Raw genomic sequence first — 72089 nt, 5'->3', positions numbered from 1 at the left:
ACAGATACAGAAGCAGAGAATAGATTACATCATCAAGTAGACATTGGGTTTAAAAATATTTCTCTCAATTAGGTATACTTTTTTAATCAGTTACATTTTGAAGAAATTTAGATGGGTATATTACATCCATAGAAGTAATTCTTGGCACACTTTTTGAACAGAGAACAAGGAATCTCAGGTGATGAATGAACAGCTCTCTTGAAGTTGGTTTTTGTAATGGCAGCAACAAGATAGATTTGTCACACTAAAAATAATTCATTTGAGATTAGCATTAGTCCCTTAGTGTTGTGAGATCTGAAATCATGCATGTCCAATCAATTCTCTTCACACAAATGCAAAATTAAATTTATGTAAGCTATCTAGTCTTTCATATGTCCAATAGTAAACCTGGGTCTTCCATACTTATACAGACAATTAACAACCTTCCATGCTATAAAGTTTTCTTTGTCTTCAGTCCCAGTTCTGATATTGCTGTGCATAGAAAGTAACATTAAATATGTGGACAAGTTCTCAAATTAGCTCTGTGTTATTCACGTAGGGATCCCAGAGAAAAGACTGAATTTTTGGTGTTTCCGAAAGAGTGAGGAAGAAGCATGAGTTCTGGCATATAAAGTAAAGTAGAAACAAAATGGGGCAGAGTATGGTAAAGGGTTAGGGTTCCTATTTTACTGCAACTGTGGGTAAAGAAGCAATCTTTGCATCCTCCTTTGCATCTTAGGGACCATTACTAATTGCTGCAGAAGCATGATGTTTTGTGCCTTTCCCTCTGCCACCTGGACAAAAAGAGCTTTACATTCTGTGCAAAATGAAGTAGTGTTTGGTCACTACCCCAAGTGTTGTAGACCCAGGAAAGTGTTTAAAACATTTAGGATCAATGCATTGTGATTCTCCAAGTACTTGTTCTCCTTAGGAGCACCAAGTAATCTCCTGTTCTCATGATCTTGACCCATCAACTATAGAAATATATTAAATGCATGGTCTTGTCTTTGGCTGCCAACAAGAAGGCATATATTCTAGTTGGAAAACAAACATTAAACAGTAAAATTTCCCAAAGGACAGGGATTCCATTTTTTTGCCCAGTTGTGACATTTTCTCAAGTTAGCTTTCTTGGGAGTATGCAATGGTTGGTTCATGTAACATCTTCCTTACATGAAATAGCATTTGTCAAAGGTGAAAGTCTTCCAGGATTTATCTTTCTTTTTACCCATATTGAAAACTATTTATCAAAATAATATAATGTGATTTTAGTGTCTAAATAATGTCCAGATTCACCATCATTAAAATAACTGAAAGAAAAAAAGACAGGGAGCAAGCCACTGTTTTTTTTCAGGAGGATTGGGTAAAGAAGTAGAAAAAGTTAATGTGAAAACATTTCGAGAATGAAAAACTAGGAATACATGGCAAGGAAAAAGCAGAAAGTAGAGATGGGGTAAAAGGCTATTAAGCTTTTGATGTGCTAAGAGGTGAGGGAGACATCCAGCAAAAATTCAGTGTTTCACTGGCTCTGTTTAACTGCTCTTGGAAGCTTCTTGGCTCTTCAAGGAGTACAAAGTACCCTTGAGTATAAATTATATAAGAAGCTCCAGAGATTAGGTAGTCTGGAGCTGAAGGTGACTATTCATCTGTTCTTTTTCATTTAAAAATGTGAATATGAGTATCCATTAAAAATAAGTGTGAATAAGCGAATTATAACTTTATACTCAGGTCTCTGACTGCAAAATTGAAATTGACTGCTTACTCAGTCCCAAATTTACTTAAGCTATGGATAAACCACAATCATCAGAAGAGCACAACACATGGAATCCAGTGGAAGTGGTGCACAGACACACACGTTGTACTCAAACACCATGACTGACATTTGACTGGAAGGAATATGAGAAGAGTCAGTACAGTAGTCAGCTGAGTAGTTCCCTTCCCACATGCATTCCTACAGATTTTAAACTGGAAAAAAACCCCAAAAAAACCCCAAAACAGACAGAACCAACATAATTCAAACCAAACAGAAAACATACTGCTATATGTTCAAAGCAAAGCATTCTTGTCTTCAAAGAAAGATAACTGTGCAGTGTAAATTCTAGGAAAAGAGGTCTGAATGTCAGAGGAAAAAGATGTCACAGAATTTTGTGATGGCATATAGCTTTTTCATCACAAGAGCAACGATTGATAGTATAGAAACACTGGGAAAAGTAGCACTTTGATCCAAATATCTTTGAACATGGAGAAAGTTTTTATTGTATCTGATTAATGTTGCAGCCTGTAATTCACACTGGACCCCTTGCACAAGTATCTTCCTGCTTTTTAAGTGAGGCATCAGCCCTCCTTGCAGGAGTCTTGGCCATCAGTCTTCCTTGCAGGAGTCTTGGCTGCAATTAACTAGCTGAGACAGCTGAGCAAGGAAGGCATTTAAGTGCTCTTTCTGACCTATTATTCTAAAGTAATTTAAATCAAATATATCTTCAGGTGCACATTAGAGCAGCCATAATGTTACCTTAAGTTGAAGGAGCTGTCACATCTCAAGGACAAAGAGCATCATCTGTATTTGATTCTTACAGTATCATTTAGCTGCCATGAAAGGGTGATACAGCAATTGATGCTGCATTTGGAAGCACCTTCTTCTAAACAACATTTAGGAAGAGAGATCTTCATTTCACTTTACCCCTGCATAGATCAAGACAAGGTCAGGATCATTACAAATTATTTCCAACTGCTTCTTTTCACTGATTACAAAATACCACAAATATAAAGCAAGATCAGAATCTCATAGAATGTAAGTAATGAGTTACTTTCTCTGTTGTAGGTTTTGGTAGCTCCAAGAAACTGTGATCCATTAATTGCAAAGATCTAAATACTTTTAAACAAACTATTACAACTGAATGCTGCTGAATTTTTAAAACTATTAAAAACTGGATCTGGATCTGGATCTGGATCTGGAGATGTTTTAAACCTTTCACTATCCCACTGCTTCAGTCATAGCAAGCTGACATTATTTGCTCCAAAATGCCATTCACTGGTGAGAAAACTTTAGCCTGCCTGTTTCTAAACTTTGGGGTGATAATAAATAAGCTTTCCAAAACTACTGACAAGACTACAGATGATCCGTTTGAATTACCTGTATCTTAAAATCTGTGTCACCAGGAATCAGCTCATCAAATTAATTTCCAGTTGCCAGGTGATGGTTCATTGACAATACCTGGTTAACTTCACAGTCTGGTTTTTTGTAAGATACAAGGCTTCTCAAGAGAATAAAATACAGTGTTCTTGAAGAAAGGAGCAGAATAAATCACTCAAATGATACCATGCTTCTCTACTTTTTTATTCCAAGGAATACTGAATTAAGCTTCTATGCTTTCAAAATTGCAGTTTTCTCAAAGACAGTTTGGAATCAGTAAATATCTAAATGCCAGAATGAGCTCATTCAAGTTTCCTTTTCGGTATTCACCTCAATACCATCCACATTATGCATCTAGAAGCGAGCCTGATTGCTGCAATCTGAGCTGTTTCTTTTTTCTGTGCCTTCCCAGATTTTGCTCTCTGCAATACTAGGAAGATGAAAAGCATTAGTTTTCCTCAATCAGAACTCAGATATTGTCTGATTTTGACCTTAATGCCCCCCTTCATATAAGCTGGCAACATATAGTGGAGATGGAAACCTGACAAAGAAACCATGGTTAATCATGAGTAATATTTCTCAACTCTTGTATAGATTGCTGTCTTAACTCTTTCCTTAACTGTTACTCATAGGACCATTAATGGATTATCTTAGTCACAGCAAGACTTTCATTGAACCCACAGTTTCAAGAGACAAGACAAGAATAAATGGTCTGCAGCTACAGAAATGAGGATCCAACAGCGATGAACTTAACAGCTTTTCTTGGCTACTGGATTTTCTAATGTACAGCATCATTCCATCTCCCATGGTCTGTGCTATGAACATTTCCCTCAAGAAAAAGAGGCATGAGTAAGTGTGATTACACCTTCCTTTTGCACCATAAATATTAGGCACACCAATAAAGGTATCACCCTTTGACTGGACAAGGAATAAAAAAGAGCCAATCAAGGATGAGAGAACGGAGGGTATGGGACAAAGCAGGATAGTGGTTGAACCCAGACTTCCTATGAGGGAGCTTTAATCTGTCAGACAGATCTCAGCTGACTTCCAGCAGACAGCTGACCAAAACTAACTCATCTAACTTGGAAACATTTTATGACAGACAGAAAATACATTTGCCAGTGACTTACACAATGTCTGATTGATTACTGGCTATTGGAGCAATTTGGAAGACTGCCTTTGCTGTGGATCCAACTACAGCCTGTACATTTATCTTGCCATGGCACTTCCTGTGGGTTCATTGCCCATTGACAGGTTCTTTTCTTCTCTGTCCCTTCAGATTTGTCCCTTCAGACCCTCAAGTCATATCAACGGTTCCTATTTCTGTCGTTACCCAAGCCTATAAACGTGAGCAGTTCCTCTTGTGTGAGAAGTGGTCAAACATTTGAGTTATGTGGGTAGTGTCATGAAATGTGATCTTTGATTATTTAAATAGAAGATTCCCTGGTTCTTTAACCCTGAAGGTCTTGGTAGCACTGCTTTGCATTAAATTCAATTTAAAAGAGCTTTGGTAATTTTCAAAGCAAAATTAAAGACAGCATTCCTCTTTCCTTTTCCTGATGCTATGCAGAGAAAAAAACCCTGAACTATTGCAAATTGCTGATTTGGTTTAGGATTGTAACGAATATTTATCTTTGAGAAGATAATGCTCCATAAATGAAAACTGAATATTAATCTGTAGATATCCTTTTTTATGTAGACATCCCTTAAAAAAATCCAGATGTCTTCAGGACAAATTTTCATTGATTCTCAAAGTATTGTATTAAGGGAATACATCAATTACAGAGAGAAAAAAAAAGAAAAATAATATAAACCTGTTTTGAATGTGCCAAAAAGTAATATTTATATTGTTTAATCCTTAACATTATTGGAGAAAATGAAGCAAAGATATTTTTTAAAAAGCTTAGGTTATAAGATGGTATGCAAGACAAATGTACACACAGGCAAAAAAAATTTCACACTGATGTTATTCTATAGATTAGTTTCTGTTTTGTGCTCTGTTCAGCCACACTGAAAAATGTTCCTTTGTATTTGAACACCTTCAGAAAAAATTGGACTCTTTCAGAATTCAAGCTCATTAACAAAAAACAAAAAATCAAAAACCAAATAACAAACAACCAACCACAAAACAAAAAACAACAAAAAACCTAAATCAAACTGAACAAACTCACAACATAAGAGACATGGAAGTAAAATTAAGGTTTTCAAGTGATCACTATACTTGGTGTCACTATTAGAGAGTATTTTCATGTCAGTTTAAGAAAACTTTTTCAAAGGGATCAGCAATATTTTTGAGCTCACCATCGGGTCAGTATGAATAAATAGCACCTGAGGATGATGCTGGGCCCTACAAGATGTGATCTGTCCTGCAGGAATGCTACCCAGCACATCAGGGGCTGATGCCAACTTGGATGTCCAGACATTTCCTGAACAAGTTTCTCAAGCACCACCTGGGAGTCTGTCTGCTCCATTGTGCAGGGCTCTCAGGTTCACTAGCAGAGGATCAGGCTACCCAGCCATGCTGCTAAGGATGGACTAGATTTTTTGAAGCTTTCTATGAAAGTTTGAAGCAAAGCTTTTCTTCAATATCAAAGCACTTTTACAAAGCATTGGTCAAAGAGGGTGTTTTCAAACTGATGAAACATGTTTCTTTCAACCTATAGTAATTTATGGTCTACCAAATTTTAATGAAGACAGAGAATCCTAAGCTGATTTTTTTTTTTCTGGTTAGAGATGCTTCAGTCACCATACTAGGACCAAAAAAATACAGTTTCTCTCTACATTTTTCATGAGGGATGGGTATATCCTCAGCTGGTGTAGTTCAGCTGAACAAAATGTGTATTTTAGCTGAAATGAAGTTTTTCAGGGGAACTTTCTGTCTCAGCTGGAAGTGAAAATGGGTATTGGCCATGGGTTGTTCCTGCTGTCAATGATAATGGGAAACTTGATGGTAGATGACAGGAACAATTTGTTAAGAGCTCCAGCTAACTCCTCTCACAGTTTAAAAATATCTATTGGGATTGGCTGCTAGATGAACAGGCATTTCTGAAGAACAGATGGAACTGAAAAATCGTGGCTCAATAAAGCATGCCAGAGGTGGGGCTGATTTCTTTTGGAGCTTCTGTTAATGAGAGTGAGTGGGGATTGTTTCCCCAGTCTGGAATGGTTTAGGGCAATGTGAAATTTCTATGCATACACTGTGAACTCTCCTTCCCCCAGTAAGCCTAAGGTTTCTGCAGGAACATGTGTCATCACATACAATATGATTGCTAGTATGGTGGGGTGTTATGTGTATTAGCAAACTACATTGAACCTGTTTGAGAAAACTTAGTTTTTAATTGTTTTAAGAAATTTACTATTTTAATAACTAGGATAGTAGAGAAAGGCTAACTTCAATTTTCAAGAGGGTCAAATTAAGATTTTAAATCTGTTCTTTTCAAGAAGAACCAAAAGGTAGATGCTGGAGTATGTTGCATCCCAAATAAGAGACCAGCAAGTACCCCAGCAGAATCAACAAGTGATTGGGGAGTAGTTTGAATCCCTCCCATCTATTACTCATAGACATTGGTAAATTATAATCAACTCTCTGTCTTTGTGCTAAAGTGAACTCATAGCTGCCAAAATGTTACTCTAGCTAAGGGAGGAAGCCTTTAGGAAAAGGGTGACAATGAACAAATTATGAGCAACAAAAAGGTCTGAGGTTTCCTAAATTAGATCTGTTAAATATTTCCATCAAAATATTAAGGCAAATCAGGTAGAGATTATCTTAAAGCAGATCACAAATAAAAGAAGTTGTCCACTGTGTGAAGTTCATAGATTTTTCTTTTCTTTTGTATAGATATTCTTATATCTGTTATTATAGGATCAGTAGTATTGAAGGTCTCTGAGACTGCAGAATCACATGCACACCGTACAATCATTTACTTATGAAATTTAGCAGAGAATAAAAATTTAACTGGAAATATTTTTTTTTTAAATAATTGTTTTCTTTCCTATGCAACCTTTATTTTCTCTTTTAATATGATATCTTTTTAGGCTTGAACATAAAATACATTGTGAAGATAATAACTGTTTTTCTGTATATAATCATTAGAAAAAATTGTTATTTCTTTCCATTAATTCTGCATAGTTTCATGAGTACCAATGAGAGCATATGTGATAGGAAACAAAGTGTATGCCATGAATTAGTGAATTGCTCAGGATTAACTTGAAATCTAACTTGATAACTGCACATTAGATCCAGAAACAATTAAGAGATAAAGCTTCAAGGTAGCATTTTCACAGTGACTTCTCAGAGCAAAATGTGCATTAAGTAAAGCAATCCAACTCTGTTTCTGAAATTGCTTGTAAACCTGCCTATGAGAGCAGAAAACTATAATATTGATCCTTTAGTATTCTGCCTGACTGCACCAGAAGTCTACAATGCTTGTGTGTCTTTTATATAACCATTGCAAAATACAGACTAGATGGAAAATCTAAACTGATCCCTGTATTATACATGGAATGGATAACTGTGTAAGTACAGACATTTCCTACTCTTGAGCTATTTTCAGATGGTTACGGTTTTGTAAAGCCCTAATCTCTTGTGAGGGCTTGACTATACAGGCTGCATATTTTAGAAGGAATATTTTTGTAGTAATTTTTCTATTATACGCTGTACTCTATCCCAGGAATTTTTTCTGATGCCTGCATGCTATATTGAAACCTAAATAGATACAAATAATCTTTGATGTTTATGGTTGAACAGCTCACTGTAGGTCATTGCTGGTAGAAATGCTTATAGTTTTCATAGTTGAATTTGCACTCTAGCGACCTTGAAAATATTTTGACTTGTTGCTTTTTATGATTTGAGAAATATTAAAATTTATATTTCTAATTGAGAATCTAAAAAAGGCTTTTTTTGCTCTTTGTACTGTCATGCTGGCAAGGAGTTTGGGTGGATGTGCATGGGAGGAGGCACAGCTGAGAAGGGTGATCCTAACAGACCAAAGAGAGGTTCCAGACCATCATGCTCAGCATATAAAGTGGGAGGAAGAAGGAGGAAGAGTGGAATATTTGAAGTGACAGTGCTTGTTTTCCCAAATCACCTTTTACTTTTTATGATGGAGCCCTGCTCTCCTGAAGATGGCCAAACAACTGCCTTCCCATGGAAAACAGTGAAGCAGTTCCTTGTTTTGATTTGTTTGTGTGCACAGCTTTTGCTTTCCCTATTCACCTGTTTTTATCTCAAACTACAAGTTTTCCAGCTTTTACCCTTCCAGTTGTCTCTCTGTTCTTCCTGATAGGGGTGTGAGAGAGCTGCTGGGTGAGACCTGGCTGCTGACTGGGGTTAAACAGCAACATTTGGTTTGGTTGTTTTGGGGCTTTGTCAGGTGCTGTTTGTAAGCTTGAGTGGGATGCCATTGCTGCTTATAAAAGAATGTCTTATTTTTTGATTGTTATTTATTTTTTATATGTTCTGTGAGCTGCTTAACTTCTGCGAACAGGACACAGCCCCATTTTTAAACTGAACCTCTCTAAGGTATTTCCTATTCCAACTTTGACATACTGATAAAGCATACATTGAAAGCAGATTGCTTATAAGGTTAGAAGATTAGATTGCTTAAGGTTAGAATATGCCCACTGGCTACAAGAATTTCCAATGTAAGGCAGAATTTATATCAAAAATATTACATCTAAGCATTCCATACTCTTCCAGTACCTAAGAGATATGAAATAGCTGAAGTTTTAGAAAAAAGCTGCAGGGGCATTTTTGGAATAGCAGTACTATTGCTACTAATTCTACTACTCCTACTACAACAACAAGAATTTTCTGTTCCTTGACCTCTAAATTGTGCATCTTCTCTGTTAATCTGAGCTTTTACTGAAGTAAAAGAACTGTGTAAGTAATTAAACCTATTAATCAGAATGTAGAATATGGCATAAACAGAAGACATAATTCTGTCTGGACATATTTGCAATGCTAATGCACTATAAAGAGGCTGTAATATTACTGTAAACCTCTTTTTATTTTGTACCTCAAGTCACCTTTGCAAATGGCAGAGTTCCTGTCAACCATACATACATTTTTTTGTCACGGTCTTTTGAACAAATGAGTCATCACTGAACAGAATGTTTGATTGCTTCCTTCTCTTTATTTTCAACCCTGAAAACTCCCCAGACTCACAAAACTAACCAGCTTAAAATAATGAATAATGAAGTCACATGCATTTGATCCAAATCCATAATTTCTTGGTTTTCTTCCTAGAAAATCAGAAAATAATTAAAAGACTACACAAATGGCTGGATGTTTACATTAAATCCACATATATTCTCAGCAAACTCACAGTAACAGAATGTCTTGCTGTCATGCACAAGGAGAAAAAAAAATCATATGGAAGTCTGCTATGTAGGACCTCTAAAATGAATTGCTGTTATTTTTGGCTAATAAATGTGTAATCATTCCCTTCCGAATTGTCACAGCTTGTGTTAAAATAATCACTAAATAAGAAAAAATGCCTAATTTATACTTATAAATGCAACTTACAACAACTTCAGTCCTGTGGTTTTGATGTGATTCAGAATAAAAAATCTGCAATAAACAAATATATTAAGGATGGTAAAAACTAGTAGAGGTACATTTTTTTCAGCTGTGAATTAATTTACTTAATATGAAGAAAAATATTCATTGGGTTTCCTGCAAATAGAAAAATTGTGTCTTGTGGATGCTTAATTCAGGGCCTAGAAATATTTAGAACTTCTGATGGGGCTGAGAAGCTTAGCTGTGCAAAGGAATAGGCAAAAACCCACTGGACTTGTGGCACAGAGACTTATTATTTGCAGGTGACTTAGCAGCTCAGAGCAGACCGAACAGAACTGTTAGAAGAGATAGCATAGTGAGCAGTGAAATGTAGTAGCAAAATTTGTGTTTCAGTGGGTGAGCAGAGGTGGACAACACTGTATTCACAGGGCTGCATTAAATTGTGTGTTAGTAGATATGATAGCATCTTTTCAGAATTATGGCTATGCCTATAATGGCTGGCGTTTACTGTGAGAAAGAGCAGAGTCTCACTGAAAATTGAAGGCTAATAATATCTTAAAATCTGATGTTGACAGTCAGTATTCAAATTTGATGGTCCTAATTTTCCCTTTATTTACACCATTTTTATGATTATCTAATTCCATTCACTTCAATAAAGCAGTTGTTCCTGATTTACAGGGACTGTGTGAGAAGTGCTGCCAGTCTTGTATAATCTGTTCATAAAAATTCCCACTATCAAACAACTTTTCTGACAACACAGTCTTTATGTTAAATGCCTGACTGCTCAAAAGTGCATTATTAAAGCCAAATTCTATCCTTAGGTGTACTCCAAAGAAACATGACTTTGCTCTCTAATACACAAAACAAAACACTGAAGAAGACAATGATTCATCCAGCTATAAGCCTTTAAATTAATCACACATTTTAAACAGTGATTTAACTGAACTTACAAACCATATAAATGCAACTGGTTTTTTTTGTTTTGCAGTTTATAAGTAATGTTATCAGCTTTCTCTAAGTGATGCCCTTATCATGTCAGGGAACTTGTTAAATTCATAAGGCTGACACAAGTAACAGAAAACGGGCTCAATATGAATGTTCTAGAAAATGCCAGTATGAGTTTCCATTATATTAAAAAAAAGAAAAAGGTGTGGAACAAGGATCTTTATTAATAAATATAATTAATATAATTTTGATAATGTGTGCCATCTTCATATTAAAAGCTGGGTCTCTATATTCTTCTGTGGCAAGTGTAATTCTAAGGCTGCTTCTGGAAAGACAGATTAATATATCTGTGAAAAATGAAATATTTAATGATACAAAACAGCAGGCAGGCAGAAAAACACATGCAGCAGAGCAAAGGCCTTTAGCAGTGAACAACTTCCCTCTAAGCCAGCTCTCTCTTCAATCAAACCATGGTGGACCAGAAGCACTAGACAGAATTCTGACAGGTCACAAAATAAGCCTCACTCATTTGCCATGACAAAGAAGATGCTACAGCTGGGGTTGACCACTGAAAATTGCATTTGCCTGCTAGTGTAGGTCTCCAAATCCAACAGGTTTAGCTGTACTGGGTACTGTACCATGACCCTGGTACAGGCGCTTGACCACTTGACCAAAACTTACTGTTGGTAGATTGCAAGTTGCACTGGCAGTCTGTTTGGCTTGCAGGATCAGGGAGTGAAAGAAGGACAAGTGACTTGAACGTGCCTGATGTAAAGCTGTGGAGCAGCATGGAGAAGCAATCAGTTGCATGGTTCTTCTGAATGATACACCAGCCTAGACAAGGCTGCCCTCTGCCAAGCCCTGCTTTCTGACTGGGGATTGGAAGGTGGAAGACAGAAAGCTTCCTTCACTTCTGTGGCGATGCCTTTTCCAGAAACACTCTGAGAATTACCTCTGTTATTCTTCCTAGCTTAAAGATGTATACGTATACGTATATGTATATGTATATGTATATACTGTGATGGAGATTTTTTTGGTTTGATTTATCCCCTAAGTATTCATATTAAGAAAACTTAGTAGCTAACTGAAGACTATATTCTCGCACTGACAACCAACCTTTTACAACAAGTGAGCATTTATTAACCTGAAAATGTAACACAGTCCTAGAGTGCTCAGATTAATTAGGATTCATCAGGGATGAAAAGCCCTTGTGTGGCGCACTATCATAAAAATGTCCATTTCAGCTGCTGAACATACATAAAGAATTGACATATCTTGCTGTTGTGCTATGTTGTCAGTTTTCAAACTAAGTATACACATATAAACTCTTGGCCTGACACACTCAAGTTTCTAGAACAAGACCAGGTAAGAGTTTATCATAAACTGTGACCATTTTTATATTACATATTACCTTCCAAGGCTTAATGCCTTGCTCTTTGTACAGATAATGTAGAGATCTGATACATGACTAGCATTACACAGCCATAGCAGAAAGAGTAATTAATATTTAGTAAGAATTTTGAGATTTGAGTTGTGAGTATGAATAGAAGAAGTTGATGATTTGCCAGATGCCTTTGATACATTCTTGGTGGAGTTTTTTTTGTTTTATTTGGTGGTTTATTTGGAAGGATTTAGTTTTTAAATTTTTTTGTTTGCTGCTTTGTTTGGGTTGGTTTTCTTTTTTCTTTTTTCTTTTTTTTAATTAAGATTAAATGCTGTTTCCTTGAGTGTAACAACAAACAAATTAGCAAAGAAAGTGTCTCATCTCATGACACTCAAAACCTAAAGCTCGTATTTTGATTTTAGCATTTTCTCAGAACCAGGTCCTCTTTGCTTCTATTGCTAAGCTTAATACTTCTTTGGAAATATCTCTTCCCAGATCTGTAGTGCTAGACTGTATTTCTTGCTATTTTGATTCTGTCAAGTCATGTTCCAGGACTTAGGGAACATTGGTTTCATGTATTTGCTCATTCAAACTGGATTTGTTTTCTTTGAACATGTTCACTCTCTCCTTAAAAAGTTCAAAATAGAAAACTTTAACATCCTGCAGCATCTAAAGACACAATAGAGCTTCATGATTAAACTCATGGAAAGTATTTGCCAGTATTTAAAAACATGCTGAAGGAACTTTTCAAAAATACAATTTTTCAGAGTTCTAATGGACCAGGACACTAACTTTTGAAATCCTGAAAAGGTGCTGAAATTCTCTAATGAAATTTAATGGAAAATCTTGGTGCCAATTTTTCCCTGATCTATTTCTTGTCATGCCTTCTTCACCCTTAGTCTCCATGCTTGTTTTGTTTTCGCAGAACCAAGGGCTTGGTACTATACTCTGTGAGGCCAGAATGATAACACATTGTTGTTTCTTCTAATCATAAATGATGTCTCTTAATCTTTTGGGAAAGTTGAGCTTTGGAAGTGGGTGTGGTTTTATGAAATTTCTTCTCCTTTCTATTCCTATTTTATTTAAAGTCTTTTTCCTATCTATTTAGGCAAATATTTTTTTCCTCCTACACAATATATAAATATGAAAACATGCTTTAGCCTCAACTAAGACTTCAAACTGTGACCCTGGCACACTTCAGCCAATGACTTTGAAGACTTTTGCTCGCTTAATCAAAGAGAACAGTAAAAAAAATATTCAGCAACCAAGCTCTTGGTTGATAAAGTACTCTTGGTTAAAATACTCTAACATACTTGAATTATAGTGTTTCATACCTATAAAGGCACCTGTTACTTTCTTACATTAGCTGAAATGCAGTCTCTAGTTAATGATAATTAAGCAATATTAATGACCTGGGCAAATGGAATGAAGAAAAATAACTTTATCATGAAAGGGTCACTCTATACTCTCATCTCCAAGGAAACACACACACAAACTTCTGTCAGAATGAGCAAGTGCTGTGTTGACAGGGTAGAGAACGTTCATATGGGTTTTACATTTTTTCATGCTTTCTTTTGATTTTTTGTGCATTCTGTGTGGAATGAATCTATAGGACAGTAGAGAGAAAAGAAGGGTCTAAGCAGTGATGAAGAGCTTATTTCACAGTGCTAAAGTTACTGAACCATTTGTAGAATGAACACCCTGGAGCTGATCTAAGGGGTTGCACGGAGGAGCATGAACTATTCTTTCTGGATTAGTGTGGAAAAATCATCCTCTTATGCAGAACTTCCTGCAGGGAGTAAGAAAGTAAAGATTTCTATGCTGGTTGACAAATCTGGATTGACGAAACTCAAATATTTAGCATCTGGAATGGCAGGATTCACCACTTTGTCAATGCAATTAGTTGCACAGACCTCTATGTCTGAGATTTTTCTTCTATTTTTTTTTAAATGATAAGGTTTAACATGTGTGCCAGGACTGATGTAACAGCAATGGCTACAACTTTCTCACCTTCTTCTAGCAATCTGAAAATGGCAGAGATCCCATTTGTAAAGCTTCTTTCTGAATCTAATTTCACAAAGCGGGAGGGAAGAGGGTTTGCAATTAATCAAAGCCTTCCTTTTTCATTACCTAGGGAGTAGGTAAGGGAGTTTTCTGTAACTGGGACTGAGGGGGCAACAGTGCCAGGGAAGAACAATTCTTGGAGGGATCAGGCTTTTATTCAGGACCAGAAATCAAAGACCTGTCAGGCACCAGGTCTTGGTGAATGGTTAAAAAGAGAAAGCAAAGGGCTGGTCTTTAAAAAGGCTTAATGATCTTTGTCAAATGTTTACTTGAGATATGTTTAATGAGATATGTTTAATAAGTGACAGCTTCTATTCAAAATGAAAAGACAGATTTGTCCTAAATCAACAAAGGAGAGGTATATGTTGGCATTTCCTGAATAGCTTTCCAGACTTAATTCTTGACAATAGCAGACTAATTTTTCCTCATTTTTTCCTCATTTTATAACAATTATTTTCTAATGCTACTTCACTATTTTAAAAAGATTCTATCCTTCTACTCACATCCTCACCTCTTTTAAGTGCAACTGAAAAGCTGTGTGATGTTCTCATCTGCAATTTTCAATTTCACTAATCAAGTCCTTGCATTTCATATATATTACAAGAGAGGTATTTTGGGAAGGCATTTGTTTCCCCTATTCTTTCCCACTTTTTGTCAAGCTGTTCAGAATGTTTTTCATCATCCCTCTTCACTTTTGTTTCCATATTAACAAATGAACCTTTGTTAAGATGAAGGTTTGTACTGGAGAGAGAGTTGGAATGACCACAAAAGCTTTCTTCTTGTGCTGGCTTTTGCTAGAGTAGAGTTAATTTTCTCCACAATAGCTAGTTTGGGACTGTGTTTTGGATTTGTGCTGGAAAGAGTGTTGGTAACACAGGGATGTATTTGTTACTGCTGAGCAGCACTTACACAGAGCCAGAGTCTGCTCCTTACCCCATCCTATCAGTGAGGAGGCTGAGGGTCCACAGTTGAGAAGGGGCACACCTGGGATAGCTGACCTTAACCAATCCAAGCCATATTCCATACCACATGGCATCATGCTTAGTATGTAGAAATGTGGGAAGGAGGAAGAATGGTATGTTTGATGTGATGGCTTGTCTTTCTAAATATTCTGATTTAGGAATGGCACTCCCTAATTTAGTGTCTTCCTACCACCGAGACTGTCCCAGACCAAATGCCAACTGCTCATTCCCACCCCACTCCTTTCACTCTCCCTTCCTGCTTCAGGGATGGAGTTGAGAATTGGAGGCACAAAAAGGTAAAAATTGTAGGTTGAGATAAGAACAACTTACTGGAAAAAGCAACAAGATAGGAAAGTTAACTGTAACAAAAACAATACTAATAACAGAGGTGTACAAAGAGAGGGGGATTCACATACAAAAATGCTCACCAAATCCCAATGGGATGTGACACTTGTATCTATTAAACTCTTTGTCTCAGCCCACAAATTTTTTCCCACTTTTACCCCATTTGATTCTCTCCCCCTCCCACTATCCAGGGAGTGAGTGACCATCTGTGTAGGGATTGGTTGCCAGCTGGAGTTACACTATGAGACCTGTCCTTCATAATCATCCTTCTGAATGAACCTGACATCCTGACATAGAACTTCTACAAAACCCATATTTGTTTGTCAGCAGTAAAGGCATTGGTTCTCTTTTATATTGATTGCTTCTCTCAGAAAAACCTCCCCATGTGTGTTGATGCACTCCACCCTCTTTGCTGAGGTGTGTGTGCTTCAGGGAACCCAGCAAGTGTGTCATAAAGATGCAAGTATTTTTTTCTGTAAATTAAGCTCTCAGACAGTTTTAGGATCATTCCTTTGCTAGAGGAAGGGTCCAGAAAGAGAAAGAAAGACAAAAACAAGTGGATTGGCACATGTTTAAATAAATAAAAATAAGAACTCTTTATCTCTCTGTAGTGATACGGTTTAGCACTAGATATGAATTTTTCTCATTTTGCAATTCCTTACTTATGGTGCTTCTTGTTTCACTGCTGGGAAGTACAATGTTGTTCTTAATAAAAACACAGCATTGATTTTGCTTAGAAATATATTATATTAATCCATGAATAAAATATGAAACATTGTTTGTTTCACCATGAAGGATGTCAAAACCCTTGTAAAAGAAATGATTTTAGATAATATCAATATTTCTGTGGCTATTTGTTTAATTAGTACACTGCAGCTCTGTAACAGTTGGCCTCTCTTTGCTACCTTAGCAGCAAACAAATCTCTTCTGAGTTCAAAATAATCTTCTGCTATATTTAGAGCATTGCCTTAAGATGCTATATACTTTATCACTGCATCACTTCACTTTTACACTAATGTACACTCACTGATGAAGGATTTTCCACCTCTAGGTGGAAATAAATTAGGAAAATAAGCTTTTACTTGTGGTCATGTACTCAGGACAGGTGTCAGAGAACTGGAATTGGGAGACTTGTTGAGGTTAAGAGCAACCTCTGAAGATCAACTGGTCCATCCTTACTGCTCAAACAGGGTCTTCTAAGGGAGGTTGATCACGACTGTGCACAGTTGTGTTTTAAGTATCTCTAAGGATGAAGACTCCACAAACATTCTGTGAAATCTGATCAGTGTTTAATCAACTTTCAATTATTTTTTTCATATATTCAAGTAGAATTTCTTACATTTTAATTTGTAGCTGTTCCCTGTTTTCCTTTAAGTGGTCAATGCTTATGAGAATCTGTCTCCTTTCCCTTCATTCACTTCATCAGGAATTTAAATTCTTTAATAAGTTCCCTCCTGAATCTTCTTTCCTTCAGGCTGAGGAGTCCATCTCTCCCAGCCTTAGCTGCTGTCCTTTAATCTGCAGAAACCAGACCTGGACAGTGTAATCCAGATAGGAACAGGAACGCATCCATCCATTTGATTTATTTTCCATTTCTCCCAACTTGTGTCATCTGCAAACTTGCTTAGGATGCACTCTGTCCCATAATCAAGGTCATTAATGAAGATATTAAACAGTATTGGCTTTGACATTGACCCCAGGGGTACAACACTAGGGAGTGGCTCCAGCTGGACATCATGCCATAGAGCACGAGCACATCTGGTGCTGCTAAATCTGACATGACCAAGACCCTAATTTGAAGAATTTGCTTCACCTTTATGCATCTTAGATTTGCAATACCTGGAAAAAGCTGTATCTCTTCTGAGGTTTCTGGTTAAAATTGCTATGTAAGACCTAGGCTTTTTTTCAGTCAGGTATTTTACCCCTTATTATCAGTCATAAGTTGCAAATTACCTTTCTCTATTAAAAGATTTCAATTCATATTTTTATGTTAGAAAGCCACAACTTCCGTGTTCCAAGTCTTTTTTCTTAACAGATCTTGGGAAAAAACTTTGCACTCAGATTTAATTTCAGCAACATCAGCTACTGAGCTTCAAAGAAACCATATTTTCAATTATTTTTATGTTATTAAAAGAGTCTGAATTCAAAGACAAAAATTATTTCAACTCTTAGAAATCATGCTGTATAGGCTAAAAGGTGATTTAATTTTTTCATTTAGGAAGAGTAGGTTTCTAATCTAGTTTAGCCAGATTTTAGATCAAGTAGCATCAACCTAATAACTCCTAGCAGTACTGTAACTCTAAGTGCCCATATAAAGTATCTACTGTGGCATGTCCTCTATTTTTTTAAAAAATGCAGTGTAATAAAGAATAAGCATTTCCTGCACAGAGCAAATTGAGACATGACAAAGAGTTAAGTATTCTATAAATGCTTCTGGCATCCTATAAATCATCAACTAAAGAAAATGCTGACAAATATCAACATCAGTGGAGTATTGATCTACCAAATGCACTTCAGCCTCTCACTAAACAGTTTTCTTTAAGCATACAAATTAAACAGATGAGAATGGAAAATCAGATCTTTGGCACTACCAACATCTTCAAGAGATTTGCAGAAATTTTTGTAATTATTCTCTCCTTCTCTTTTACTGTTCTCAGATTACTTCATTGGAGATGAAAGAGATGTCTGTAATATTGCATTTCATGTGCTTCAATATATGCCATATGAAAACAAGCATTTAATAGCATTCCACCCAGTATGTTTTCACTGTGTACTAAAAATTAGATTTGCAGTTAAGAACAGTGCAAGACTGTATTACCAAAAAAATTTCGTACTGGACTTGTATACTGAATTAAATCATCTGGATTCTAATATAACTTTTTATCAGTTTGGGCAGCATGGTTGATTTCACCTGTATTCCTTATAAAAAAGAGACCCCTGAGAATAGGTAACATTATGAGAATCCTTTAGCAGGTGACATTTAAATCAGAACATCCAGAGGCAGTGCCATAAGCAGATATGTCTTTTTCACCTAATAAGCCAAGGCTGAATGTTAAATGCAGACAATAATATTTTATTAACATTATCAGGGTATTCAAAGAGAGGTTATGAGGCAAACAGGTAACTATTTTTATATCCTTTCATATTTCTTCTAAGAAATAATTGCTTCTAGGAGTCAAATTATTTCAATTTGTTTCCTCCTATTTGAAGGATTCATTTGTAGAAGGATTCCTTTGTTAATGTAATGATTTAGGGGTGCTTAAGTTCTACAATTCAGGTCTTGAAATTCTTCAAGACAAAACAAACTCAAGCATGTAATCACCTAATTCTTGGGCAGAGTAATACAATGATTAAAATCTCAAAAAGCCCACTTGTTTTTTCCATTTCTCTTTGATCAATTGCGGTTTAGTTTTTTTGTTGGGTTATTTTGAATTTTTTTTTTTGGTGGTATGCTTCTGGTACTACCTAAATTAAGGCAACAATGAAATGAGCTCAGTTTGATGTTAATTTTTTTGCACCCTTTTTTGAAGGATTCTATAAATGGAGAAAAAGGAATTGACACAAGAATAGGAAATAGCAATTACCATTTTAACTACAGTTTTTTCATTCAGCAAACCAAACAATCTCCATACACTAATGATTGGTATTAAGATATGCATTTCATACTTGAAAGTTTACTCTTTAGAATTATTTTATCTTATGAATATACTTTCTGTAAATATATACACATATGTATACGTGTCTGTCTAAGTCTATGTGTACGTGCATGCATTTTTTCTAAGAAAAAAATGACCTCGGGTATAGAACAACAAAAGGTTATTATTTATTCTCAGTGTGAGTGGAAGGAATGACTCATGAGAAATATTGCACACATTTGTTATATAAATAGGTTAGCCTTGTTTAAAGGTTGGCAAGTTCTTACCTCTGGTTCATTTTCATTTATGTTTTACAAGTCATATTATGTATTAATTCTTGTATTTTGATCACGCTGCTTGTTAGATAATGCATGAGCATCTCCTTTCAGATCTCAGCTGAAATTTTAAATGCACACTGAAGCACATGTCTAGAGAGCAGTTCCTCAGAATATGCTTTTAAAATTGAACTCCTGTGAACAATAGCTTAAAAGTCTAAGACTGCAGATCATAACATTTTTATATAATGAACCTGTGACCCAGACAATAACTCTTCCCTTCCCTTTTTTTTCCTTTTAAAGTAAGAGGCTAAACATTAACTTATTATACAAATGACATTGCTGTATCTTGTACCTCACTAGTTATTTGCCAATGATTTTTTTATACAATGTCATTGTTTAATGAACAATAAAACTCGTAGTTTCCATCAGCTGAAGAAGCTGACTAGACACTTGTGTTTGGGCAGAAATATTGTAGTCAATAACATTGCATACCAACCGTCCTGTATTTGTGTTGACTCTTTATTTCACTTCACATCAGCTTTATTTCCCCAGAGTTTAATGGGAGGACCAGCTGACACAACCTATTTTCTTTAGAGCTCATCAATACTCCTATTAAAAATCCAAGGAGAATTTAAGAGTCACATGAGATCAGGTCACCAACCTTAAGTGACTATCAACATTTACTTGAGCTTTGCCATGAGATTTTCTAATGGAGACTAAAAGCTTATCTTATTTAAGTCTAGGTTGTTCATCTTCACATCACTGTATGAATCTGCAGAAATTTAGGATAATCCATGGTTGCAAATGAGAAAAAGAAAAGCTAGCATTATCTGCTAGGCAAGAATGACTGATAGAACAGTGCATCATTTTAATTTTTGAACTTATTCAAGACTATAACAGGTTTGTGATTTAAATGTAAGAAAAATCATTGTCCTGAAAGCTCAAGGTGGTTCAAATAGGCCAATATTTGGAAGAAAAAAAAAAAAAAAGAAGTAAATTTATAAGCTGAGAATGGAAAAATCCTGCAAATGACATAGTTGTGTAGAAGGTCAGTGTCAGATAATATTTTTTTTAGATGCTGCAGTTTTTTAAGGGAAGGAATAATTAGGATAAAGATTTGTACAAAGATCCACAATATAGTATTGAGTGCTTTGGTTTTCATCTCTTATCATAATTAAAATATTAGCTCAACATAATCAGGCCTCCAGTTTGGTACTTGCTGCATTCACACACAACAACAAGATGATTCCAGTCTAAAGAAGAATCCACCCCAAAATCTTACAATTTGGGTAGAAGACGAAGAAGTAGAACTAGAGTAAATGAATGATAACTGAGACATTATCAAAGATGGGAAATATGAAAATGCTGATGTGCTGCACATCACTTTCTGGATCACTGTCAAGTGGCACTAAGACATAAGTGAGAGTAAAAGGCAGATCTGAAGAATGATACTGTGGCAGTTCATTAATACAAAACTCCTTCCTCTGTAGTATTCACCTTCATAGACAAAAAGTACAAGAAAGTCTCTTCCCTCAATTAGGTCTCTGAGGAAGTAGGGGCTGCTTTACCTTACCATTTCCTACAATGTTCTTACATTGAATGAAAGAAATATGAAGTCATTCAGAGGAGATGAAACCAAATTGCAACCAACCAAATGAAGAAAGCCCCACAAAAACAAAATCAAAAAACCCATTCTCAAAATGCAATAAACACCTCTTCAAAAAAAAACTCTTAGCAATTGCGCACATTTCTGTGGAGAGTAGGAATCCATCCTCACACCTGCAGCTAATCAATTTATGCCCTGAAGCATGATATTTGGTTTACCCTTATTATTAATTTTGGCATGCATAGCTACAAATGTTGCTAGTGTTCATATAATTAGCCCATGTCTTTTTAACATTCAACCGGGGTATTTGACTTGATGGCCTCCTGTGAGGGTGAATTTCACAGGTTGATTATATGCTGCATAAAGGAACATTTGCATTTATCGGTTCTAAATTTATTGCTTTTTAATGGCAGAGAAGAAAACTGGAGAGTAAAAAGCCATTTTATTGGCAAAATCTGTTAGGTTGCCCCAGTGAAAACTAACTAGAAAATTGTTGTTGTTTCAATAGGGAAGAAAGGAAATCCCAGAGAGTCCTAAATATAATTTCTTCACTGCTTGTGTGTTTGGGTAACAGTGGGTAAAGGAATTAACACCAGGACAAATATTGAATGACAAAAAAAACCCCAAAAACAACCCAGATCCGAAATGCAGCAGAAGGGAAAAATGAAACATGTCAGTGTATACTAATAGAATTAGGATGATGACCTATGTGACTGTATCATGCAGGAAACTTAGTTAAAAACAGTCCCTGTTCACTTTAGAGGAAAGAATGTGTGACATAAATGTCAAATGGGAGTAGCAAAACATTGATCACCATTACTTTAGTAGTACGGCTGAAACAATTTTAGATATAATTCAAGAATTTATATTATCATAGAAAAAAACTAAACAAAACAGAAAAAGTGAAGAAACTGAATTAAAATTAACAGAATTAAGTCACAAAAAGGAAACCCTCTAAGATGTGGCCAAACCATACAATGATAATGGACTATTTTCAAAACTTCTATGTATGGCTTATAATGATGAGAACAGCACAAAAAATACCAAAGGAGGAAAATAAGTAAGGGGGGAAAATATAAGTCTGAATAAGTCAAGCTCAAACTCTAAAAGAAGAGAAAAAAATTTAAAAAATAATCAAATAACAAAAACATCTGAAACATCCACATATGAAAACATTTGAAATACATATGAAAGAGTACCTTGCCAAAAGCTTATGAAACCTAACACTCCCAGCACAAGAAATTTTGGGCTACATTATGCTAAATATCTACAGAACAGATTTATCTCTGAGCTAGCTGCTTAGAATTTATGTATTAATAAATGGGAGAAACAGTTCTGGGCTCACTTGGCCTATCTTAGGTAACTACCTTATGATGTAGCAAACTAAGTTGCCTCTTTTTTCTTCCCTTACTTTGAACAGAGACCGACAGTAACTAAACCTCTCCTGCCTGATGCAGATCATCACCACTGAAGTAATCTCTAGAGCTTCTATAAAAATCAACAGGTCACTTTGAAACATTTGAAAAGATAAAGAAGAAAACGTCTATTCTCTTTATGAAGAAAATGTTAAGCAAACAGCACGCCAGAGAACAAGCCACCCACACATTTTATCTTTCATTGTTTGCCACCTTCTGCATAGGTAGCAGTGCGCTAATGGTGAAAGATAACATTTTATAGATTAACTGTAAACTGCTGTCAACGTTTTTCTGAGTAGGCCGAGAGATTAATAAGATCTACTGGGCACCAAAATGCTTATTGAAAATGCAAAAGTGTTGCAATAGCAACCAATTGACTCCTCAGAAGGACTTATTTCTAAGAGTAAAGCTTTGTTCTGTCATGGTTATCTTCCTTTTAAAAGAACTTGACTCATGTAGTTCTAAACCAAAGCAGAGTTTGGTCATGCAGGTCTGTCCTAGCTAAGGAGAAATATCTGCAACAACAGAAATTATTTGCTCCTCAGCGGTACTACAGACTTTCAAACACTAGTCAGCCAGGAAAAAAAAAGGCTGAAATAGGAATGCAGTGGGATTTACTAGAGGATACAGAGAGTCCGCTTAAAATCACAAATTTTAGAGGAAGCCTGAAAACATAAATGGAAAGATGGAAAGCCATAGAAACTTTTGATGTGTGGAAAACCTGAACAAAGGTCTGCAAGTGCAAGTTGACAGTAGTTGCTTGCAAAGGACAGACTTCCACATGACCTGATAAATGAAGATTCAACAGTCTTAGGTGAGCAATGGTCTATCACGCAGCTTTGATGTCATTAACTCCACAGAAGATACTAGCAAATCTTTCCATGCACCTGTACAAATGTTCCCCCGACCCCCCTAAAAGGTCTTGCAAGTAGAAAGGATTGGATGAGATGCTCATTATTGTAATTATAACCATGTATGTGGGAATACAGCTTTTAACAAGGAGAAGGAGTGTGGAAAAAGTATGCTTAATCTCTGTACTAGGACTTTTCCCTTGTGTATTGGATAAAAAAGTTTGTCTCTGTAGATATCAGTTTAAATTTGCTCCCTATTTGAGTTAAAGCAGAAGTTAAAACCTCTCAACTCTTATGAAAGGCTTAAAAAAAATCCCTGAAAATCAAGACAGCATACAGCCTGGTTGCTGGGGAGAACTTTTCCTCAGGTTCAGTGTGGGGGTGTGCACTTATTTAATGACAACCATAATGTGAGGAATAAGGTACCCCTTAACTGGGATGGTATCCACAGCTGTATACATGCCCCTCACAGGCCTCTTTTCTTCTCAGCTTTAGGAAGGAAGAAATAAATCATCATCCCTGAAATAACTATGGCGGGCAATGGGCATTTACATAACATAGTATTGTCTCACGTTGTGATCTCTATAAAAGGTTCTGGAAGACAATGTGGCAGACTTTATTTGACTTTCACAAGTACTTCAGAGAGAGAAAAGGAGAAAATATGTATGTTCATAGGAAAAAAAAAGAGGATAAAAGAAAGGCCATTGTTGAAACAAAAATCTGGTTTCTCAAAATGAATATTAACATCTCTTTTTAGCTTTCTTCATGACTTTGAAAAATATAAGTTCCACAAAGCAGTCTCTAACACCTATTTATGGTGAAAGTGATTTTTTTTTAATTTCTTGAAGCAAAACACTAAAAGTAGAAACAACATGATATCATGTGTGACTTTTTTTTTTTGTGAAATGCGATAAAACACGCTGTTAGTTTGGTGGTCTTGGAACTTTATTTTTTGTGTTATTGATAAATAGATAAAGATTTGGGCAACCACCTGGTCTCAAGCACATCCCTTAAGGTTGTGAGTATATTGCATTCTTGCTCCTCAATAGCTGATGCTAAAAATCAGTATTAAACTAGAAGATAGTTCCTACTGTTCTCACAATAAATTGCTTATTTATTGTCTTTGAAATCTTTCTCCTTACTTATTGTTGATTCTTAGTCGTTCTTCCCGATGTTGTTTTCTTCATCTCCCCCAGATTCCCTCACATTAATGTTTTATGGCTTATGTAGCTATAGCAGCCAGCCTCTCTCCTCTTTGAGGATCTCCTGCTCCTCCTGCTTGGATTTGTACAGGAAAACCAATCCATCAAAGAAAACTCTGAAAGTGATTTTCCCAGCTTTGAGCAATCTATTTAAACTAAGCATAACAATGGTTCAGTACCACTTTAAGGCAGATCTTCCTGAGTATGTTGCAAAGCCTGAGCTATTTAAGTGCATGGAGGATTGTTTTTTCACCTAAGCAAGAATATTTGTAATCATAAAAACTAGCTAGATGAGTAAAAAGCACTATTAAAATAAAATATGTATTTACCAAAAACGTCAATATTTCAGCTTTATTGCTCTATCTATTCAGTACTAAATCATAGTAAAATGGCAAAATGCCAGGAGAAATTGAGTAATATTAGAGTATTATAGGAATACCACACCTGAGCGACTAATATAAACCAGAAGGGAAACAGTAGACCAAAATTAAAGAAAATATAAGGTTCTAAGGCTGTGCTGCATTATTCAGTATTCAAAGGTATATATCAGAATAGTATTTTTCAGTGTTTAATCAGATCTTCTTTTACTTACCTTTTTCTGCCCATCACTTCACATCTCTTTATACTCTGTGTAATGCGGTGATTTCAACCTGTGTCAGAAAGTTTAATGCTCTGCTACACAGCAGTAACAACACATCCATCTTCATTAGAAATTGTTCTTCTATCTGCCCATTCCTAAGGCCTTTCATCCACTTCTGTACAGAATGGTGACATGAAGAGCAAATCAAAAGTAAATAGGAGAAAACGATGTTTTAGTGATTTGCTTGGAGATTTTGAAAGCATTACATTAACTGGTTTGGAGAAGTTTATGCATTAAAATTTTGGGAGCAGAAGCACTTTGGTTTTCTTCTCCACTTTTTTCTTTTTTTTCTAATTTTCTTTTTTCTTTTTCCCTTTTGTCTTCAAGAATGAATAATTGAAAATATCTAAATAAACATTTCCAAAACCAATAGGTACTTTTCTTTCATTATGTCATGTTATTCACAGAGAAGGAAGAAGACCACCCCCACTATTACAAAAGATATCTTTTGGCAAGTAAAATTTAGAGTGAAGAGCTGGAGAACCAGCTCTAATATGCCTTTACCTTGCCAAATGATTGTGTATATAAGAATTCCAGTTTGGTCGTTTCATTTTTACTGAGAGTGTATAGTAATTACTCTTCACTAAAATTTTGGTGCATATGATATTTTTTATGTAATTATAAACTTTTAAGTTTGTATTTGTGGAATTTTGTGCTTTTAATGATCCTTTATATCTATTACAACACTAGCTGTGACCAACCTGATAGCAGACAGATTATCTCGTCAGAAAAAAATGATTTAGATGGTATTGATTCAAGATCTTGCAATGTCTTTTGGAGTGAAGGAATAATTATATCCCATTCTTCCAGAAATCATTATATGTAATTCCAGGTGCTTTCTTTTCTGAAAGTGTGAGCTAGCAAAGGCTTGCTAACTATGCAAGTACTTTTCTCTTCCCTTTGTATCAAGGATAAATTAAGCACCTGGAATCAGAACTAGAATAGACTCTGGAAATAAGCACTAACTGTCCCACATCAAATAGCATATGCTATCATATTCTATCTGGTGAAGTTAACTCCAAATTACTAAGGATATAATGCAAAAAGAGGAAATATAAATCCCATCCACAAGATTAATGCAGAGCTGTCTCACACAAGACAGTGAAATAATTTTTCAGTAATAAAAAAAAAAAAATTATTATATTAAATTGTAACAGGGCATTTAGATATTTCATATCTCCTAGATAACAGTTTCTGAAAACATGTTTCTGTCCCATCCTAAAGAAAATACTATATTCTTAACCCAGAGGTTAAATAAGTGGGTGTTAGCATGACATACAGATTACACAAGTCTAATATAACTCACTGGTGTGTATTGTTTAATTAATTAACATTTTGATTCACAAATTGGCATCATCTGAAGTGAGATAATAATGCAAAATACATTAGCATGAACAGCAGGAGTTCCTACCTTGCCAGCTCCGAAGGATTGATTGAGGCAGCATCATTTAGGTGACTTTGGAAAATTACTTAGGTGATTTAAAAATGCATAATAAACTTTTTGAACTCTTACTGTAATTGTGCCCATGTGTGCCAGTAGATTTTAAGATATTGTTAGATATATGTTAGTGTCATATGCACACAGCCTCTAAATTTTTAAAAATGTAGCTTTCTTTGAATTAACAATATAAATTAATTATAAAAGTCCTTTTTATTGTACAGAAAACGCATTCGAATTATATATTAAAAGTGAAAATAGGCTATATTTTTTCCCCTTGTTAGAAGACAAAACCACAGTCATCTTTACTGCAATACCTATAGAAAGAACATATAAATATGCTATTAGTGAACTGTGTAAAATTAAAACTGCACTTTTCTCTGTGTAAACTGTGTTCCTTCCTGCAATAAATCATCAGCACAGCACCAATTTAATTTCCTTTCTGAGTACATCCTAATGGGAAAATTGAAGACTAAAAAGAGTGGTCTGAGGCTTCCCTTCCCCCTTCACATATTGGATGAAGGCACAATTGCAAAATAAAAGCCACAGACAGCTTAATTATATACTTAATAGACAGCAGACAGGAAGTGCAAAGACAAGAGACCAAACACTGCTCCCATGTTGCTCAGTTCCTTAAAAGGAATGCCTCCAAATCTGGAAAATGTTATACCAAAGGTTAAGCGTTGCTTTTGTGAGGTTTTGGGAGGTGAGGAAACAGTGGCTTTTTTCAATGGGTTTGTTGAAGGTTCCCGACATATCTGGCTGCAGCGCATTCAAAATAATAAACAAGATATCTTGCTAGACACAAATTTTATAATGTATAATACAAAACAACTTATAGATAGATTTAATAGCACATTCATTTCAAGCTAGATAATCTCTGCTTTAAATAATTAATGGATCAAACCTTTTAAATAGACAGAATGAAATAATTTCATTAAATTGCAACTTTTGTATTTAGTTTAATAAATATTCTGACAAAACCAATTTAAAATAAATGTATATCACTCACCTTCAGTAGCTGAATTATATTCATGCAGTTAATTTAGTTACATGTTCATGAATTCAGCATAATTTCCCTCATTTTCTAAAATTTAACTTTACAAATGATTTAACATGGCAAATAAAGAGGTTGATGAACCAATACATGAGATCAGGTAGTTGGGTCCAGATGATTTACTACTAAGTGCTTATAAAGTCCCAGAAGAAGTAAAGATGAGCTGCAGTGGCTCCCAAAGCAAAAATAACTTTTATGAAAGTGAACATTAGTCATAGAATTTGGAAAAGAAGCAAACAGAATTATATGCCCCCACCTACTGCAAGTAATTTAACCAATTTTCAACACTTAGTACAACATTTCTGCAAGCATATTTTTAGAGGATTTTTCTCTTGAGACACCTGTCTAAGCTTTCGCTGTTGCGAAGCTGAGCTAGAATCATTAAGCCACCATAACATTATACTTATAGGAAATCTGTCAGGAAAAGGGACATTTAACCTTTAAGGAAAACCTGCCTTTACAAGAGCACAAGGATTTCTTGCAGGAGTATAATGAGGTACCATGACAATGGACCAAGAAAAGCAAAGTGAAAAACTTTTCTCCTTCACACCTTGATAGCAAGTTAACTGTTGCAAACTAAACAAAAGGCTTGATCACTATTTTTGTGAGAATTCTTGTCCAATAAATATTGAGTATAGGTGAAGCACCCCAGCCTTATATCCTGGGGTATAGTTCAAATCCAAGAGAAGAGATGAACTGACAAGAAATGGTGGAGTGAGTTCAACACCATTATACACACAAGGATTTAAAGCCATGAAGAGTCATTCAAACAGGAACAGTCCTTGTGAAAATACAATTAAGATCATGTAAGGAAAGAAATCTACTGAAAAAGTCTTTGAAATACAAACATGTTTCTGGTTCTCAGGGGAAAAGTTTGGGAAAATTTTGACCCTGCTTCTTGTTTCCTTCTATTCATGTACTAGACTCTAATAAAATGGTAAAAACAGGACATGGCATATTACACAGCTTTTCTAACTTTGCTTTTTTACTAGGCTTCTTTTATAGCAAAATAATACCACTAGAAATTTCTCTAGTCCTCCTACATAGTGATTTATTTTTTTTCTTTCCTAAATGAAGTGTTATGAAATAGGAATCTGTAAGCAGAATCACATTGCTCTTCTGCATTAGCTGACAAGGACTATGACAGAGATATCATGAGTACAGTTTTTATGGGCAAAATGACTGGATTGCTTTTGTGCTTCTTACTCTCTTTGAGGAAAAGTCCATATTTCTGTCTGGAATAGGAACTTGTGATAAATAGAAATTACCTCTAAAATGCTAGACTAGCTGTCATAGATGAGAAAAGATAAATGACAACCTGTAGCAGATATGGATAATGGATTCTATTTAAGAATTAACAAGTTCAGTGCTTATACTCTGCTTGATTATGCTACACACTCACTCCCTTGTTGTGCTTTGTATTGTTTTGTCAGATGCAGTAGTGTAGCAAGCTGACTTTTGGCCATCAGGGACAATATGTTTCTTCTGCATAAGACAGGCAATTTTGTATTAACTCGAGCTTAATTAAGTTTTCAAGTTCTTACACTCATCCCAAATGTCTAGAAATATCCGGAAATCTACCAAGAAATAAACTGTTGCAGAAACTCAGAGGATGTAAGTTTACGCATTTTACCATAACAAATTTACACCTTAGAGTTCGTTCATGTGCAATTTTCACCCATTTAGTCTTCAGCCGAATAGTTACAGGTGTTCTGTGTGGAAATGTAACTAAACATAGCACCATAAGAAATCAGGATAATTTAAAAAGCTAGACGCAGTGGCTGCAGACTGATAAAAAAAGCTGATCTCAGCTTTGCAATTAATATGGACGGGGATGGGTTGTGTTCAAATATCGTGTCAACTTTTCATTACTTAACAAGATTAAATGTTTAACAGGTACCATGTGGCTGTGAACCACACCTTATATAATCACTCGATAAAATAAACCAAGGGTTGGTTGAATTGTGTTATTTATTTTCATTGATGTTGTTTGCAGGTTAAAGTAATCCTACCATGTTTATGCAAAGCATTGGAATTCCTGATATACGTAAAGATGCAGAGTCAATAATTATGTCTTTGCAAACAACAGAAGACATAAAATTTGGCAAACTGGCAGGTTCAGAGTTTTTCTTATGATCAGACTAAGGGATTGTAACATGCAAATATTAATATGTACTGAAGCCACTCTGTCCCCAGTCCTGCAGAATTCAGTACAACTGTGTCTAACTTTCAGTTTCAGGATTTAGACCTCAGCTAACTAGGTTTTCCTAGTTTTTTCTAGGTTTTGCATAGGCATATCACAGAATCACACTCTTAAACAAGAAAATGAAAATACATTTTCCTTAAAATTTCATCACCTGTACAATATAACTACTTTCTAGAATATGCACACACACATTTGCTTTTTCCTGTCTACATTCTAAGAAAAAAATTTAAAAATCTTTGCATACAAAATTTCAGCTATCCTTCTTTCATCTTCAAGAAAGAAGTACATGACTGTTGATATGATAATGACTTCCCTAAATGCGGTTGCATAAGTAACAAAGTACCAAATGGGGGAAAAAGTGTACTTTTTTTCCTAATTGTTGCTCACCAATTCTCTTTATGTTCATTGCTATTATCCTCATTGCATCCACCACCTGCTGCCAAGAGAGTTTTCTTTTAGTCTACTAGGCTATATAAAGTTACACAAGTGTTTGTTTGTTTGTTTTATCACTTCCATGCACACTATTGAAGGGAACGAGAGTGTTGTCCTTATGAATAATTTGGTGAATCAGCTTGCAGTTCTGCAACTTAGATTACTTAACAGTAAAGAAAAGCAAGGCAATTGCATCCAGCTCCTTCTATGTACTTAGAATATGTGTGTACTATGACTTAGAATTCTCATAATACGCTAGAATCAATGGTACCTCCATACCACAAAAGCTTTAAAGCAGTCTACCGTCTTTTAGAAAAAAAAAAAATCTAATGACTTTATTGAAAGGGACTTCTAAATTATTTAACAGAAGAAAATCATTTAGCATGAAAGAGCATTAAGGTTCTTTCAGAAACAAGAATAAAAAAGCTATTCTGAACAGGTGGAATATGCCATGTATTTGCTGCTTCTTGGATATAATATAGAAAAAAAAGCATCATAATCAAGAGAGAGTTTCAAATAAATCTTCTATTGCAATGTGTAAGGTTCTGATAATGCTATTTTCTGTTGTTTGGATAGATTCACAGTTACTCTGAGTCATAGAAGGCTAAAAGTTTTCCACCAAAGCATTGTTGAGTTTTTGTGGTCTCCATTTTGGAATTTCTGCCCAAGCTTCTCCTTTTTGTTGTTCTATGACCATCCTTAATTTTTGAATAGTTTGGCTGAAACAGTCATAAGGTATATAATAAGGATATAATAATAATATAAGCTGTGCTTCTATTTCATATTAACTCTTAGGAATACTTTCTCTCAGGAATGAATGCACAAAGTAATTCAAGGGGTTTGTGGATGAGAAACTCAACATGAGCTGGCAGTGTGCACTGGCAGCCCAGAAAGTCAGCTGTGTCCTGGGCTGTATCATGGGCAGTGTGTCCAACAGGTCAAGCCAGACAGGGTCCTTGTACAAGTTCCTGTAGCGATAGGACAATGGTAGGGGTTTAAACTGGAAGAGAGGAGGTTTAGATAAGATATAGAGAAGAAATTCTTTACTGTAAGAGTGGTGAGGCACTGGAACTGGTTGCTCAGAGAAGTTGTGGATTTCCCATCCCTGGAAGCGTTCAAGTCTAGATTGGATGGGCTTTAAGCAATGCCAGGGGGATTAGAACTAGATAATCATTAAAATTATTTCCAGCCCAAAGCATTCTATGATTTCATTATTTGAATAAATTTTTTGAAGAAGCCAAAACCCCACCATCTTTATCTCATTCCTATAAATCATAATTAACTTTTTCTTAAAAGTAAAAAATCTCCTCGTAACCACTTCAGTAACACAGGTATGAATTCAGAAAAGTGGTAAACACAGAACAGCTGTATGCTATATCCTAAGTCACATATAGTGTTGATGAAATTGATTCTATAGGTACTTCCAGTTTACTTTTTTTTAAAAATTTTTCATTATTCTTGAGGTGAGCATTCCAAAGCTACATATGTGTCTAAGATATTATATAAATAGAAAATCGTTTTCTCTTTTTAATCATAATTTAAGCAAACATTAAAGACAGGGCAAAATATTGTCCTGAGAAAAACTTTGAGAATAATTGATTCGTCACCAGAGAAATAAACTCAGAAAATCAGGTTTTGACCACAGAAAATACATGGTGCTGTCATTTTTCTTATTGAAGAAAGATATTTCAATTTTTTTTCCTACCCTGAGTATATTTTAGAATAGTGAAGTAGTGTAAATTGTGTAGTCTGTATTTGTGGTTGTCATATAGTTGAAATGCATCTTCCCTGAAGTTACTTTTGTAAATGTAGTGTAATGACACCTGAACACAGTTTAAAATGGTAGCCATTCAGACGTTCCGGACATTATCTATAGAAATAAACAAATGCTAAATCTCTTCTACCTTAATCGCAACTGCTTTGGGATTCTTTAGGCAGAGGGTTCCTTGCTCAGATATCTTATTATTTTTGCTGCTTTAATTTTCTTGCATACAAAGATACAACCTCTGGATTTGGAAATCTCTGAGCTATGAACTCTTGCAGGCAGGGACAACAGAATGGATGAATGTTGCTATAACCTTGTCCTATCGTGCTTTGCTCTAGACCTCTGCCATCTGTCCCTGCTGGAGATAGACGCCTAAATAGATTTTTAGTCCAATTTAGCATAGACATTCCTAATATTTTTTCAGTTTCAGCATGTTAAGGACATACCTTCACTCCATCCCTTTCCCCCGCACTCCACATCACCACTTCTCATTTTAATCTATATAAGAAACAAATTGGATAAGTTTTCTCTGAAGCCTGATTGGGTAGAAACTCACCCAGTGACTTTCAGTAAAATCTCTGTTTTCTTGGCAGAAAAAAATGTCTCAAATACAAAGATGAGGGGTTTGTAGACTTAGGTCTTATTACAAAAGGATCTGATTTATTCAGCAATCACTGTTTAGGTTTCTGTGAGTTTTACCAGATGACAGACAACTGAACATTAAATCTATAGTTTTGCTGGTTGCAGTTTGTCTCAGATTTGGCAGTTTATGTAAGTCTCGATATCAAGAATGCTGTGAGAAGTTACCATTTTTTCCTTGCTTGCATTATATTTTGATAGCCTGACATTTGTTCTCTTCAAATACATGAGCTATGAGTCTGTCTTGCCACTTGTGCTAGTTCAGCTCATACCACTTAAAATCAAGTTTGATACCTCTAATGCACTTGAAAAGTACTTTCCTTTTTACTATCCTCCTGTGTATTATCTTTTCATAATATCAAAGAACTCCTATTTTCCAAATATCTATGAGGGTTTTTTTTGTGTTGCTTGCGATATTTGTGGCTCAGTTTTGCTGTTCTTACCCAGCCATACATAATTTCACAGCTCAAGGTCAGCCCCAAAGGAAAACATGATTTCTGACCTCACAGTAGACAAATTCATATATGAGGAAAGTTGTGTAAATAAGAGGGGAAAAATGCAATAAATATTCAGCTTGCCAGTCAAACTTTTATGTATTTCCATAATACTATTTGACAATGGCATACAATGTATCTGAGTATGAAACACTTTTGATCTCAGAATGAGACAGAATTCCTTTACATTTACTGCTTCAGTAGAAGTATTGTAGTTGTAAGTTATTTGTAGTTATTAGAAATTTGGCAATTCCCTATAAATCAAATCTGTTTCCTCCTCTTTTTGTAGAAACATGAATTTTGACAAGAAACACCACTGAAAAATAAATTTCAATATTAGGCTGAAATTTCTTTTTGCATCTGTAAAAAGAAATATTCCATGAGGATGGGACTGCTTCATTCTTTTTTTTTTTCCCCTTTCTTCTCTTATTTTGTTTTCTTGGTAGATTTTTGTTTAGTTTAAGGACAAGGTCACTGAAAAGTAAACATATCCTGATCTCATTTAATGTGAACTAGAATTGCCAGCATTCACCTATGTTTCCTGGGATCTGAAAAATTAGTTCCTAGGAAGCTATGAAATTCCAGTTGCAGAATTGCTTGCAGTTATCCAAGGTGCTGTAAAACACGTCGCAAGAAAACTCAAAGGCTAAAGAGGAACTTTATCTCCAAAATTTTAATACAAAGGAATTTAGAGGAGATTTCATTAAATTTAGATTTTTACTAATTCAGAACACTTTTGCCAAGACAAAACTTGCTTTATATATTATTGCAGGTTCTCATTTGTTGTTAGTAGGCAATGAAGAGAAACCACTGAAGTGCATTCCTAATAAACACCTCTTATTATCTTACACCACACTCCAGAGTGAAAAGCACCCTGCTGCTTTTTTGCTTGCTCTGTCACATATATATTTCTCTTGATTGTTTCTTATATTTCCTGATTAAAAGGTGTCATTAAAAGAGACCATGTGATCAGGAAGTAAACAGCAAATTATCTAACCTATTCAATTATACCTGTGAAGACTATTTTTAGCAATTTAGAATCTCAGTATTTGTACCATTAGTGTAATTTTAAAATAAAATAATTGAAGTACTTTGAACACAATGGCACAGAGTGTGAGAAGCACCAGCTTGAATTCCAAAGTATTTGTTCCAAACACAAGTCAAAACCCAGTGTTTATAATTTTAAAATACAGTTTTAAATGACATGCATTTCTACAAAAAGCATATATGTTTCAGCAGTAAATTTAGACTCCAATTAATAAATATTTTTAAGCAATCAAATACTGCAAAATTATTTTAATCCGTTCAGCAGCAACTGCTCAAGTGGATAAAACTTCATGTGTTTAACTATCTCATTGAATTGCAGTATACACTGCAAATTTGAAATGTCAATAATTTGGAATTTTTAGAAGATTGTTGAGCTGTTAATAAAGTAAGTTATTTAGATGTTGCCATGACAAATAAAAAAATCATTAATTTCAAAAGGGATCTGTAAAATATTCTCACACTACAAGAAAACATATATCCTGTCTCCAGGTTTCCTTTAGGGTCATGATGCCATTTTCAGAAATGTCACAAGAAATATAGAATGTAACACATCCATCAAGTAATTTGAGCACTACTCATTGGCTTTTGTTCTGTGTACATGCATATTAAATGAAGATAAAACTGAAAGATGCTTTGAATACTAATATTTGCATATTATCAGAAAAGTCATCTTCTGGGAATGGTACCTATAAAGAGCTGTTTAGTAAAGTGACAGAAAACAATAACACCCTGTTAGGTAACCTTCATCAGGAGAAAATGAAGAGAAGTATATAACTATCAAATGTCCTCAAAAATAAGACAATATTTTCATTTGCACTGCCTCTAATGGCAATGGAGGACTGATGGAAAATAGGAAAGGTGGGAAATATAGACATGTAAAAATTCTTATTTGGTTAAAGTCCTGGGCTGAAAATATGAGAAATGCCTGAGAGAAATGCTAAGCAGCCAGATCAAGGTGATTTGTGAAACTCCCAAGAAATCATGTGATTTGTGACACTAGATTAAAAACTGACATGATTGCTTTAAAAACAATTGCAATGGTACATTTAAAACTTAACATGAGAGAGTTAGAAATTATGAGGAATCTGTTCACAAAAAAATGATCTGTACTCAGAAGACCATTGCTGAGCATACATGACCATACATACAGAAGACCATACATGCTCAGAAGACCATTGATGTTGCCTTAATTTTGCTTCTTCAAATATTTTGTATCAGGGGAAAGGCTATCCATATTTGAAGGATTTATAACTTGCAATGTCTTCAGGGCATTGTCCATATATAAATAGAGACTTAAAATCAACTACCTTATATTATTTTTAAATGGTTTGTTTTGTATTCAGCTTCAGAGCAAAGTAAGTTTTTTTCCTTGCACACAGTGGTTTTTGCTTTATATGGAAATTCCACTCTGATTAAAAAGTCGGGCCTTCACTTCCAACAGGAAAATTATTAAATAGCTGCAATAATATTTTAACTGAAATATATCTGTTTAAAAGACTGTAATACTGTGATACAAAATTATTCACAAACCAGCTACTGAATAGTTTTAATAGGTTCAGCCTCTGTGGGGATTTTTGCAGTACACAAAAATCTTTCTTCTTTCCCTCACCATGACTTAAAATATTGACATAAATAAAAAAAAAACCAAAAAAAAAACCAAAAAACCCTTAGACTGAGGGTTGTGGTTTAATCCCAGTCAACTACAAAACCCCAAAGGCCTCTCACTCACAGTGGGGCAGGAAGAGATCAGAAGAGGAAATTTGTGTTGAGATAAAGACAGTTTCATGGGGAAAGCAATAGCTGCACAGGAAAGTAAAGAAAAGCAAGGAATTCCTTCAAACTTCCCATGCACAGGCAGGTGTTCAGTCATTCCCAGGAAAGCTTCTCCATCATGTGTAACAATGACTTGCAATACAAATGTCATTACTCCAAATACGTCTCTCCACTCTTTCTTCTTCCTCCTCTTTACATGCCAAATATGATGTCAAATAGTATGGAATGTCCCTTTGGTCATTTAGGGTCAGCTGTCCCAGCTGTGTGGCCTCCCCATTCCCTGTGCATCCCCAACTTCCTCACTGGTGGGGTGGGATGAGAAACAGAAAAGGACTCAGCTATGTGCAAGTGCTGCTCAGCAGTAAAGAAAACAATGCCTGAATTATGAACACTGGTTCCAGTGCAAATCCAAAACACAGCCCCATGCTACTCTGAAGAAAACTAACTCTACCCCAGTTAAAACCAGCACACTAGTCTAAATTCTAACAACTTCATCCTCTAGTGTTTTCTGATTCTATTACCATAGCAACAATTAGTTTGTCTTTATAAGGCAGAAAAAATATTTCATTCAAGCAGTAGTATACATGTAAGTGCTTGCCAGAAAGTAAACTTGTGCAAAGGACCACACACATTATATCGCCAGTAGGTATTGTTCATTACTAGCTGAACAGGAACACTGCAATTGATATTTTGCTTTTCCATTTTTCTGTAGTGATTTCAAAACGACCCCATCATGCATTGATCTGCCTCTGCTGTTGGCCACCCTCTGCAGCCCCAAGCCACCACACAGCAGTGCCAGGTCTAGAAGTAGATCATGTGTTAGATATTTTCTCCTGTGTGACTACCAACTGTGTTGGGGAGGTGAGTGTGTTGTTTTACTGTCATGATGTGTGTAGTCTGCAACTACTCCCTGCTGCTCCACTACACCTGTAACATCACCAGAGGAACCACAGGAGTGCAATGCAGAGCAAAGTGCACAACACTGCAAGGCAGGGCAGTGCTGCAATAGAGCTCACAGTTGTGGCACTGATTTGCTTCCTGTCTTAGAGGAGATATTATTTGTGTCAACAGCAGTGGAAAAAAGCACATCTGCATGAACCAAAACATGAAACTATCACTGCATAGTGGTCAGAAACATTCTGCTCCCTTAGACTCACCATGTCTCTATTTTAATTTAAGGCCGTCTGACAAATCAAAGCAGCCACAATAGCGAAAGATTATTTTTGCTTGAAAAAGGTGTTGCACAACATAAGTCAAGACACTACTGCCTGCTTCAGGTCTTCAGAGCTCCTTCCCCAGTCTCTTGCATAGTGTGAGTGAATAGAGAAGGACATAACGAAGCCCCCAGATCAGCAAAAATTTCCAGTGCAAAGGTTTCCTCTCTCCAGCACTGTAGAAAACAAGCATCCCTGTCATACTGGCATCCTTCCCATTAGTTAAAGCTCTTGGAGACTGTAAGAGATAGAGACTAATGTCTTCTGCTTTTTTTTTAGCTGATGATGTGCCATACAATTACAGTTTTTGTAATTATACAATTATGAAAAAAAAATTCTTGAAGACCTTCCTGTTCTGCAGCAGGCCAACTTTAAGGTTTTGTACCATGACCAAACCACTTTCTTTGCATGACAAACTGTGTCATTGCCAAAAACGTGGCTGAGTTTCTCTTTCATCTTGTGCTAAAGTCATCAAAACTGTCATGTTCTAATGGGGAAGAAAAATTTATGTGTTCAAAAATGACATTTCCTGTTCTGAAAAGTCAAAATTATTTTCACTGGAATGCTTTATTTAGCTCTGGTTTCCAGTGCTGCATTTTTGTTTATAAAATATTAATTTAAAGTGTATGATAGTATTTTCTTTGTATTAGCAGGTTTGAGTTTTAATTCCCTGGGCTTGTCAAGGGGGCTGATTTAGTTTCCCATTTCCTACAGTTCTGTGTGAGTGAATCTCATTAAATGGAATTGCTGTTCTGCATGCAAATCAGAGAAAACAGTTTTGGTGGACAGTTCTAGCTCATTTTAAGTTGAATACACAACCATGCCTGCTAAACACTATTGTCTGTGCAAGGTGCTGAGGAATACATCTGGTGCTGTTGCTGAGTCTGTATGATGATAATTGAGATGCAGGTGGAGCTCTGGGTGGGAGCTCTAGACAAGCAGCTGTGAAATGCCAATGCTTTGTTGAACAAAAGGCATGAAGACAGGTGGTGGCAGCCAGGTGGATAGACACTGGGAGACTCAGCAGGAATGGAGTACTCTGCAGGAAGAACAAGAATTTTCTGTAGGCACACTGTGAGGTATAAAAGCCCAGTGGTTGCTTTGTTGGTAGAAAACGGCTGTGGATGTTTCTGTGTTAATGTGCCATGAATAAATTGCTTTATGGAACTGGATATCTGGGACTCTGGGAAACTCGAGGTGGACCTAGTAAGGAAACCTGGCCTGGCTGTGTGAGTGAGGTGTGTGGGGAGTCAAGCAGGGCACCTGTCAATCGCTGGAGCCACTCGGTGTGAAAGGGCTGTGGTCCCAGCAGTGAAAGTCTCTGGCCTTGGAGAGTTACTGCTGAGGAGTCTCAGCAAGGGTCAAACAGGGAAGTTTCCATAACAAAGTAGTGCATGTGTCCATTTTGCATGTCTTTTGTTACATATTTTTATGAAATGTTACCTAGCTTTTTCTATAATTTTGCTCAAATCATAAGATGCCTATCTCTTGCTGATTGTTTTTGTATAGGAATATTATAAATAATTCCCATCTGGTCTCTGTGAGCTAAGCCCCTAAGATATTCAAATTACTCTCATATTGGCATCTCAGAAGATCTTGTCCAGCCCTTCAACATTGTCTGGGAATACTATTGTTCAGAACTTTTTTTTTTTTTTCCCTTCTGAGTATTGTCATTAATATGTGAGTGTAGAGCAGAGGAGAGTGTGGGGAGGGAGAAGAAGGAGAAGGATGGGGGAGTTCTTCATCACAATAAATTATTTCTATCCCAAAGCTAGACAGTTTGGGAAGATCTTCATACTGATCAGAATGCAGGGACATCAGTCATCTAACCTGGTGACTGAGGTGTAAGGTGGTAAGACTTGTTCTTGGCTCACTATGCCATCCTGTTCTTTGTGGGCACATTCCTGAGGCGAAAAGCTACAGCCACGTAGTTTTAGCGTCTGTGTTCTCAAAAAACCCTTCTTTGAAGAAATTCTGAAAAAGGTTATTTTTCTTAAAGGTTTGATGCATGCACAATTTTACTTCATTTAATAGAACTGCTCTGACTTAGAGGTCATATCAAATAACATTAAAATACATCCAGCAAATGAGAAGAAGAAATTTGAACTGTCTCCAGATTATTTTCCCTTGTGATATCTTATTGCTTTTCCCACAATTACAGTGATCAGGTTGCCTCTAATCTGCAAGTGAAGAATGTGTTCTCTTTTACTATTGCTTAAATCATTTTGGGAGACCTTTATGATTATAATACAAAATGACTGATCTGTGTGACAGTTCCTGAAACCTTGAGATTTGGTGGGACTAGCTATGTTGTAATATTCAGAATACTATTTCATGATCCTGCACTCAACAAACCATCAATCATTGTGAGTAATACATAATTATGTATTGCTTAAGAGAAGGGTTTTTTTCATCCCCAAGGTAACATAAAATACAAGTAATTACTAGGGGTATGACATTTAAATAGAGATGCTGTCTCAAATAAAAAAAAAATCTACTGTAAAATAAGTAAAAATTATAAAAACAAAGTGAAAGCAAAACTAAATAGCAGTTAAATATCACCAAAGAATAAGCTTAGAATGACTACAAGCAGAATGTCATGAGGTGAACAAAGATAAGTGTGTTTAGAACTTCTCCCATAGGAACAGGAATAAGGTAAAAAAGTGACACTGCACAGCTTTTATAATGTAGATGATACAACCTGTTCGGCTGCTCAAGTGGTGAAAACAAGACATGAATTATTCTGGCAAAATGTCCGTGTGAAGCCAGAATGTGGACTTTGCATAGCTCTTTGTTTCCTGCCCTGACACTGGCCCTGAGGCATTTTGTTATGGTCAAGAGCTGAAAGATTCAAGAGACAACAGTACACAATGTATCCACCTCTGCATCAATGTTAGTGCCAACAAAATATATTAAAAGTCATGAAAGTTCAAAGGAGTCCTAAGGTTGTTAAAAACAAGAAGTTTAAGGATGTTGTCTTCAGAGCTGGACCTGGCTATAAAAAATAATTTTTTTTACCTCACCTTCAGTCTAAACAAAGGGTTGAAAAGCAATGGAAGAACACCAAGGTTTTGTTTTGCAATATCAAGAATGATGTCACCCAGAACACAACTTTTTGTGAGGCATTTCCAGTCTGCTCTTGACACTGCTGACTGAGTCTGAGTTGCAAAGGGGCCTCAGGGATTTGTAATACACAGAGAACTGCAATTCAGACACCTTCATTCAGTAAGCTGAATGTCACTCTTAACATCTGATTATCATAGAATCATAGAAAGGCTTGGATTGGAAGGAAAATTAAAAATCATCTAGTTCCAAGACCCTGCTCTGGCCAGGGACACTTTACACTAGATCAGGTTGCTCAGACCCTCATCCAACCTGGCCAGGAACACTTGCAGTGATGTGGCATAAACAGATGCCTGGGGAAGCCTCTTCCTGTGCCTTACAACCCTCAATATAAATTTTTCCTGATTTCTAATTTAAACCTACTATCCTTCAGTTTTAAGCCCTTCGCCCTTGTCCTGTCATTAAACACCCTCATAAAAATTCTTTCTTGTAGCCTCTTTAGACACTGGAAGGTAAAAATCATATAGATGGAAGAAAAGGAGGGGGGGGGGCTGAAGCAATCTCTGATATACTCCAAGGTGTTTTTACAATTCTATTGAGTTGCTTCAGTGGAGTAAAAATCCATTCATACAATAATATGTTGATCCCATAACATGTAACTTACGCTAGAAGTTAAAATTTGGTATTCAGAATAAACTCACACTTCCAAACTCTGTCTTCCTGTAAAAACAACACTAAGATTTGCAAAAATTTCTCACTTGGCAGTTAAGCTTTGTTCTTGTTTTCTGTAAACCACCACCCACAGAAAGAAATGGTAATTTGGATGAATGACCTAACTCACAGATATCAAGCCTAGCCATGAAATTATAGATGACAAAGGGTTCACTCTTTTTGGAGGCAAAATTATTGTATTCAATGGTTAGTGAGCTGTTCCAAAGAAGTCATCCTCATGTTCTGTTCAACCTGTCATTAAGGGCAAGAAACAAGGCATTGTGCAAGGTGTGGACCATTTCCTTTCCTTGTAATCTTCCACTTTCCCCATTACTTAGGAAAAGAATGGTTCTTGAAACCTGTTGATATGAATATCGTGTTAAAAGTGTTTCTTAAACTTGGCTATGGATTAATTTCACTTTTGCATCTACTGTAATGCCCACAAAGATGCATTTTTTTTTTTTTTTAGGAAAACCACACACTTCTTATTTTCCTATAATTAATTTTAAAATTTTTTTTCCACTTAATAACAGTGTGTTTTGTTTGGTTATTGGGGCTGTTTTTGTCTTATTGGAGCAGGCCATTAGGTAAAGTGAACTAAGAAACAAACAAAAAAAAATTATACCATACCAATTAATACCCAACACCACAAGATCTGGAAACACTTATCTGATAACATTTTATTGGTAAATTTTACAAGTGCTAGGTTTACTTCTTTATTTTCTCTTACTTTTTCTTCCCTTTCCTGTCACAGACTTCCTGCCTCTACTTCTCCTTGAATTGTGGTGTCTGATGGATACAGTCTTATGAAAAACTAGTACTGTTGCAATAAGGATTGTGAACTGTGTTTGAAGGATATTAAAAAAAAAGAATTATTCTTTCTGACTGAAAATCATTAGGAATTTATCATCTTTTCTTTTAGAGGGAAGAATTTGTGAACTGTTCCTCTTTTTCATCAGACAAACCCGCAGCTGATATTAACAGAAATTAAGGGGAATTGGCCTCTCTAGTCATAAATTCCACAGTGAATAACTCAGGTAAATAATTTTGAAATAAGTCATATAAGCTAGTCATCTGCCTGTAGTCTTTCTTCTAATTTAGAAAGTGAGCCTGCATAACTATGTTAAAAAGTGTTTATTGTGTTATGGTAGATCAGAAAGACCTTTAAGAAAAGGGTTAATATAGAAGTACACCAAATTTCTTAGCACAATAATGAATGCTTTCCTATTTTCTTGACTGAACATCTATTTTCAAAATGGCATTTTCTTGAAAGAACATTAAAAACTCCATTACTGACCTGAAAACTCTGTGTTTTTATGCACATAAATACAGCTTCACTTCTTTCCATTTCTACCTGACTCCTTCCCCTTCTCATTCCATCTGTCTTTAATGAAAATATTGTAGCAAAGAACCAACAAACTTATTTAATCTAAAGTAATATTTTAAATGAAATATAAAAAAAACCATAGTTTCATCTTTGTCTTGTGTTTCCTTCAGCCTTTACCTATCAGCTAACTAGAAAGAAAAGTGAGAACTTTTCAACAACATTGGAGTTCTCTCTGAAATGCATAAAAACACCTTCACTCTTTACAAAAACTCCCACAATGACTTCAAGTGGCAACCACCTTTTACTCAGTCATGGCTCATGTGGCTGTCACCCCCAGTAGTCGTGGCAGGAAGAAGGAATCAGAGTCATGCAAGAGTCCCTTCAGCTGCAGAGGATACCGTAAGGAGCTCCTCAAGTTTGAGGAGCATTACTAAATCGCACCTGGTGGTTGGCTGGTCTGAATGCCACTGCAAAACTGAGCCCCTGGGAGGCCTGGTCATTGTCCACTGCTGAAATATTCCCACTGTTCCCATTTCTCTTGGTTCACAAGCTTACTGCATGAAGATTTCAGCCTGTGGGGTGTCCTTATCAATTTTAGTAGGGTGAAGGAAGCAGTGAAAATAGCAAAAGCAGCCCTCCAACAATCTACACTTTTATATCTACCTAAATCAGCAATTTCTGTGCACACATATGATGTTTTCTAATGTTAACAAGCATTTAAATACACCACAAAACAGACAATAAACATTAACACAGTTCCTTTTATAGTTGCTTTGCAATATAGCACAAAACTAGAATTAACTCTGCCACAATTCCATTTTGTCTTTAAAGACTGGTTAACAGGTTGCAGTAAAAAAGCCACAGTGTTTTGATGTTTGCCTGTAAAACAAATGCAGTCAGATGAAAAGTTCTGGCTTTTCTCCCCTGAAATTAAAGAAAAAGTAAAACAAAATCCAAAAATATATCAACATTCAGTTGAAAGTAGCACCCAAAGGCATGTCAAAGGCAAAGCATTCAAGATGTATCTAGGATAAGCGGAGACCCTGGCTTGTTTCTGCAGGAAAAAAGAAGCAGCAAATATTTCAGAAAGTTAGTCAGAGCCATTACTTAACTTGTCAGAATTTTATTGTGGTTATATTAAAAACTACTTGATCCTTTTCTTATTAATCAATCAAAGGTAAATCCAAAGCAAATTTTCTTACTGTTTTAGGCTACCTAAGTTTCAATGACTTGCTTAATTTATCAATCTGCAGAGTTCTCTGCTTTAAGGACAGGAAGAGCATCATCACTATTTAATAATTGTAAAAATCTAGTTCAGAACATGATCATTAAAGGACAGTCATACATAAGGAAAAAAGAAAGGAAGCGGGGCCTCAGGAGACATTTGTTGCAGCACGTGCAAGGCAAACATACAAAAAAGAAACTCTTTAAAGAAGACAACAAGAAAACAACAACCAATTCAAGAATCTTCTTTTAATAATGGCTAAGAAGACATTGATGCAGTATTGATAGAACATAAAGCTGAATTTAAAGAGAAGGAATTAAGTATTTTGAAAAAAATTATTGACTGAGAGACCCAAAGTCATATGTCTAGACATGGTGAAGTTAGTTAAATGTGCTAATTGTTTTTAACAACAAATTTATCCCACCTACCCTTGTTATACATCCCCAAAAAATCAGCTTTGCACAAGTATTTTATTTCGTTTAGTACAAAATAAGACAGAACTCAAGAGACATCTTTAAAGTTCTGTACTATATAGAAACTATCTTATGTTAAATTACTTGGCATCATCAGAAATCTATTTTATGGATTTTTATGTTATCATATGTATTCCTGTAGGAGTCAGTAAATACCAAATACTCAGCACTTCTTTGTAGGTGGTCAGCAAGTTTGACAATTAAGCCCCTTATTCCCATATCTCAAGAGTATAGTGTAAGTCTAAGTCACACTGAAGGCATTAGATTTCATGATTGAATCCCTAGTTTATAGGATTTGTACTTTTGCATAAAACTATCGGTATTGAGTAGTTTTTTTCATGACTACAGGATTTCTATTATGGGTGTCATCTTTAGAACAACATTTTGAAATTGTGGGATATTTTCTCTTCCTAGAGAGTTGTACTGAGCTACCGAGCTGTGAAGGAGATGACTGCAGTGATTTACTTGTGATCCACCTGCTCAGCACCTGGGATCATACCCAGGCTGTGTCTGCCATCATTTTGGTCTGACAGAGAAGTCAGCTGGGCATACCCCTCCACCTACTCCACATTCCATCAGATTCATTGTAGGAGGTAGTTCAGGGGTGAGTTGCAGGTAGGAATGCTTTCTGGAGTGGACATATTTGTGAGTGAACCTATATTCACATTTATGAGGAGAAAAAAGGTTTCTACCAAAATTATGTCCCTTTTTGTGCGACAGATGTCTCAAGTCTCTGGTCAAAAATTTTCTTTTCTTGGCATCTGAATCAGTGCAATATTTGAGAGCAAGGCTGCTGAGCCGCTCTTGTAACTATTGCCACTGAGAATCAGAAGAGTATTTCACCTGCTGTGCATGTCTGTGCAGGGAATGGGCCATACATGCCTGTCTAAAGACACCATGGCCATCACTCCCTGAGCTTTCCCCTGGAGAAGTGAATGCTTCTTCCTCCCTTTGCCAGCCATGGTGTCACCCTTGTTTTCAGAGTATTGCACCCATTCTCACGCAGAAAGTAGTGGGGACAGAGACCACAGGGATTCAGGGATTCTGCTGTGGTAGTGTGCCTCTGCTTGGGCAGAAGCTCATCCAGAGTTTGTATTCAATACCTGAGAAAGTATTTCCTTCAATGATTTGGAACACCTATAGTTGCATTTACGTGGTGAAGGAGAATTGAAAGTTGTACCTGCTCATTAGTTATAATTTGTGACTCTGGAATTATTTGACATGTAGGGCAAGACAGCACATTTGCAGAGCGGGTTAAACTCTCTGGAAGCAGAAATGCCAGGGACAGAACATTTTTCTTACAAGGAAGTGAACTCCCCTTGGTGATGGGATCAGAAGGAGCCTCAGCATAGGCTTGTGGCCATCATGGAATGCAAGCACTTAGAGGCCCAGGCTCTGACCCCTCAGCAGAAGGGCTAGAGGATAGACTAGAAGTTGAGTTAAGATGTCTCATACAACCTCTCTCAGAACTCATTCTGGTGCAATTTTGTTTAAGGAATTGGCTCTTAACACATGTTTGCAGGCTCCTTGTAGAATTGTTCATAGTAATAGAATTCTTTCTAATGCATCATTAATTTATTTTATTTTATTTTGCTTATATTTAAACAAAAACAGTTGCTTAATTCTCCTCAAGAGATACAACTAAATTTCCTCAACAACAGAGTACGCACAGTCTTTTCCCATTATGTTCCTCAACATAAAGTTCCCATCAGGACCTCTCTGCCAGGTATCCAATATTGCACCTTCCACTTACCTTTCCTGCTGGCACTTCAAGAGTTCACATTCCTTGTGCTCTTCTACTGAAAAAAGTGGGCAGGCAGACCTTGCTTGTGATTCCTGCCAGGGGCGCAGCTGGGTGTTGCCCCGTCTTTGCTATATTTTACCATAAGGATAAGTCACATTCAAGTTTATTAACAGTTAATGAAAGGGAGGAAAGACAAATGTGACTGTAACACCCTGAAATCTGTTTCTAAATTTCTACTTTCCATTAGTGATGACAAACTAATCAAAACAAATCAAAACCAAACCAAAATCCCAAAGTATCCAGATTGCCACAAAGTCCATAGAAAGAAATTAATACTTTGGAAAGCATATAAAAATGATTGCCTATTATTTCCTTGTCTTTTTATCTTTATTATAAGGCCAGATTCTTTTAGTTTAATCAGAAGATGGGCACAATTTTACTGTCAAGAACTATGTTCTATCATTGTAATATTTTATACCACAGCTAGTCTGAATAATTGCATTGGTCTTTAGTACCTGGACATTTTTCTTTTGGGATGTAATGGAATTAGCTGAAGTATATATTTTATTGCTTCTTGTAAAATCTAAGAAACAAAGCAGAAAGTATGTATTTACCAAGGACTAAAATCAAGTAAAATATATAAATATAACACAAAAGTATACCAAACATTTCCTTCACTCACAAGGCAAAAATTTTAATGACTAAAGAATCACATTTCAATCACATTGCAAAAGGGCTTTCAGAGACTGTATCTTGTCTGAATGTATTACTTGAGAGAATAGGAAACAGTACTTTGGTAAAAAACTCCTGACCTGAATCTGCAAAGTTCATTCAATAAAATACATTCAGTCTCCAAAGCTGAAATAAGAAAAGCTTCAAAAATAACAAGCAAATGATTCATATCCAGGGGAATGAGAGCTTGGTGGTTTAGGTTGTTTTTTTTTCCTTTTCTTGATAAAGGCACAAGTGGGAATTGCAGCCAGCACTTTACACTTCTGTTTCAACTCTGCTACAGACATTCTTGTGATATTCAGGAAATCTCTTAGGAATGCAGTTCATCAACATGTATTTCTTTGGTCAACTGCAGAAATGTTTGCAGAACTAGTTACTTCTGGCAATATGGTACAACTGAAAAACAGAATTTATTCTATTTGGTTTGAAGCAAAGGTAGGGGTAGGTTTGAGATGCAAAGAAAATATTGAAAGCTTTTTATTTTGTGAAGGTGAGATTTTTTCTTTTTGTCTTAATCCTTGCTTGCAGAAGAAAAAAAAAACAACCTAAAAATTTGACAGACATTTCAACAAAGCTAAAATAAAGAAAAACCTTTGAGAGATTGATGCTGAGCTTTAAAAATGCAATAAAAAGAGCACTTCACCCCATCACCCTCAAGGATGAAACAGGTTTGTCCAGAGTTCCATGAACCACAGAAAGTGCAATCTCCCCTTTAGGGAATATATAATTTAAAACCAGAGACTATAAATTGCATCTTTATTATGTGGTTTTTACTGTTTCTCTCAATCTGAGGAGCCCCAGCTGAAGACCAAGATCTCAATTTCGCTTGGGACTGTGTAAACAGAACAAAGTTGTGACGGGCATAATTCAACCCAGTTCAACTATGCAGTCTGTTGCGTTTTCAACACATCTATGTATGTATGGGCCAAGGCATCTTTGAAATGCACAGAGCAGAACCAATTCCCTTTTGCAGCCCAGGGCACCTCCTGCACCCAAAGCAGTTGTGGCAGCACTGGGATGGTGTGAGGGCACTTCAGTCACCACAAAGAGCAACAATTTCTGCCAGCATGCTTGGGACCCATTGCTGCACTTAATATGTAGTAGGAGATGTGGTAAAAATGGGTATCAGAGCACTTGAATCATGGAAATGAGCAATGGTGTTCATTTGTTAGCTCTATGGCCAGTGCATGCCAACCACCACACCCAGTGGGTACTGTCTTTTTCTTAGGCATACAGAAGATGTGTAGGAAGACTTTTAGGGAAGGATTTGATTTTATTTAAATGTTTTTTACTAAATCTTTATGAATAACAGAGGTTGTCACAAATCCTGAGTAGCAAAACAAGAAATCCAGTGCTTGACTCTATTTAAAACTGGGATCATGCACACATAGAGAATGGAATCCTAGAGTTACAAAGGTTGGGAAAAACCTCAAAAATCATCAGTCCAACATTCATCCAAGTTGGTAGGAAACAGGTCATTAACAAGGTTAATCTCCGATTTATCATTTGCTCCGTGACTTTTCTCTGGCCATGTCTGAAGTCTGACCAGCAGCTTAGGTAAAAATGCACCACACATTGGAGAGTGGCAGCAGCAGATTAAATGCTACTCCAGCTTCACTGAAGTCCAGAGAGTAGTTTTAAAAGTGAGGGGTTTTTTATGCCATAGTGATGTCTGTTTCACCTGGACAATCTGGATGCTGGTGGAGTGACAACCACCATTCCCAACCCAGAGCTGAAACCATACACACCACTTTTGAATGTCATCTGCAAAAACCATATTTAATCCTGAGGGGAATGGGATCCTGAATCCTAATGTATACACTAACATGGCTAGCCTCTACAAACAGGAATACTAATCTGGATTATTTTTGGGAAGCAAGAGTAAGCAACATTCAGATCTGGTTTATATGTAAGTTTAGTGTGTATTGTGTTTTGCATAAACAGAAATGAATGCTATATTAAACTGGGTTTGCTGAGTGCTATGGGGTAACTTCTATTTTGGCCAACACGTGGGCTGTTGGCTGGCAATACTGACAGTAGCTTTTTAGGGGAAATTGTCTGTAGGCATTTCAAACTTATAATAACTCCATGAAACAACAGTAGAAAATAATTAAAAAATTAATGCTTTAACACTTTTAGATGATGCAGTAGGGTTTTTGTCCAATGGAGAGTTTTTTGTTTCTGTCTTCAAAATGCCTTTTTTTTTTTTTTTTTTTTTTTTTTTTTTTTTTTTTTTGTATTATTGTTACTACTTTAAGTTTCCCAGTCTGGGTCCTGTTAATCTTCAGTTGTCCAACCTATCTTCCACTGATTTTAGACATCTCTCTTGCCTAACAAATCTTGGAAGGTTAAAACAGCGTGTAGTGTTCATCTGGAGCTGTTTAACAACTACCCTCCATTTGCTTCTTCTCCATCCACATGCCTTAAGAAATCCCACTCCTTTGTTCTTTTGTGACTGGCTGTTTCTCATTTTCAACTCTTCACTGAGATGACTGGCTCTGTTGGATCATGTAACACTTTTGTGTTATAAAAAGTAAATGCAGTAATTAGTAAATAGGGCAACAAGTAATCCAAGACGCATTAGTGATTAAAGACAGACATATTTTCTGCAGTCCAAGAGGTAATACTTGATGCTATAATAAAATGTAAATGTTTTAATAGTACATACTTTCTTCTTTCCTAATCTTAATTTTTGCTTTTATAATAAATTTTTCATTCCAAGATGCTCCATTCTAAAATAACATTTGAGTATACGTTTTGTAGGATGACTTAGTAAGTCTTCTAGCCAAGTTCACCAGTGTAAATATTCCCAGAAGAGATTCCTCTTGCCACTGAAACCTACTCCTGCTTCTTTTGAACTGATTTTCCTCCCCACAAAAGAAAAAAATATGTTTCCTGATCTATGACAAAAGTTTGACTCACTTTCTACGTAAAAATCAATGCTTTGATTTACAAGTTAATTTACTGACTCAATGATAAAACATTAACATTAATTCATATAGATATTAATATTTCTGCCTTTGTACTGCATAGTTCTACACACAGAGTTGCTCAGACAGTGTGACAAAAAGCTAATGACAGGTGACCCTGTTTTTCACTTTTACCAGATACTTCATGGTTTGATCTAGGAGACTTATTCTTCCTTATATTTTCATTTTCCTTGAAAATTATAGTCTATATTCTTGGCTTTTGCTGTTGCATAAACCCAAAGATTTTTTCATTCTTTCTATGCAGGCATAAAATGACAGTTCCTTTAGCAAGGAAAATTATAAATTGGATTTTGTTTTGGTTTGTTTTGACAACAAGACATAATGTATCCTGTTGTTTCAAGTTTAATCTTCCTTTTGCCCATGGGTGATTAAGCTCTTTTCAGAACTAAGTTTGTTAAATACATATTTGGCTAATTTAGAAATGAATGGTGGAAATTAATTATATTAACATATCATATATTATTTACCAGACACATCAATTATCCTATAAATATGTATTTACAAAACACAAATTATTTCCTCAATAACAATAATTCTCTGGATAAACTGTAGATAGCATTCATTTTCTCATCTGAGGATCTCAAATTGTCTTTGGCATGAAACATCATAAGAAGTCTGTTGAAGTCATTTGAAGAATGCTTATTACTAAAAATACATAACTTACTTTTCAATTGACTCTGATTTTAAATCGTCTTCCTTTTCTTTCCTTCCAAAATAGTGTGACAGGATCATGATAAGATGCGGCAGTTTGATGCAATTTTCTCTGAAAGAAAGGGAGACACCTTATGTGGCTCCTCTTGTGTCAAGTTTATTTGGCCACGGTGAGTTTTCTTAGCACAGTGAGGTGATATTCCTCTGAGTTTTCTCTCTACTTAGATATTGAGATTCAGCTAATTGAGTTGTAGAAAAAGTTAGCTAGTCAAAATTCGCTAAAAGAGACTGTGATTATACAAACTGGAGAAAAAGAACCAGGTATATGTATGTATCCGGTGATACTGTCGTTGCTTTCATTCAATCCTGCCCTTTTGCTTTTTTCTCCCACATATTTTGTCATTGATGAGATACCCGTAAAACGTTAAAATGTTATATTTTGTTGTTTTAGGTGGTACAAATTAACAGTCACATCAGTGTAGTAAATATCTCAATTAGCAGATGGTCATGAGACGACAAAAAAGAAATGTAATGTATTTTAACAAATTGTCATTTTTGTCATATTGCTGGAGGAACACTTTTTACGCATTTGAGCCTTGCAGAAACAGCAGCAAATTAACCAAATATAAAAAAATCTCTTATTTCCAAATATGTTTCAATAAACATTGTCATGATATAAATCCTTCAGACCATATTTTTCCTGGCCTCTGAATATTTCATTAAATATCTATTTTTCTGTATTCTAATGAGGTGAGAGAACTGCATTAAATAAGGTTACAAAAATTTCCATGACCCTAATCAATCTAAATTATAATTCTGAATTTTTTCTCTAGGTTTTTTAATTAAAATCTCAGCAGCGAGAAGGAAATAGATTTCTTTGGGTGTTGCAGAAGGTATTTATATATCACCTGAATGGAAAGAGTACTCAATAAGCTATGACACACAACCCTGCTAGAAATTCCAGTCTTGGTTTGAGATTAAAAACACAGGCAATAGAAAACTCAACAGATTGTTGAAGAAATATCAAATTTTATATGAAAAACATCTAATTTTAATCTTTATCCAAGTTATGCTCTTGGCCAAAATTTTGCAGATAAACTGCAAGGTATGATGATGCTGTTTGAAAATAAGGCTCCATTTTCCTGACACCAGTTGTTCACTGGTGCCAAATACCTGACTCTGCAGTTGTTCCAGGCAACACCATTCTTCCAAGCTGTTCTTAGAGCACTTTCAGCATTACAGGGGTAGATACACAGGGATAGTTGTAAGGGAAGAGGAAATTTAAAACTTTCACATATATATTTTAAATTTAAAAAAAAGGTGTGGTGTATAAATGTTATGTTCTGTGTCCTTCAGCACAGAGAAGTGAGCTGGCAACTGCCTGATCAGATGTGATCCATCTCTCACTGGCACCTGAGCTTCATAAAGGGGCTTTTAATTTCAACCCAAATTTGTATATATCCAATTCAGAGCGCAGGAACATTAAGTTCAAATTCATCTGCAAAGGAATGACTAAGAAAACTGAAGAGAATATGTTTGCAAAGAAGGTAAGAAAATGATGGCAATGACTTTGAGTTTGCTGTAGATATATCTGACAGATTACTGAATAGTATTAAATTTTTAAAATAGTCTTTCTGGTTAAGGTTGCCAAAGCAACACTCTGAAGGGATGCATTGGGAAATTATTTTGGTCCATAATATCATTAACAAAAACATAGAGAGTTTTTGTGCAAATCTCACCTGATATTTTCTTTCAAAATTATTATAAAAATTTACATTTTTTAAATGAAACTTAAAAAACAACAAAAAGCAATTAGCTTTTCCTTACAGTAGCTTATTGGTTGATTTATATATTCTATTGTTAATTATATCTGTCTCCCAGGAACTGGCCCATTGAGATGGAAATCTTCTTCAAGACATCCTGGGACTAACAATACACAAGGCATACATTTATCTATCAGAGCATTCATAAGTATATTTTCTTAAGAATATGAAAAGACACATTTCCTGGAACATTATGAACCTCCACAGGCCAAAGAAATCCTGGTAGAAGAATAACCAAAGCTAAATTACCCATCAAATATCATGATCACTCTTTGTGCAGTAACTTTAATGCCAAAACAATATTATTTCTGGCATATATGTATTGTTAGACATTTCAACACTGTCTGAAATAGACAGAGCCAGCAAATCACAGAGATGTAATGAGTAAAAGACATTACCCTAGCTTTAATGAATCCCACCACAGCCTTTAGAAAAGTTCATGATATTGAGTTATTTTGCCACTATTAGTTACATAGCTAATGAACACTCGTACACTGCTGAAGTTTGAGTTAGCAAAAAAGCAGAGCCTGCCACATTTAGGCATATTCTTCATATCCATGTCTTTGAGGTCTTCCTTAATGTAAGTTTTTAGACTTTATCACAGCTCTTAAGTAAGGAGAAAATCCTAAGCCATCATTTGGGCCTTCCATGTGCACTGAGTGCTCTCAACCCTTTCCTAGCCATGCCTCAATACCACAGATGTCGAGGAAAGTTGTTGGAAAAAGTTCTACCACCTTCATGAGAGGAAATTTCAATTTTGTCAATGTTATTCTCCATTGACTATTTCTAGCCACTATAAACCAAGAAAATTTGTCTACATGGACTGCAGAAAGTGACCATATAGGTAAAGGATTCTTAGTGTTACATTCTTTACTCTGTTGCATTTCTGCATTTTATCTATTTCAGTTACGTTTCCTGGATATAAATTAGATCATGTTTTCTTACTTGAGATCATAAAAAATTAACTATGTTGTCTTCAAAACTTTCATTTATAAGAACAATTGAGACATTCTACATGAACTGTATCCTGACTTCCTCATTTTGTGTGTTATACAATAGTGCAGAACATAGGCTGTGACCATATCCTCAGTTCATTTAAATATCTTGGTCTTGTTGACTTCATTGCATATGAATGCTATGCCTGTGTTCTTCAACTGCTCCTCCAATGGGATGAATGTTTAATGTAATGAGACCATTCTTTTTCTGACTCAGAACAACAAATATGACAGAAAAAGGTAAAATTGAACAATAATTTATGTTTAATTCCTTTAAACAATATCCAGATAAAAAGTCAATCATTTATACACTTTTTATTATCTACTTGACTTCCTTTTATTAGTTTTCCTAAGATTTTCCCAAAGGAGTATTTAGACACTACTGATATTTTTCATTTTTGATCAGGGAAAATCTATACATTTTCTTTAGCCCTTTTACAACAGATTTTGTACAAATAAATTAGTAATAAACACAATTGCATATAAAAATGAGGTTTTTAATCTTTTTACAAATTTGCATGTGTACAGTATTTTTTCTAAAATATTAAACAAAAAAATATAATTTTCCACTAACTAAGTGTAGGGGCTGTATTAAAAAAGAAAAAAAAAGGAAAAGTGGTTACCTTTGTGAAATAATATTTGAAAAAGATAGGAGTCTAGAGATAAATCTTCATATCTTTATATAAAGCACACTTTTTTAAGTTCCACAAAGCTGAGAGCAAAGGAACTGCTGAGGGCAGAATACTTTCTGAGAGCAGAAATACAAACAGAAAATAACACTTAAATTATTACCCTGTCTTTCATAAGGAGACACTAAAGTTATAAACTCTGATTTCATTGTGTATTTATGGTAAAAGATTTGTTGGGTTTGCACTTCTCACACTATTGTAATAGTCATGTCTTTTAAATCTAGGTCAAACATAACAGTAGTCTGAATTTTTCTATTAACATGCCAATGCATTTGTATAGCAGCATCATAGCAATCCAGCTTGTTGTACAGAATCATATGAAAAAACTTCCATGCAATTCAATAGCTTTGGGGTGATGACCCAGGATGATTGCACTAGTCCTGGGAAGGCCACTCCATATTGGCATCTTAGAATCCCTAAAACTGCCTGGAATGTAGGCCTATGTATGACATTAAGTTTCTACTATTCTGCAGGAAGGAATGAAAAATTCTGTTACTCCTGCATCTGCTCAAACATGTCTCATTCAATAATTACTCATTGTTATTTTGATATCAAGATACAACATGCTTTATGTAAAATTTTTATTCCAAAATTCTCAATTAATGAGCTAGAGGAAGCCATGTTTCTCAAATACATTATTCTACTAACTTCAAAGCTAAGAGATCCATGACCCAAAGACCACTGAAATCAACGTAACAAATCTTGCTGAGTACAGGGAATATTGTGCAAAGCTTTCCTAGACAGTGTTCCTTAAATGCTTCTGGTTCTTTTACCATCCTTGGAGAAAAATGTGAAGATGTATGAGGCACCAAGGTGATGTGCCAGCCCTGTTATAAATGCAGCTGTAAAGTCATGAGAGTGGTTGTTAGACAATCTATTCTCAGCCTTAAAAGCCTGTTAAGACAAAGAAATCAAAAGACATCCCCCCAACTTTTAGGCCAAAGACCAGGGGGAAATATGAAACTAATTCTTTTAAAAAAATCTCTGAATTACGGCAATCTGAATTTTCTATTTATATATCAATGTATTAGCATTACATGTTGCGTACAGTTCCAATAATTATACAGAGGCACCTGTAGACAATTATTTTTAACACTTAAATCAGAAAGAAAGCAGAGTTATTGTAAATACACCTAAATCACAACATCTATAAAAAGTTAAAGAAATGCCACCCAAAATGCTTCTCTTTTCAGAGAAAACACTTTTCAAAATATTTAAGCTAAAAATCAATCATATTAAATGCATGCTAAGGAATGAGAATATTAACAGCTAATAGATAAGAGTAGAAAGAAATAATGCACAAAATTCATATAAATAAAAACAAGAAAATATTTAAAGAAATGTTTAAACATAAACTCCTGCATTGATGCAACTAAGGAAAAGTCAAGCCAGTCATTGCTGAATTCCTTTTAGTATTAAATAGTGTGCAATTAGGAAAGAAACAAATAGATGAAGAAATTGCATTTTAATGACTTTCTGTGTTAATAAATTATATATATGACAGTTTGAGTAACTATGGAGCTCAGACACATGGAAAAATGAAAGGCAATGATAGGAATGAAGCTATGATGCCCTCATTACCAGCAGTGATTTTGCATATTGCCATGAGTGTGTGGGAAAGCTATATATTCATTTTCTTAAGTAGAACATTTTAAAAAATGTGACAGTGATTTTGTTTTAAAGCCAAGTGCAACAAAAAACCTGAAAATTCTTTCTGAATATTCTTCCCTAGTAAGTGAAGCCTTATATATTTTCAGCAGAGGAGCACAAGATTCCCTCATCTGAAGGAGGTTTTCTTAGTGCCTTACTTCAAGCATCACAGTTCAGCACTTACATTAGCATGATAGGCTTCCTATATTCCCTGAGTAATTAATGGAGATAGATGGACTTCTCCAAAAGGTAATTCAGAGCAAGAACCTAACCAAGGTCACCTGAATTGCTCTCCATGGGAGCATCTCTCTCTGACTACAGAGGAAGTTCAGGCCATTTCCCAGTCAGCTTCTCTGGATCATTAAGATGCCTCAAGTGAAAATCCTTGAATACCTCCCCATGCCAAGCCCAGATGACCAGACACTGGGCTAGAGGACTCAGAGCAGCATCATGCACCTGCTGGCAAATACTAAAACAAAAGCCAGAGGGAGAGGATGGAAGGGGATTGGAGCTAAACTTCCTGCATATTACCAAGTGAATTCCCAAAATAAATCTTGTTTTCTTTGGGTCTTATCTTTTTCTAGTTAAAAAACAAACCAGACAGAGTAATTGAGGCCTGCCTCCTGTAAGGGGACAAGGGGAGAGGGACTGTGTTGAAAGACACATGCTATATATAGAGATGCCTGGAATTCCAGCAGATGAATGGTGTCTGGGGCCTCATTGTGTTGTCACCTTGCTGCAAACCATCTGTGAAAGAGAGGTTCCTATAAGAAGTTTTTCCTTGATGGCTTAAATTAAATATATTTCCCAGACAAAGGTCTCAGAGATAGTAGAATGCATTTCTGTGCCCATTTAAAGCCCATATTTCTCTTCAAACCAAGAGGACATATAATTTGCTAAACAAACTTAGACTAGGTGCATTTCTGAAACTCTCAACAGCTCCTGTAGCTATTTTTGCATTGTGTTCAATTTGGAGCATCTTTAAATGCAAGTGAAGACATCCTAAAAGGACCTGGGGATTTTGTTCCCAGAGAAGTATTTAGGACTTACTTGCCAAGTGCTGCAATCAGCAGCATTTTCTTTGCTCGTATATTGCTATGAAACACAGGCATAAACCAGCTCTGGCAGGGATGACGGAGCATTCTCTAGAGAAGGCATAGAATAGCAAAATCTGCTCAAATCTCACCCACCATTCCCTTTCAGTTCAGTTGCAGAAGCTCCCTAGAGCACTGTAGGCCACTTCTATGCTGCTAGTTCAGCAGCAGTGCCAAGTTCAAATCCAGCTTTGCCAGCTAAGCAGCTTGAAAGAGTTACATCTGCATTGCCTTAGCCCATCTCTGGCTCTCATTAGCTGTGCCCCCTCTGTGCTTCACTTGGAGTAACTTGACCTCTCCTGCTATCCTACAGTCCATGTCCTCTATCTGTCTGACAGGCTCTCCCAGCAGATATATAGTCCAGTCTGACTTGTCCCAGGAGCCTTTTCTGCTGCATCCTATTAGCATGCACAAAAAATCTGCTTCTTAGGAAGCCTGATATTTGCAGAAATGTGGAGCAGGTCCATGACAGTCATTTTAAGCACTTGATTGTTTCTCTGCTTTGGATCATACACTGGGAGTTGCAAGTCTCTTTGCTCTTTGTTTTGCCATCAACAACAACTGCAGTGGCCCTGAGAGAAAGATATCCTGCTTAAACAGTGACAGGTCTTTCAGGAAATTTCCTCATATGAACAGATTGTATCTGGAGTCTTCTCTTAGAAGGGACCAGACTCTGCAGCCTGATTTACTGTTCATCACTGGCAATGCACCAGCTTTGAAAGAAAAAAGCCACTGTCAGTGTCAGAGTAACAGAAGGAGGCAATCAGTCATGTGCTCTTCCTACGCAGGGAATGTCAACTGCATTGCCATTTGTTCAGTGTGGCCTGAGGGTGGCTGCAGCCCTGAGAAATCTTCTTTGAGAAGAGTGCGCTGTAGTAATTCAAAATGATCCTGACCATTTGACCATTTGGCAGCTTTGTGGGCATTCACTAGAAATCTCTTCTCACTAACAGATTCAGTGAAGTCTCCTGATCTCCATTCTTGATCCAAGGAAAATGTCTGGCTTGAAGGCTCAGAAGGACACAGGTTTTTAAGCACCATCTCCAGAACAGTATTTCAGCATGAATCTCCTATCCAACCCTCCTGCACCAACCTTGGGGCACAAAGTAGATGCTGCCTTCAAGACCTGACTCTCAGGCTCTAGCCCTCAGTTATGTTTCTCTCACTAACAACATCTTTTGAGGATCAAAGTCATCTTTGATGTCTCCACAAATAAAGACTGCTGGAACACATTTACAGTGAGAGAAGTTGGGCTATTAAGGTGCAATTCCTGTGTCTCTAACTCTGGAAGATCTGTGTCTTCCCCATCTTGATCCTGACCAGCTCTGGGGAAGATGTTTTCTTCTTTTTAGCAACTGTGATTTCTTTAGCGCCCAACAAAGCTGTCCAGTTCCTAAGAAGCTCAAGTGGTCCCTGGCAAACAAAGAATCTCTAAAGGTGGCAGAATCTGAATTAACTGAGCAGAGGAGCAGGAGAGGCAAAGACAGTGGCATTTAGCAGGACTGCAGGACTGGAGGGATTTGTTTGGAGGAGAAACAACCTGGCAAAGTACCAGTTACATCTGTACTACTGCTGAGAAGGAGATGACTCAGAAATCTAAAGAACCTTCCAAGGGGAGCAGCTTCTCCGTGCTAGAGTGAAAGAGTTAACACAACATATGACTTCATATTTAAGCTAATGTCATTACATATGTATGTCAATAAGTTTCTTTCCTGGCTGACACCTCATGAGGCCTACTTGTTATTTCACTTTTGAAATGTCAGAGTAAAACATTTCTTCACTGTGACTATTGACTGAGGTGATCATTCTTTAGGATGACACATCTTTAGCTTATCTATTAAAAAATAAAGCCCATTAAAACATATGTTAAAATATAAGCCCTTCGTAGAAGAGAACTGCCTACCTTTTATTTCTTCTTCTCTACTGTTTTTCTCTGCATTTTACCCAATGCAAATGAGACAGAATAATTACATATAATTGTGGTAGGCTAGCCTTTGCAAAGAGCCAAATACACACCCAGCTGCTCACTCACTCCTCCTTCTCAGGGAGGGTAGAGGGAGAAAAAAGGATAGGAAAGATCAAAGGCCAAGATAAAGATAGGAATATTGCTTACCAATTACCTTCATGGGCAAAACAGACTCAATATGTGGAAAATTAATTTAATTTTTGCCAGTTTCAATTAGGTTCATTGTAGAGCCAGATGTTGCTGTGCCTGTCACTGGGCAGCCCATAACCTCCTCCCACAGAGGCTATCCTGCAGTCCCTCTTGTACCAAAACCATAAAACCCATACAATATGTATGTCAACCCATAAAATAATAATTAGCACCCCAGCTTGCATATTAACATGAATGCAATCAGTTTTGATATACCAGCCTAGGGTTTTAATTGGAATCATCTGCTGATCTAAGATTATCTTCATCTGATCCCTGTGCTATCTTTTGGTTTACATCACAGAGTGGTCTCAATGCACACAAACTGGATTCCTTTTGGATGAAGGAATTTGGAGGAACTGGAATATGGTCTTTAGCAACAAAACAAACACACTCCATCTGCAAGAGGGAATTCAGTCTTTGCAAACAGTCCAGAGCTGGTCTGCAGTAAAAAAGTCCTCAGATACAAACAATGCAGGAATCAGATGCCCAGCATCAACTTTTTTGCCCTTCACGTCTATTCTTAGTAGCTTACAGTATTTGAAGTATTTGAAAATATAAGTATAGGCAAGTTTGAATCCTAAATTGCATTATTTTGAATTATTTTATTTAAATTCAGTTCTGCCTTTTTTTTTTCCTTTCTTTTCTATTATCACAGTATCTTCAGGCAGTTATTTCCCTCTCTCATCTACATAAAGTGAACAGGCTTTATGAATTTACTCAAGAGTCACAGTGGAGGAAATTTAAACAGGTCATTTCTCCTTTATTTATTATACATGTCATTGTCATCCCTGTGTCCAACAGATATATGCATTGGAATTTAGGAAATTGAGGTATTGGGGAATCTGAAGTACAGCTTAAATGATGTTTCCTAGTTGATACTGTAGGACAGTGACAGACACTGCTAAGGAAAGAAATTTCGTTCTGCTCTAGAAATGTACCAAAAATCTCTATACACATTTCCCTGAAATTCTAGCATAGTGTAAATTTTAAGGAGTGATGTATCAATATTCTCATTATGCTCCACATGTCAGTACAAGAGGCATCCACAGTCCATGGAAGAGACTAAATTAGGTTGATGAGTAGATGAGTGTTTATAACACAATAACACCTGGAGGTCTCAATTAATTATCTCTATTGTGTTTTGCACGGTATGAATTCACTTTAGAACACAGTTCTTATCCTAAATACGTTAAAGGAAGATTTTGAAGAATCTTTTATAATGTCTTAATTTCCCTTCTACACAAGCTGGAAGAACAGAGGTAAGCCAAAACTACAAAACTAAATTTTAAAAATCTGACCCTGTGCCTCCTCTAATAAAAACAAGAAAAGAAAAGAAAAGAAAAGAAAAGAAAAGAAAAGAAAAGAAAAGAAAAGAAAAGAAAAGAAAAGAAAAGAAAAGAAAAGAAAAGAAAAGAAAAGAAAAGAAATTAGGAAAAAAAGAAAGAAAAATTGTCAATTTTGCCAGCAATGCTTTTAATTCTGTTTCCTAGTACTAATACTGTAGTCATCAACTCAGAGCAAGGCATTTCACAGTCAGAAAAATGTTTTGGATACTTTGTAGACAGAAATTTCCTGAGAAGACTTTCAAAGGTTTTTTCATTTGAAACACTATTTAGATTTCACTATAAAAAGAAATTTATGTTGCAGAAGTATGTTAATGAATTTCAAACATACATTATTACTGGAAGAAACTGTTTAGCAATGTCAAAAAAGGATGGGAACTAGATGTGAGTTACAGAAAAGACCTTAATTTTTTTGTATAGTGACAGGTTTTGTTAAAGGGATACCTAGAAACCCCTGAAAGCATTGCTGCTGCTGTCAGACAAGCAAGCAAACCAACTGAAACCAAAACAAGTTGCCTACAGGAGAAAAAAATGAAGTAGATGAATTTATAATGAAATATATGGCAAGAACTACCTGACTATCTAAAGATGAAGAAAGATTCACAGCTGCAGATTCTGACTACTCAAATTCAAATCATCAATGTCTGTAATGGACTCATTGTTGGCCCTGAATAAAACTTTTAATTTTACCAGCTTCTGTTTTACGTTTAAATTTTTTTATAAAACCCGTTGTATTCTGACACTTCCCCCACACTAAATCAGTAGGCTGCTCTCCCTGCAGCCCTTGTTTTAAGCTTACTCTTCTGCCAGGGTTTTGGCAATCCAGGGCTTCCAGAGAAGCCAAGAGCCTTTCAGAAGCAGTGCAACGGGAAGATGGATCACTTTCAGAACAGCTCATGGTGGCTGCTGATGCCACCAGGAAATCTTGTGAATGCTGAGCAATTTTCCAGTTCTCAGTGTACAGGATTTTCTTTACAGTCAAGAGATTTTCTCTGGGTGGTGGATCCCAGGCTGAAAACAGAAAAATGGCTCAACCTTTTTTTGGGAAGTGATGCAAGAAAGATGTTTCACATTTTAAGGCACCTTAGCTCTAGGTAAAAGCAAAAGAAGGGAAAAACAGTCATCTGTGTCTACTGCATTGTATAGAACACCATTTTCAGAGAAACTTTTTAAAGATTCCACCATTCCCATGAGAAATTTGCCGCCAAGACTAAATAAAATTCTAATTTTAAAAGGTGCTTTATGTCTTACTAACACAGGCAGGCTTTCCTGGCCTATGGTTTTGAGCAATATAATGCTTAGTGGTTTCCATCCGTCTACACAAGACTTAATAGGTAGGTAAAAGTTGAAAAAAAACAAACCACTGGTCCTATCTTTGCAGACAACTTCTCTTTAAATGTATGAGTAAAGCCTTTTTCTTTTTTGTTGTTTTTTTTTTTTTTTTGGGGGGGGGGTTTGTTTTTTACACAAAAGAGCTACAGAACACCTCTATCTGCTCCCTTTTCTCTCATTTTGCGTTTTCTAAGTCAAAACAGAAAACAGGGACAGCTGTTAAAGACAGGTCCTATAATTTCCCACTTGTATGGATGCTGTATACCTAGATCTGTACATTCAAAGCAGTTGGTGAGATCTGGTGAGCTGAAGTGCAAAAACAGAAACCCAGAACAGTAAGTTTTTCACACACACACACACACACACACATACACACTCAAAAAAATAGCTGAAAATCAGTGGAGAAGGTTGAATATCATGTACAAAGTTCACAGGAGATGAATATGAGAAGAGCCATTAGCACACTCCACACATTAATTACTCCACCAGGTAACTCAATACACTGCAGTCAATTTGAGAGTTATGGCAGCTGCAGAGTCAGCCCTGCAGGTTGGCTTACCAATTCAGAGCAAATTATAACCTTCTCAGAAATGTAATAATGCTTTTAAGCAGGTGTGCTAATCATCAAGGGAACATGGACCTTCTCTCCTTTAGTTAAGAAATGCAAGGCCTGGGAGCTTTCTGAAGCAAGGATATGGCAGGGTGAGCAGCAGAGCCTGAGCAAGGGAAAGCAGTGAGATGACACCAGCATCTTCAGGGCATTCACATTTTACATTAGCTTATGACACCAAACCAGCTGTCAGTCAGTGTACAAAGGTTTGATCAGACTGCTCAGAACTGTATCTCTATGCTATCCACTGCATTTGTCAGCAATGTGTCCAAGATCTTTGCTGTTTTGGGTGTAAGTGCAAACACAGTGATGGACAAATGGGATGAGGACAGCATGTATATGGCATATTAGAGCTTTATTCTGATGTACTTATTCATCTTCTATCTTTGGCATATTACTGGAAACAAGCAAGACAGTGATACATACCAGGGTATCATAGCAGCGCAGGAATAGAATTTACTGCAGGTTGCAGATTTATGATTGTGGAAAGGCAGGAGAACAAATGTGCATCCCTCACACAATTGACAGAGGAGAAATGCAGGCCTTAGCCAAAACCTGAAGGCGAGACCAAGTAAGTCACTCAGTATAGCATAATCTGAGCACAGCATATGCTGATGTTTTCTGGATTCATCAGAGGTGGAAGATGCCTTTTGACTATCAAAAACCACTAAGACAACAAGAAAGGGTTCAGATGGAAAAAAAATAAAAAGAAAAATTGAGTTAAGTTCTACTACTTATCACTGTTTTTTTGTTTTGCACCTTTTCTTCTGCATCTTGCTATTCCTTTATTTTTTTTTTCCGTTAGGTACCATGACAAATAGACCATATACTCCAAAATGCTTAAATTTTCTTATCTTTATATTTTATTTTGTCATCTAAAGTGAAGAGGAAGCATTGAAGTATTGCTAATGCATACAATTTTTCAATTATGAAAAAAGACAAATTAGAAAATTGGCAAAATCACTGCTTCAAGTAAAAAAAACCAAAAAAAACCATTCAGGAATACAAAACCACTGAAGCTGACAGAATTTACTTTGAGCTCACAGCTACATAGGTTCTGTAAAACATCATCTTCATTCCATAATCAATTAATCAGTGGTGTCTGGTGCAACACTGTTGCTCTCATGTGGTTCTAAGTGATATTTCCTTATTAAAAAATGCCTCTACATCCCCTCTAAGTCATCTATGCATCTTCAAAGATGGATGAGAATGCATCCTGTGATATTGTTATATGGAATTTAGAGGTCTTATTGGTGAAATGTATGAACTAGAATATTTGCAGCTATGGCAGAGAATAGAAACTGTATGACTAAAAAGGAAAATGAACTAAAGGCTACTAAAAACTTATTACAAGTAAGTTGCAACATATTCTCTTCCATCTTGTTTTGAAATGTGACCAGGAAGCAGAATGCATAAGGGACTGGTCATTCAAGTCTGGATTTGAGTGTTCAAGAGTGTTTTCTCTGAGGAAAAGGAATGTCAGCATTTTGCACACACTTTTGGGATGTGTGCATCATTATATACATTTGTCCAATCTAATGGCCAGGACTTGAAAAGTATGTATGTGGCCTCCAGCCCAATCTCCCAGAAAACCAAACCAAACCACACCAAACATAATCAAGACAAAACAAAATTAACAGCTTCTCCCCTTTTTGGAAAAACAACAGCAGCCGTCAAGATAGATTTTTGGCAAAATAATCAGAATGCCAAAAATTTAAATAGGTCATATTGACATTCTGGTATTTTTAAAGAATTTATTTCATACTTATGGCAATAGACTCTAGGTTAGCTTTGGAAATGTCTAAGCACCTGACTGGGTCTGCCTGAGTAACTACAAGGAGAGGAATTATCAGGAGCACACCCACTTGAAAGTACTGTGCAGATGACCAGGGAGACTATAATGCATCCCATGAGTTAATTGCTACTCGTTAATCACAGTGCAGTCTTTGACATAAGCACTTGTCACTTTTCCTGAATAGTGAGAGTCAACAAATATAAAAAATTAATATCTCCTGAAACTTGTGTCATCATCAGTGGCACCTAAAGAGCATGTCACATATTGATTATCAGACTGAAGGTTTCCTATACAACTTTCACATAAATGCAGCTAACAATTCAATGAAGCAGACACAAAATGCCAGGTTTTACCAAATGTTTAGTAAGGGTTAGAAAATTTTATAAGGAAACCATTATCATAATTATTTTAACTAGTTAAAAAATTGTTAGCGACATTAAAATATTTTTGAGTACCCCATGAATTACTGGCATACTAGTGGAAATAAATAGTAATACACCAGATGATACTCTTGCTACCTGATGGGGTACTTGCAGTTAACAACATGACACCAGATCACATGGGATGAAAACCTACAGGTGTGATTTTGACAGCTTTGGTTGCAAAACTCAAAATGGGCTGTACACACACTTCTTCTCCACTCGAAGACATTGGTGAAGCTCAGAGGTTTTGTTAGAAGCTTATAAAACTGTTTTGTTTTGCTTTCTGTACTTGTGAAGGCAGCAATCTCAATCCAATTCCGCTGGTGAAATTATTATAAAAACCCAACAACAACAAACTAAAAGACTTGGCTCTGCAAAGAAAATCATCCACTTTGTTAAAACTGAATTTCCAAATGTTCTGAGTTTATTGCTTCTCTATTTCTCTTACAGAGGGATGAATGAAACACACAAGTACTGATGATTGGCTGGACTTGTTTGCAACAGCTGCAGGAGGAGTTGCCAAATCTGGTTTCATATAAGATAGCCTAAGTGCCTGATAAGCATTAAAATTCATTTCCATTCTTTAGCATGGATAAAAGTACACTCTTGCTGTAAAAAATGTGACAAAATGCTTAAATGTTGTATGCTTTTCTTGGTCACTGTTTCATGCTGCAGCAAGATCTTAATCGGCAAATGTCACCTCCTTTATGGCTCCTTTGACCTTATTGTCAGATTTTTCCCACAAACAATTGTTAACATTATTTTCTCATAATATGGCCTTAGAATCCTTCAAAAGCTCAGTGGCAAATGCATCTAAATCTGCACGGTAGTGGAATAATAACTTATTTTGAAAACAATCTTCCATAGAAATCCCTCTTAGAATTAAAACTGAAAAAAATAAAAAGAAAACCCACCTCAAGCTAAATGCTCTGCTAAGAGGAGGATTGTATCACAGCTGTTATTTCTATGTTTTATTCACAATTGCTTTTCTCCCTTCAGCCGGCTGCTCTTTCTTTAGCTTAGAAACATCTACTATTGAAAGATGGCCATTTCTGTTTTTGAAACCAAGGGCCAAACAGCAGCACATAACCCTTTGGCAAGAAGCCCATGAGCTGCAGTCTATTAAAACATACAAGCTAGACCCATTATTCTTTGTTCTTTCTCTACAAAAAGAAAGGAATTGCAGGCTGTGCAACACTTCATATGACACAGCCTTCTCCCACCTATGTGCCAAAACACTCTGCTGTTCTTTTTCCACATTTTTCAGAGTAGACAGTATTCTGGGGTCATTCAGAGCAAGCAAACTTGTCAGGTGGGAAAGCAGTCTGAGAACCCTTCATACCCTCTTCTCATTCTTGTGCTGCATTTTTTTCCTTGTAGTAGCTGAACACTTCTCAGTACTGTATGAAGAGATGAGCTGAACTTTTTTTCAGTCCTATCAAGTGTATGGAGAGCAGGCTGGATTTTCCTTTGAACATGATGTATACATATACCTACATCTACCCACGTGTATGATATCAGGGAAGATAAAATCAAATAAATGTGCTCTGCACTTAAAGTAGAAGTTAAGCTGCAAAGGCCCTATTTCTCACAAAGGCCTTTGCAGCCCCCTTCAAAGGAAAATTCCTTACTGTAGAAAATTTCTTTATTCTGTGGGAAAGAAATCTGTTGTGGTGCTTGAGTAGCCTAGTTAACTATTTGGGTGCCTTCGTTCTTCATTTAGGCAACCTGAACATAAGGTTTGAGTGTTTTGAATAAGGAAAGGGCTGGGCTGGTGTGCTGTGGTTTGCTGTCATGGGAAGCAGAAGTCAAAGCCTTTGTGTCTGACCATCTGAGAAGAGCTATTTTTCCTATGCTCTGTGCTTCCTCATGGAGTACACTGAAGTCATTCTGTTTTCCACTTCTACCTCCTCAGATGCCATTAATTCAGAGATAATTCTGGTTTGCCTGTTTAACACCAGCTCCCTGGATACTTCCATAAGTGTTGTACTGCTGTTGCTAGATAGTTAATCGATTTCTGCTGATTAGTCACCCTCTGCTGTCATAGGTGACTTTAAAGCTAAATAGTTCACCTACACAGAGGACTGGGATCACAAGGACTGGGACCCCCTGGCAGAGCAAGCAGAAATAAAGAAAAAAACCACTGCCCATAAAACCTTTTTTCTTTTTTTCTTTTTTTTTTTTTTTTTTTTCAAAAAGATGGTGAATTCTTTGGGAAAATCAGTGTAGAAATTGAAAAAAAAAGGAAATTTTTAAAGAGTGTCTGAGTCATTCAACAACTTTTTAAACTAAATTTAACCTTTACTGGCATTCGAAAGCACTAAGGCAATGAATTATTTTTTTGGATGGGTAGAATCCTTTCTATGCAACAAATAATTATTCTGACTGAATTTCTGCAAAGACACTCTTGTAAAATAAATTTCTAGTTTTATTTTAAAATCTATTCAGTGTTGAATGAGTCACTCAGTGCCTACACATAAGGGAATCTTGCAGTTTAAATAATATTTAAGACTTGAAATGAAACCATGTTTTATGTCTGAATAGTGAACTATAATTACCTCAGTTCATAACTGTCAAGAAAGAAAAGGCAAAAGGCAAAGGCAAGGGAGGGCAGGGAAAGTAAAAGGAAAAAAGGGAAGGGGAAAGGTGGAATGGGGAAAAGAAAAGAAAAGAAAAGAAAAGAAAAGAAAAGAAAAGAAAAGAAAAGAAAAGAAAAGAAAAGAAAAGAAAAGAAAAGAAAAGAAAAGAAAAGAAAAGAAAAGAAAAGAAAAGAAAAGAAAAGAAAAGAAAAGAGAAAATTATACATTTTTCATCCATACATAAGATACTATTCATTCTTTATTTGTAAATCTACAGAATGACTCCCAGAATTAAACCAGAAATCCAGGAATGACAAGACAAGAGAGGATGGAAACGCATTCTGTTTCCCACAAACAACACCATTTATGCTTTTATGAACTCATTTAACAAGTTTAGCTATAGGGTAAATGCCACTGTCTGTTAGACAGCATATCTGGATTTCTGTCTCATTTAGGCAGACAAAATGAGGTGACCTGAAACAACCAATTTTTCTCTAGACTAGACAACTTAATTTCAATAACCTGACAGAAATGTGTTTATACAGTTCAGTGGTTTACAAGAATCCAAATGCACATCACGAATATAACGTAAGTAGTAATAGGATAAATCTCAAGGCATAGTTATTATTTTTGTCAATTGTGAAGTATTGTCCTGTTACCTTTTTTGTAATTCTAGCAATGAATGAGCTCAAGTTCATTTTGCAAACTAAAAAATGAGTGTTTATTTACTTTATTTTTTGTAATCCCACTGTAAAAAGGCTGTTATATTAATTAAAATTTTTGCTCTGCTAGGCAGAGGACAGGATCCTTCACAGTAGTGAGAATGTTGCCCAAAGATTGTGAAACTGGTGTATTTTAGCCATAGTTTTGGTATTTTAGGAAAAGTTTACAGCAATCAGCATTCACCCAGCAAATAAGGTTTAACATATGTGGCATTGCTTTAAAGGTATATCACACTCCCTGGAAAAAAAATACTCATATCACTTTCCTGTCTCTATTGATCTGAGGTTAAACTCCATTAACAGTAATAGGAATAGCTACAGAAATATCTGCTATTCTGCTTTATGTAGGTGCCCTTGTATTGACATTTAATCTTAGTCAGCCAAACGGGATAAGGAAAAATTTCATGTGGAAGACACTTGTGACAATTGCTCCACAATGAGATTAAAGCAAAACAGATGACACATTTTTTTGCCATCAAAGCATGATGCCATGTTTTGTTATAATCCATTTTGCCACAGAATACAGTAAGCAAAAGGTTCCTTTTTCACAAACAACAGTATGATTAGAAAGACTTAATTTTTTAATCTCCTTCCACTGTTTCCATATCAACTGACAGAAAGAAGCATATTTGATGTTTTTTTAAACAAAATAATAATTAAGGAAGAGGGGAAATGCATGTATATTTTTTTATGTCTAGTCTGAGAAATCCAGTTAGATAAAGTCAGCATTTAAAGCTTTGGAAAACTTGTATGTGAGAGATCAAGAATATCTTTCCTGAGAGACACAGCAGTTAACAGTAACAATTATACTATTTCTGTAGGGTGGGGGGAAAATTGTGAAAAGACAACACATCACTAAGCATGACAAACCTTCGAACGGTTATGTAGTAGTGCTACACTGTGACCAAGAACATGTTAAGTCTCATTAAATACAAATAATAGAGGCTTATTGCCTGCCACTAATTCTAGTCCTGTTAAGAAGATGCTGGAATTGTTTCTTTGCTGTTTGATTTTATCTGCCATTTCAAAGTACGTGTATATCACGGGCTGGAAGAATTATTCACCTTATTTCTCTGTGTTTTGTCACAATAGGACAAATAGAAAGGAATTAGTTGAAGGAACAGAAAGAGGTGTCTGCTATGTAAGTCCTAAAGGACGTATTTTTCTGATTGAGAAGAAACAAAGACTGAGAAATACTGGCAGGGGCAGATGTGTTTAAGTGATGTGTTTAATTTCTGTTTCTCCAGCTTGAATGACTGTGCATTTTAAATGCTGTTAGGAGGTCCATCAATGTGACACTGGAGTTTGGTGTAATAAGTAAAATGTTCCAGCACTGTCTCCATGAGTGACCTCTGTTATCACCTTAGGCAAGGTCCCACCTCCCATCATTTATCTGGCCAATTAATAAACCATACAGGCCAGGGACCGTCTCTCATTCTCTGTGCCTACATTGAGGGAGCCCTGTCCCTGTGGCAGGAAATATATATTACTGGAATACAAATGTCAGTGATTCAATTAAAAAAAAAAGTTGAAGAAGCAAAGGGAAAAACTTGCCTGACATGACTGCGAACAGATTATTAAAAGGTTTATTTGCAAGAAAGGGACTTTTCATCAGGTTATCCAGTTAGAAAATTTGGATCAAATTTAGTGCATAGTAACAGCCGATTATTGAAAAGAAGAAACCATACTGAATCTTTTAAGTACTGGGAGCATTTAATTTTCCAGGAAACATCTCAGGAAAATTTGCATGTCACTCACAGGTCAAGGAGGAATGAACCCTTTTCACTAACTTTTGAATTCACAATGGACATGGGAGGTCCCAATTCAAATATATACATTTCCAGTCTAAATTTACAGTAACCAAAACCCTTGTCTTGCATGAAGTAACAGGAAGTAACTCCCTTAAGGGCGTTGGAAATAATGTTTGTCAATTTCTAGATGTGCTCTTATTTAAAAAGAACAAAAATAAAATTAGAAGTATTTTTTTATGGAAAAAAAATGTATTGCTTATCAACATATCAAAAAGTCAAGCAATCAATTTTTTGAGGGTTTTTGTTACTGTTTTTCAACAGGAAAACTAGAAATTCCAAAGAACAAAATTTTCCCCCAATATTTCCACAAATATGCAGAAAAAAAAGTGACAGAAAGAATATTTGAATTTCTTATCAGTTTTAATTACAAATTAAAGACTTAGAGTTGGGTAATTTCTTTTATTTTAATGGAAATCTTACTGGTTTATGCATTTTTACATGCTTTGTAAAATAGAGATGGCAACAACTTTTATTGACTTTACTTTCTGTTTTAAAATTACCTGTATTAGAAGTTTTCCTCCGATCACCCCAACTTATTTAATTTATTTAATTTTGGTCCATATCCTGGAAAGATGTTAGATTAATTTTTGATGAAACCATACTTGGAGCATGTTCACTTCTGCTAGTAATCTATCCATGGAACCAGACTAGAGAAATTCTAAATTGCTCTAAGTGCTAAAGCATGCATGGCATGGCCATTGTGACCTCAGCACTGGCTCTTTTCTGGTCCTAGGTAACAGGATTTGTGACTGTAAACATAGGCATAGCTCATCATGACAAATTAAAAAAACCTAAATCATGAGATTTTAATATTATTGACACAGTTCTAAATATCCGTAGGAGGGCTGCTGCAGAAAACTATGAAATGTGAAGATCTACCATATGTAGTCCTAAATACAAGTGCAATAGTGCTACAATTACAATAGCATACTTGCAGTATTAACTTCAACAAAATATTTGCAATCACAGAACTAAAAAACTAAGTAAAATTGAAATAATAAATCCCTGCATAGATTTTAAGACTTTCTGTGACATTTTCATAAACACAAATTGAAATTAAGACTGTAATGACTTAGAGTGTCTACTACAGTTCTTTTCTATCCTCTAAACCTATACGTAGTTTATGAAAGATTTGCAGCTCTTAATTCATAGTCCTTAATGAAGTTATAATTTTGGGTTTGGATTCACAACACAAAAGATGAATAAAAAATTAGAAGTTTGTTCTACTATACATCAGTAGGAGTGCATGGCTGTCTAATTCAATTCAAAGACTTTAACCTACTGGTACTGTCTCTGCTAGACTGTGGGAGGAAACCTATCAAGCACAAAATAGTATCTTCAAACACATTGCTAAAATAGTAGAAACTGTAGGATAGGTGCCAAACTGAAATGAATGTTTTCTCTTATCCCAAGAAAGCAGTTATCTGAGCATCTTTGAGACTCCCCTTTCCACATTTCAATGGTTGAAAATAATCTCCTTTTAAAATGCCAATAGTCCAACTCTCCCCTGTCTTCAGTTTTATTAATCCTTTATATGTCTACAAAGTGAACAAGACGCTTAAATTTCTCATGACTCATATGTGCTGCTCTAGCAGTGCAATAAATGCCATAAAGATTCCCCCTTTTTCAAGTACAGTATAGAAGTTTTGGTGTTCCCCAATCCATTCATTTAAAAGTGTCCTGTTCTTATAAAAAGTTTAACTTTGTAAAACCTTTCAAATTATGGACCTGCCCTCACAGTTTAAGGAGCGTATGAGCTACATAATCTATTATGTTGTTTGGGACTTTGAGTCTCTCTTCTGTTCCCAGCCATGCATATGAAAGTAGCAGGGAGCAAAAGACTGTAAAACAATACATATTCTACCTATTAGACAAAGTCCCTGTTTGAAGGGGCATAAATAGCTGACATAATGACTATCAGTGTATGACATCATGCTAGACTGTGTTATCGAGACACAACATTTCTAATGTAAATAATCCTGCAACATCACGGCAAAAGCTGTGTTAAATCCCTTAGCAGTTGCCTGTAATTACCTAAAATGTACAGGTGAGTGCACAGACGTATAACTACTTGTTCTTTTTTAACATCTGGTAATTAAGTGGAGAAAAGTGGTGGTTTCTTGTGGGAAAATATTTTACCCATTAATCTTAACCACAATAATGTAGTCACAGCATTTGGATCAAGTTGCAGAAAGGATAAAAATAACTGGCAGGATTGTATTTCACACACCGATATCTAATCTGCATTTATTTTTCTGCATCATGTTCTTCATAGCATCATGATGGCTTTCATAAATGGAGAGAATAGGGTTACAAAGAGAGAATGCCTTGCAAGGACATGCACTAAAAGCATACTCTGACTGTAAGAGAGGGAAAATGAACTGGCACTCATAATCATATTAGGACCCTCATCTGAAATTTCACTCTTCCACTTTTTCTGTATGTTTCAGCTGTGCCCCATTTTACTTAGAATTCAAACTCCTAGCCCTAAAGAGTTCTCATAGGATTTTATTCTTTATCTAAAAAGAAATTATAGGAAAATAAATACAGTATATATGTGAGTAGACTGGCTTTTACTGCTATAACAGGCAGTTAGGTGGTAAAAGACTGAAATTAAAGAGTTGCATCAGCATGACGCTGACATAATATACAGGAAATCAGTCCCATTCTGGATTCACTTTAATACACAATATGAAAAAGAGAGACAAGAATAAAGTTATGTTTATGGCTTGCTGGTATAACCAGCACCTCTTACTGCATATAACTTCATTTGAACAAATGCAAATGAGTTATTCAGATACAGTACCTACATCTTTTTAGCAAATTCTTTTACATTAATTTTATTTGAATGTAGACATCTGCTGAGAAATCATAAAGTATCAATTAAGCTTTCTCTATGTGTGATTTAACTGAAGTGTTTTCATCATGGACATGACCATTGCCTAATTCAGGATCAATTTGTATGCAAACCAAACCAATTTTTAAGTATTTGGAATCAATCACTTGAATATTGAAAGCTCCCTATATTTGAAATATTGAAGTTACCCATTCAGTGAGCTACATTCATGCTGTGCACTGAATTAGGCAGAAGTCTTGTGAAAAAATGCTTGTGATTATATAATTAATTCCAAT

The 72089-nt window shown here is 35.9% G+C and overlaps 1 long non-coding RNA gene across 3 annotated transcripts; it reads right to left on the bottom strand.

Moving 5' to 3' along the window:
- Positions 1 to 24148: 24148 nt before the first annotated feature.
- LOC135306077 (uncharacterized) lies at positions 24149 to 69765 on the bottom strand. Of its 3 annotated transcripts, none has more exons than XR_010366952.1 (4): positions 69458 to 69765; positions 49951 to 50049; positions 24909 to 25071; positions 24149 to 24392 (listed from the first exon to the last, which is right to left on the bottom strand). It is a non-coding gene; the product is annotated as an uncharacterized LOC135306077 (long non-coding RNA). The 3 variants fall into 3 exon arrangements; XR_010366954.1 differs by having other exon boundaries at positions 24149 to 24389; positions 69458 to 69764; XR_010366951.1 differs by lacking the exons at positions 24149 to 24392; positions 24909 to 25071 and adding an exon at positions 47511 to 48812 and having other exon boundaries at positions 69458 to 69729.
- Positions 69766 to 72089: the final 2324 nt, after the last annotated feature.

The sequence above is a fragment of the Passer domesticus genome, chromosome 1 (assembly GCF_036417665.1).
Source record: "Passer domesticus isolate bPasDom1 chromosome 1, bPasDom1.hap1, whole genome shotgun sequence".
NCBI lineage: Eukaryota > Metazoa > Chordata > Aves > Passeriformes > Passeridae > Passer > Passer domesticus.
This window is presented reverse-complemented; position numbering and strand designations above follow the sequence as displayed.